The following is a 67780-nucleotide window of genomic DNA, read 5'->3' on the forward strand; positions in this document are numbered from 1 at the left end:
GCTGCTGCCATTTCAAATGTAAAGTAAAGCACTGGAGAGCTTAGCAAAGCTGTCAAAAGGTGGGAAGCAAAGCTGTGGGGTCCCTGGAGGCTGGCTTGCTGAGAAAGGAATTGCATGTCTTTTGTATTTCCTTATAGTGTGGGCCTGAGGCCATATCTGTTTTAGTACCTATATTTTTTTTAAGCCTCTTCTCATTTACAGATTACTGAGTTGAAAATGAGTTGCCCAATTGTTGGTGCCATCTAGGTTTCCTTATACTTTTTATCTCACTTACTCAAAAGCCCAGAGCAGGTGCTTGTTTGGGGAACAGACCAGCTCAAAACCACAGGAGCCACCAAGACCTCCTGTGCTTTCAGAGATAATGCCATAGTCACTGGATAGAGTGACACTGAGTTGAAGGGACCAAGTCTCACCTTGTTTTGTGAACACTTGGAAGGTCTCCCCTTCAAATGAGACATTGCCTGCTGCACTAATGCCCTGTATGGGCAAGGCCTGAGCACTCATACAAAGCTCTTTTGCCTTGCCCAAGCCCCAGTGAGGCAGCAGTGGGAATGAGACAAAACCATGCCAAAGAGAAATGGTGCCAGGAGCTGATGGGAAGGGCAGGAGAGGAGAGGGGCAGGCAGGACTGTGGAGGAGCAGAAGCAAGTTAGAGCTTTCTCTTGAGCTTGCGGCTGGCTCCACCACCCCCGCTCCGCTCGCGCTTCTCCTTGCGGACACAGAAGTACTTGGTGACCCGTTTGCGGCACTGCTCGCAGCGCACGGCGCAGCACCAGTGGAACTTGCAGTTGCAGCTGGACACCATCTCGGCTCGCCTCTCCTCCACCGCCAGCCCGCAGTCCCCGCACAGCCGCCGGCAGCTCCGCTTCTCCCACTTGCTGAGCGCCTTGCCCCTCTTCAGGCACTCCCTGCCCTCTGTGCCCAGCAGCCCCAGCGTCTTGTTCTCCAGGCAGTAGTCAGGAGAGTCTTCCAAATGGACCAGTTCCTTCTTGGAGATGGAACTGAAGGTCTCAGCGATGGCACCCCGGCTGGCAGCGCTGTTCCCTGCTCCCTGCAGCAAGTCCACCTTCAGGGCTTTGTGGTACCTCTCCTTGAGGTAAGTGCCCACCTCCCGAAACTCAGGCAACTGCAGCCAGCAGGTCTGGGTGGTGCAGCTCCCCGACACACCATGGCATTTGCAAGTCCGCTTCATGGTCCCTTTCACTGCCTACAGGGTGATCAGAGAGAGGAGTTCAAGAAAAAAAAAACCCAGAGGGGCTGTTTCTGTGCTGCAATGCATGCAGAACCATGGCTCCAGGCCTGTGGGGGAGTTTGGCATCAATTCTCCCTGCACAGTAGTCCTGAAGCTCACAGATTTGCTTTTCCACAGGGCTTCCCTCCTTGAACTGGGAGGAGGAGGACTGCAGAAAGTCATTAATGCTGTAACACAGAAACTTTGCTACCTTAGAGCAGACACCAGTGTACTGCTGCCATCCCCCCCAGGAAATTGTTTCTACTGGACATGTGTTTTTAGCCACATCAAATTGTGGCTCTCCACAGTGAATGCTCAGAGCAAATTTGATATGCACTGTAAGCTCTGGAGGGAGAGAGGTGCTCACCTTTCTACCTGCCTCGTTGTTATGCAGGTTCATAGCAGCTCTGGCATCTTGTCCAGTCTCCAGGGCATCCACAAACTGCTTGGAAATAGCTTCCCCAAAGCCCACATTATCGCTGCAGCCTCCCCACAGCCAGCCTTGTCCCCCTAAGAAAGGAGATGAGATGTGTGCTGTCAAAGAACCAGAAGAGGTTTCAGAAGTGATGGGAGGGAACGGAGGCTGTGGGGCAAATCCAGCCTTTCACCACACAGTACTCCCAGATTCCCTGCCATTGAGTTCATGACATTTCTCCTGAGGCCTGGATAGTAAGTGGCTCAGGCAGGCAGCAGAGGGGTTATGTCCTGTACAGCAAACACAGGGCTTTCCGGGTTTTCTGTAGAGCAGGATTTAGAAGCTGTCAGTTACCATGCCTTAGCAGACATGCAGATAAGCCTTTGGGTCTCTAATCACTTCTCAAACCCTGACTTCAGCTGGTTCAGAGTGACTTACAGGAACAGCATCTTGCTAACTTGGATTAACAAACTGGTGGAGGCATCTTGGTCAGAGGAACAGATTCCACTCTGCCCAGAGCAGCCCAAACCTGGCACATGTGCATCAAGGAGGCTGTGGTTTTGGCACACCCAGAATTCTGAGATGATGTTTGGCATCTTAGAAGGGTCTGATTTGCTAGTTACCATCAAGAAACAAGGGAGTCAGCAAAGAACTGTGAAATTACACAAAAATATGTGAAAGTACTTTTCTTAACTGAGTGGGAGCTGAGTGGGACTGGAAAAACATCATGCGTATTTTTCCTCCTAGAGAAAGATGCCAAATTTTTAATGAAGATTTGAAATCTGGAACATTCTGACCCTGACATGCCACATTGGTACATGTTGGAAGTTGTTTTAATGGCCTTGTGCCTCTCTGAAAAGGCCTGGCCTTTGCCTGGACTTCCCCAGGGCATTGTGATCCCCTCTCCCAGGGAGAGACAGGAGTGCTTCATGGGAGGTGGGTAATTGCAGTGGATGATGCAGTCCAAATCAAGAACTGGGACTGAAGGAATAGAAACCCCTTTCACCAGCTTGGATTCAGTCCAATGGCTAAATTGAATCATGCTGTTTTGGTCAAGCCCAAAAGTTTCCTGTGCCTTACAAGGTTTTAAGTCCACAATGGAAAGTTTTGTATTAAAACCAGATATATTTGGGGGAAAGGAAATGTAGCATGACTAACTTGGTTTTCCAGAGAAGATAGAATTTGATGTGTTGTTACCCAAAAGTCTTGCTCTGCTAGAGACAGGCATTCACAAACTTTGGACACCTCTGCAGTAGTGTCTGTTTTCAAAATTATCAGCCAGTAAAATAAATACTGGACACTCCAGAGGAGTTTGTCATAAAGTGACACATACTGACTGCCTAGTGTAGCTGGGCAGGGCATGGCTTTTACAAGATCTTGATAATTTGAAATTTGACCTCTTTCTATTCAAAACAAAATCCCTAAACGTCAATGTTTTCTATGAAAGCTGAGCAGAGAACTGAAGTGGTGCAGCCTAGAGTTCCCTACCAGGGGTGCTTGGTGGTTGAGGGCCTGGAAATCACTGCCATGTGGAGGGTGTGATGCCTGTGTGCACCCACAATGATTCTCCTGGTTGTGCTCCTGTGTGCCTGTCATGCTGATGAGTGCTAGAGAGGTTTATGAATGCCACCCTGCTTTTTCTCATGGTCATTCTGCTGTGGGACCAGCCTGGTCCTGCAGACTCTGGGAACCCTGAGGTCTCTGACCTGTGCTGCTATACCAAGATCATTTAGGTGCATAGCAACAGATCCACTCCTCTGCCTGTATGATATAGTCATTCTCTCCAGCAGCTTAAATAGAGTTGATTTGCACCAGGAAAACTGCAACCCCTTCTACTTTCCTGCTCATTGAGGAAGTAATGGAAAGCATCAAGAGCTTGGCTGGTGTAAACTGGAGGCGACTCCATTAGCTTCCACAGAGCTACTTTGGTTTGAACCGGGGAAAGCTTTTCTCTGGGCATTGTTCCCAGGTGTGGGGACCAGGATGGGGAGGTGTTTCTGCAGGCATCAGTGGAGGAGAGAAGAGCTTCTCCTGCCACCTGGGACGAGTGAGGGGCAGCAGCTCATCCCTCCTTACCCAGCTGTCCATTGCGGGAGTCGTCACAGCCACAGTTGTCAAAATCGCCCAGGCTGCAGTTCCGGGTCAGCGTGTACATGACACCCGCAGAGCTGATGGCGTGGACAAAGGCTGTTTCTCGGTTTGCTGTCAAGGGGGAATACAAAGAGAGCAGATGTGCACAAGATTTCATGGCAAGGGCAGTGTTAGAAATTGTTTCTGCCATGCAGGAGTCTGCACAGGACATCTGCAGTGGGGAAGACTTTGTGGGGTGGAGAAGAGGCCCTACATGTCAGATTAGCTTAATTTGGGTTTGAACTTCATGAAGATAGAATCTCCCAAATATGATCCAGACTGACTCATGTCATTTGAAAGGGTGTGGAGGAGATAGTACCTGACTGTCCTTGTGGGAGCTCAACAGTGGTGATATAGCACAGACAGCTAATGTCCCCCACTTGTGACTAACACACCCCAACGGGAAGGGGTTCTCTCCAAGTATCAATGAACTCCTTCCCCACAGTCCCCTCAAGCCATACCTTCTGCTGAAAGGGCTCTGAGCAGTGACCATACCTACCCACCAGGATCAGTCTGGGAATCATCAGCTGACTTCCCTGAGCCTTTGGCTTTCCTTTAATACGGTGTGGATAACCTTGACAGGAACGGTTCCAGGACCTGCTTCTGATCTCAGAGGGGGCCTTGTGCTGCAACTGTCTCCTCAAGGCCCCGCTTTGAAACCTTTGTCCACCACTGCCTGGGGCTCTGGTCTCTTGTCTGCTGCCAGTCCCACCAGAGGCCTGAGGCTCTCCTCCACACCCAGGTCCTGCCTTTACAAAGCAGGTATGAGCATCAAACATAGGTCTAGAGGGTCAGATATGCACTGAAATATTTCTGGGGACGTGCAAATAGGTAAGGAATAGGATACAGTGACAATGACCACAGCCCCATGCTCTACAGTGGCCCAGGTCAGCGATGCTGGGTTTCTGCCTAGGGTGTTCTGACATCTGGAAGATGTAGGAAGACTTTTGTCCTGTCTCTTGGCCAGAGCACAGCAGCTGATGAACTTTCCTGCTCCCTTTAGCCTTATCCCTCTGCTTGCTACCCAGGCAGCCTGTGCTGGTTCTCAGCCTCCCTGGGGATACCCTGGGACACCATCTAGCATGGTATCCAGCAGATCATGTGCAGGTCAAGGGGATGCATCCTTTTGGGGAGACTATTGTGTAAGGTTTGGTCCTGTGCCAGTTGGGGTTCAGCAGGTCCATGGGTAAGGCTGGCATTGCAAGGAGGCCTTGGAGTTAGATCCCGCTGTATCTGGGAGCTGATGGGTGAAGGGGTCTCCTGGGGAGATCCCTCTGGGTGATTCCTGCGAGAGACTCTTCTCAGGTGAGAATGGAGAAGAAAAGGAGGCACTTGGGAAGAGAAGAGGGGGCCGTGGGCTCTAACCTGTAGCAAGGGGGTCCCAGTAGTGGTATCCAATACTTTCCTTACCACTGCGCAGCCCGCCGTGGCTGGAGAGCTGCAGTGCCCTCTCCGGGCAGTTCCAGCGGTCCCAGGCAAACTGGAACTTGCACTCCTCGATGCCGCTCTGCGCCCCGGCCGCCACGCTGCTGGAGTAGATGAGATAGGCCTAGGAACAGAGCTGGGCGTCAGCACGGGGACAATGCGTAGTTTCAACTGAAAGTGACCTGTGTGCCATCTCACAGAGACAAGATGTACAGAGCTCAGAGGGTCTTCCTGGCTTGGCTTCCTTGGGAAGCTCACCACCACCAGCAGCACACCCATTTCCTGCTGAGCTGGGTCAGAGCCTGAGCCTCCTGTGGGAGAAAGCTCAGCTCTTGGCTGTAAGCCACATTAGGAAATGTATCAGCCAGCCTCTGCCATGGGGAACCCCTTATCTCTCCACCATGAGAGGAAACAACTTTCTGCTCAGATCAGGGAGCTCCAGGCTAGCAGATGCCTCAACCTGCCTTCTTCTTCACCACAGCCCATGGGGGAGAGCTAGTGCTTTGGGGCAAGGCTGCTACACTAGTGTATTAGGAGCTAGATGGGCTTGGAGGTACTCCTGGGGAATAGCCAGAACAAAATCTGGGTAAATTTTACAACTGCTCCTGGCTAAGAAAAAAAGCCTCTGAAAGAGGAGCGCAAAGGTGTGAGGGGTCAAAAATATGGAACAAAGTCCTGGCAATTCAAGATGTGCTCCTTGAGGAAGTATGTTTTACATGTCCAATAGAAAATACTTCCCAGCTGTTTCAGTGTGGACCCTGATGCCAACCTGATCCTCAGGAAGCAATAGATGTCAGATGACAGCCTTGGCTGGCATCAATAGACAAATCTCCAGAATCTGCCCTCAGGCAGTCTAAAAGAAAGCCAGGTCAGGATTGCTCAGTGCTCATGCAGCCCAAGGAGCTCACAAGTTCCTGGCCTTTCTCTTTGCCTTATTGCTTGAAACCTGGGGGAGACAGGAGCTCTGGCCAAGGCTGAGTGGAGAGGAGTGGGAAGGAGGAGCCCCTCTCTCTCTCTCCTTCCCTCTCTGGGTTTAGTGGAATCAGGGACAGAGATCAAAGGGATTTCTCTTACCTTGGGGCCCGTCATCAGGAAATTATTCACTGACCTGGAAGATAGAGACAGTGTCAGCAGGGAGGGGGTGATGGTGGAGGGGCCTGGGGAATGCCAGGCATCTCAGGGCTCTCCTCTCGCTCCCCCACAGTCTGCCTGTCTCCTGGCTGCAGGCACCTCTGCTCTCTCCCCCATGTTCTTTTGCTGCTCCCTAAGGAACAGGACAGTGCTGTCCCCTTCCCCCCACCCTGCTCCCCTCAGTCAGGCTGTACTGGGCTGCAGTTCCTTCACTGCTCCCTCCTTTTGCTTTCCTCTGCACAGCTACCCTTTGTACCAATCTATCCCTTATTTAGCTTTCTGGCTCCCCTAGCCTTGCTTTTTTACCTCACTTTACTGAAGTCAGGATAGCATTTCTCCCAGCCCCCAGGAGTGGGACCGTGCTGAGGGAGGGAGGGCATCACGCCACTGCTTCTTTGCAATATGAGTCCAGATGCATCGCTCCACATCACAATCCCTTGTTTTCCTGTGGTGCCATGTCTTACTGCCCACACTCTCCTCTTGGTCAGGTTATGGTGATGGCTGAACACAAATATACCTGTCCTGCCCATCCTCCTGGACACTGTGCAGGGCACCCTAAGGGTTTGGGGTGGGTGGGAGGTCCTAGACAAAATTAAGCTTTCTGCTGTTCCCACTGAAGGTGTGGAGGGATCATCTCCAAGGGTCAGGCAGTGTGGCTTGTCTCCAACACTATGGCCTTGCAGAATGGATGCTGTCTGGTCTGAGTCTTTCTCCAGTAAGAAAGACTGTTTCTGTGCAAATGGTCAGTCAGCGTTGGGACTCCATAAGGTGCAGTGACCACCTGCAGAATTTGGAGAATTCTGGGTGAATCCTGCTTAGCTGCATCATGGCAGAAAGGACTGACACTTTGAAGAAACCCAAGAGCCAATTCGAAATATCCCAAGTCAGAAATGAAGTAAGAAAAGAGAGGGTCTCCTAAAAATACCTAATTTTTATAAAATAACATAATTTATAAATATATTTTATATATTTTATATAATTTATAACATATTTTATAAACCTAAGGTTTATAAAATAACATCACTATTTCTGGTGAGTCTGTGGAACATTTTCCCTGCTGGAGCTCAAGACTTCAAGAGAAATGGGTGACTGCTGTTATCACCCAGAGAGGACACGGGGGCCAGAGAGGTAGAATGAGTGGATTGAGATCTTGCAGTGAGTGAGTGATTGGGAAGATGACAGAGCATGCACTGATAGAAACTTGGTTCTTCAACTTCTCAAAATTATGTTCTGCTTCAAATGAGTCACAAGTATTCCCACATAAGGGAGAGAAAGATACTGTCTTTTTGTGCTACAAACCCAGCACAGACACTGTGGGGGCATCCCAGGGTGGGCTCAAGCACAGTCAGAAGCAGGCAATGCTGTCCAAAGCTGAAGGTCAAAATGCAGCCCTGCCATAGACACAGGGACAGACAGGGTGGCAGGACTGGTGCCCAGACATGAGACACATGAGAGATTGAGAGAGGATGCTGTCCTGCCCTGGAAAACCACTTGCACAGTTAGCAAGCCCACTTCACCTCCACCAGAACTGCACCCACAGAGATCCTTTCCAAAGTACACCACAAAAGGAGGTCTCATTACTTTAGCTTGGTCAAAATTCCAAGAAACCTGATCTTTGCTGTAACAGTTTAGAGTTAGGAGAATGAGTTTGCAACATTTCATTCTGGCAAGTCTAGCTTTCTTTTGTTTTGCTTTGGTTTTTATGGGTTTTTTGGTGAAAATGTGTTTACATTTATGAAGCTTTCTTTGGGAAAGATTCCCCTGGGTCAAAACAGGAGTGGGCTGTGAGAACAGGAGATTCTTTCCCTTTGTTCCAGGCTTGGGATTCAGACCCGGCTGTGCTCCAGCCCCCATGGGCACTTTAGCACGAAGTTGATGGTTGTTTTGCAGAGGAATTTTCCTTTGGAAGCTGCTTCTGCATTGTACAGCTAATTAAATATTTCCTGGGACTTGGAGAGACGGCATCTGTAGCCGAGTGATTAGAGCATCGGGTGACCTGAATCACACAGGGCCATGAACCTGGGGCTAATCAGACTGTGCAAGCTCCATGGGTCCCCATCCTAACGCAACTGGGTAGCAGCATGAACAAGTCATTTTTCCATCTGGTTTCCCTTCTGTCCATTGCCTTGACCTTAAGTGCTTTGCTATGGGGACCACACTCAGGATGGTGTGAGTGTGAATCTGGGCCCCTGGTAGCAGCTGTGAGAAAACTCTGGTAAAATGCTCCTGCATAGGCAAGAGCTAGAAAATTGCAAGTCCTCTCTTATCTTGTTTTTGTCACCAAAAAAAGAGATAAATCCCATCTGCATTGTTTCCCATGTGGGTAGGAAAACCCAAATTCACAGTATATAGAAAGGATTTGCTTCCTAATCCAAACCCTTGGATTAGGAACATCTGAGAAATTGCGAGGACGGCTTTAGGAGGAGGACGGTAATCCACAATGTCAGTTTACAGCAAACCAGCCTGTTAGCAGGAGTCAATTGACTTGACTGCATTGAAGCAGAGGATCTGTTCCTTCCAGGATAAACCTCAAGGTCCACAAAAAGGCCAAGTTCAGGATATGCCAATTCTCCATCTGCAGCTGAGCAAATGATACAGTAGCATTTTCCCAGCAGGATATTCTAAACAGTTTATAAAGTCAGAGAGACTGAAGGCATTTTCCTTGAGCTCTCAGATCAACAGGCAGGCAGGCTGCTGGCTGGGTTTGTAGGACTTAAACAAGTAAAGGATTCACAAAGTTTCAAGTCTTTTGTGCACTTGACACCCCAACACTTAACTCTTGCAGCTTCAGGTGGGTTCAGGAGAAGGGAAGATGGGACTATCATATGACTAGAGGCTGGCTGAAATTTTTCTTACTTGTATTGAGGAGGAAGGAAAGGTAGTAACAGAGACAGAATCTGTGTGCTTTTCTTTGCTCTTATAATTCAGCTAAGAAAAATGTATTTCCATTCTCTATATAGTCTCCAGGAAGGGCAGAGAGCAATTTAGCCACTACTTACACAGATACAGTACAATAGTGACAGTGTCTCTAGAATCATCTCTGTACTGCAAACAGGAATCACTACCAAAATCTCTCTTCATTGTTTTGTCTGTAGTGTGATTTTAAAAAAGAAATTATGTACTTCTACTAAATTTTCATTCCATTGTAAAGGAAAGCAGAATGTAATACTAAACTAAGTAGTTGCAGTCATGGCTGGTGTTAACCAGCCCAATTTCTATGACATTGGTGATTTTTTTTGTGTCACACACATGAAAAGAGACATTTGAAGTAATTTCTGTTCTCAGAGAAAGCTCAGGGAGTTTCTAGCTGTGTAACCCCCTTTCCCTCCATCTTCAAACTGCAGGACAGCATTACACGGGCTGAAGCGGAGCAGGCTCGTAGCCAAGCGGGTCGAGGGGGGACAACCCCGAGTTCCTCTGCCCCCTCCCCAGACTGTGCAGGGCCCTGGCCAGGACACACTGCTTCCCTCAGCACAACTCTATGTCTCCAGGTAAAAAGTAAATGTAGGGCAAGAGATTTTCATTGGATCCAATATTAGAAAATTATGTCAAAGCTAGTAAATATCTTCAGCAGGAGTTTTCTGTCACAGTTTTATTGAATCTGAAAACAAAGAACCCTGCCAAGCAGCTGTCCCATTATATTTTACTCATATCAAATACTAACAAGCCTCTGATAATTCTGTCTCATTTACAACTTTAACCAATAACATCACACTCATCAGTTTAGCATCACTCTCCTCAGTTTAATATGCCCTGAGAGCCTTACCTAATCTCTCATTACAATATTTGTCTGATACCTTACCACCCACTCAGGCTACTGTGCTGCTGGTTCTGCTCTTTAGAAAATTATAAAGCTGGATTTACATCTTCACTGTCATTATTGTAAATAGAGAAATTGGATAGAATTTCCTTTTGGATCTGAGTTTTGTTCTCAATATGAGCTCCCCGAGGTTATTAGAAAATCAGGGAGGCTGAAAACCAAAGGCAGTCCCACAGCTGAAGTGTAAAAATTACATTTAGGAGAAAACTACTGAGTTAGAGATCTTTATATTATTCCCACAGGAGAGGAAACTGGGCAGCAACTCAATAACATTTGGAACTTTACTTATTTTTTCTTCATTTTTCTCTATTTTGTTATATTTATTTTGAAGATTTTGTTCCTAAATGCAACCCTCACATTTTGATCACCTAGAAATAGTACATTGGTTGAATGATCCATTAAATGGTAAAAGCTAATCCACATGCAAAGAAAGGAAGTGGCCACATATATATATAAAAACATTTTTTGTTGTTGTTCTATATTGCTCCCCCACCGTGTTCCCACTCCCAATTCTTGTGATTAAATCATAAAGAAAAAAATAACGTGTTTTAAGCCATTGGATCAGATAGAGAAAACCAGCACAAATTTCAAGCAGAATTATTTTATGACTCTCACAAATTTGTTTTTCTCCTTAAGAGTTAAGGGAGAGTGTCTGCAAAATGATAATACCTTTCAAATAAAGGTTGCAATTTTCCTTTCTCTATGGAACTCATGACCTATGAGCAACATGCAGAGAGAAGCGAGGTTGTCTTGATCTATAAATTTTTCTATTGGATAAAGACTACTGAGAGACAGGAATCTAAACATCCAGCTTTGGACTGAAAATGTCTTGGATTTCCATATTTAGCTCTACTTTGTGTGCTGAAATTTCTCTTTGAACTGTTTCTTTAAAATGTTGGGGTTTTTTCTTTTAATGTATTCTAAACCTGTTTTTATTGAGGAAAGCAAGACATACACAGGAAGAGCAGAAAAATAACAATAAAATCAACATGAGCTCTTGCCTAGCCTTTCTGTAGAACATACATATTACCCTTGTTCCAGAAGGGAGGTTTATCTTGAGTTTGCTCTTTTATAGTATTTAGACATATACAAATTGTTGTGTATTCTTTTAATGAAAGGAGTAGAAAATCTCTGAAAGAACATAAATTTCATTTCCAGACTAACAGGAATGAGTTCCCATTTACTCTTTAGTTTCTCTTTTTGTAATTTTGATTTCTCCATCCATGGTAATAACCCTAGAGATCTGCTATGGAGAAGGCAGGGGATTTTAGTAATTGAATGGTAAAAGACTTTGCTTGCCGTTAGAGATAAATCTGTAACCCACTGAGCAGATTCCCCAGGGCATCACTGCAATTGAGAGAAAAAAATTGGGTACTCAGTAAAAATCACATAGGAAAAATACCTGCAGAGATCATTTCCCTTTGGGAATGGGACTGATATATCCCACAAGGAACGATACAAGATTTGATGCAAACATAATCTCTTTCTGTTCACCCTTAAAGAACTTTTTGGGAAATAAATATAACACCCTCCTCAGGACAAAGCAAGAGGTCCACAGGAGATGGCCACAGGTTTGTGCACAGCAGAACTCGTCTGATGGGACTCGGGTGGTTGAAAACCGAGCTGTAGCAATCGCCGTAGCAAAAGCAGCTCCCCAGGAAACCCTAATACATGAATTTCAGACAAGAAATTCTTTCCCTGTGTGTGTGCCAAGGAGCTGGGCTCTCAGGCTGCTCATCCAGAGTGACACTCCTGTGGATCTAACTCACCCATGCGGGCTCTGAGCTCTTAATCACAGACTGTTCTCTTTGGGGAGCATGAGAGAAGCCCCACTTCATTTAATTAAGACAAGACAAGCTGACTGGGAGCCTTTGGAAAAACAGAAGTCTCTGGCTCTTCCATTGGGTTATCTTCCCACTTGAAAGTGAGGGGCTAGGTCTCAGCATCCACTCTCCCCTATTTTACTCCAGCTTACAATCTGGCCCCTAGTTATTTTTGGGAAGTGCAGGGAAAAAGAGGGACTTTCATAGATCGAACCTCTCTGCCAATGAGTGTGTAAGGACTTGGTTAAATATCTGATTCCATTAAAGACAGAACTTAGCTAAGTGAGAAAGAGGAGACATTTAGGAAGGCAAAGAGGAATTTCCTTAGGATATCTGGGAAGAGCACCTGCCTGTGACACAGACTGTGATGCTCTTGATACTCACCAGGCATAGCAGGACTGGAAGAAGGGAGTGAGGAAGAAGATGCCCAGATAAGGGTCCATGTGAAATATAAAATCCAAATAAAGAGGGAGAAAGGAGATCCTAAAAAAACCCCAAACTTGGTTACCACCACCACCAGAAAAAAAGGAAAAAAAAAGAAGGACAACTAATTTAGGGAAGGGATGGAGTTATTTTCCACCCGGCAGTCCTGGTGTGATGAAGAGGCGGATGCCCCCTGAATCCCACCTTCTGCAAAGGATAACCAATCCTAAAGTAAGAGCTAAAGGGGGCTGGTGAAATGGAGCCGCAGAACTTCCTAAGAAGAGATTATCTACTTAATTAAAGATTTTTTTTTCCCCTAAGTCCTTCAGCCAATCAGGACTCAAGTGCCAGAGAGAGATTGAACTGATGAAAAGAACACCCCAGGTTCCTCGAAGACAAATGCACCACGAAAGGGATAAGAGGGAGGGAAAAGGGGGGGAAAAGAAAAAAAAAAGAAAGAAAAAAAAGAGAGAGAGGGATAAAGAAAGAGACAGCAAATCCCTTATAGTAATCACTAGATTCAATCTCCACTAGCACTGCTCTGGCTCTCCATTCTCAGCAAAGGCAACTGGAAGGGCTGCTTTTGAACTGTCCTCTCCTCCTCCTGCATTGGAGATACTGCTGAGCTGGGGTGCACTGGGTGCTCTGGGGTGGGGGGATTGGGCTCAGGCTCTCTACATCTGCTGCTTGGGTCACAGATATGAGATCATTGTCTCTGCCTCAGTCTCCCCCAGAAGTTTAAGGAGGATCAGGGCCAGTTCCTACCTCCATCTGCTTCTCCTTTATCATGGTGACCTGCTCTTTCTTCCCACCTCCTGTTTGCATCAGGCCATCCTCACCCCAAGAGAAAGGCCTCTGGCTAAACCTTCCTATTCCCCCTTAATTTTTTGCTTTTGGCATTTCCTATAAAGTCCATGGGAGACGGTCTTTGGTTTGGAAGGGTTAGCAGTCTCCCACTAAGGGCTTATCCCAGGCCAACAGCTGTTGGAGCTACTTAGAAGTGCATCCAGTCGGTGGCATCTGGCCACATGGGACATCCCGGTTACTGTCACAGCACCCACCACAGACACTCTGACTGGCCCTAAATCAACATTGGACCAGTTGGATCCCATGTCCCAAAGCCATAGGAAGAGCTTCTCCGCACTATGCAGTTGAATTTTGTGCTGCAGACATGATCAGCCAAAACATGGGCTGAGGCCAGTCAAACTCATTTCATCCAGGGCACAGCTAGCAAGCAGAAGTGCTGGACCCAGGCAGGATGTGAAGAGGACTGAGGTCCTCTGGCCGAGCCATCAGGCAGGGCTGGCAGCCAGTTGAGCTTTGCTTGGGGACACCTCAGGTGAACCAAAGTCCCTCCTGGGTTCCAGAGTCTCAGGAAAGGAAAGCTGCTCAGCAGAGATTTGCTCTCTGATGGATTTTGGCTGTCTCACACTGAGCCCAGCTGTGCTCAAGTGAGGGAGCCCTGGCCAGGCACAGCACATAGGACACTGCTGCCAAAACACTACCTTTGCCCAGAGCCCTGCCTGTTCAGCCAGGGCACTCCCTCACCCCAAGGGTGGCTGGGCAGTTTCTGGGCACCTAGAGGAGAAGAAGATGCAGTGGCAGCAATTTATCCCAGGGCCAGTTGTGCCCCCAGCTGTGTTCTATTACAGCAAGACTGATGGTATTTGCACTCATTAAAGCCCCAGGTCCTGGAGCCCCAAGCATTTGAAAAACTAAGATGTTAAGTATGGTGAAAAAAAGCTTGAGAATTTATCTTGTAGAAGATAAAACACCAAAAACTGAAAGGTGAGGGAAACAAGCCCTTTATTTATTCTTAAATTAATTTTTTTAAGAATACTGTTTTTAATTATTAATTATATTGAAACAAAATTTCAATGCTGCAGTGTTTAGCACAGTTTAATGGTTTTGGTGGTGTAATTCAAGTAGTGGAGGTGGCTCTGCTCCCCCTCCCAGGCTGAACTGGACTCAGTGTAGAGAGCAGCTGCAGAGGCTGCTGCCGCCTCAGGGGAGCTGAGGGTCTACCAAGGGGCTCAGTCCCACTGGGACAACACTGCTGAGATGCAGGAGATGCCACCATCCTGCATTTGGCATCTATTTCTGATGGTAGAAAGGGGAAGAATTTTTAGTTGTGTCTTGTAAGTCTCCAACTGTCTCAGGATTCTTGAGCTGGAGTTTTCACATTTCTCAGGTCTGGCAGCAACAGCATTTTGAAATCATGCAACACTTCAGACATTTCTTGACCAATTGAAAAGGAATGACACCATTGGGTTCTCTGGGGTGAGCTGTATTTGTTGCTCCATGACAAATTAAGTAAGAAGATTACAAAAAGTAGGAAAAAAAATAATAGTAGGTGGATCTAAAATAAACAGATGCAATTAATTGTTTTTATTAACTGTTGCAAGAGGCACCCAGGCTGTTCTCCAAGCTCACAGAAGCACCAGCAGCTTTGGAAACATCAGCCTCCTTTGCCAACATCTAATTCCAATTAAATGCAATACTAACTTTCCTGGAAACAAGCCTGTTTTTCAAACCAAAGAAGCTGGAGGCAAAGTCTGAAACAAAACTGTCCCAAACATATTTCAAAGTATTTCATTACAATTCTCAAAAGCTGTTAAAAAGAAGCACCATATAAAGAATTGAGATGCAAAATTGTTTATTATGTTCCTCAAGTTTTGTTATTGTTACTGACAAAAGCTCTGTACATTTACTAAATAGATGCAGAGAGAAGTAAAAAACATTTTGTGGCCAGAACAGGTACCTCACCCCACTTGACCCACTGGCCAATACAGATCTCTTCTGACCTTTGCACTGAGTACTGTGATGTGTGTTTGACTATTTGTTCATTTCCCAGAATGGCAGGCAGGGCTTGAGGAGAGCAGCAGATAGAGAACCTGGCACCATCTGCAGTAATTACTTCCAGTTTATTAAAAAGAAAAAAACCAAACAAACCACCCCAAAACAAAACAAAAAACCTGCCAAATTTGAATATAATATTTCGAAGTTTAATTTCCAGAGGACAGAGAAAATCTTAACTATCCTAAAATAACTTGTACAAGTTATCACAAAAGTCAGAGAAAAAGTGAAAAATAAGGCCTTTAACACTCCTGCTTCCTTCCACCCCAGTACCAATGCAACAGATGGATTTAAAAAAAGAGGTTAAGAAGTGGGGGTAATAATTCCAAGTCTGGCTCACAGATATCTCAAAAGTTTATTGGTGTTAATGCAAAGTGTCCAAAGAATAGATTTGTTAAAACAAAATGGGCATTAAAAAGGTCAAGAAAGAATTTGACATTTCTTCTGTTAAAAGATATATAAAAGGTATGAGATCAAAATAAAAGGAAATTAATCTTATGTAGGCAACATACAGAACTCAAACCTGGAAGGGCTGAAATAGTCTCAGGAAGGTCCAGCTTCCAATGCATTAAGTGAATTTCAATTGTTTTGACCATAGCTTTGCTTTTTGGACCGACTAAATGCATCTTTAATAGTGCCTAAAGTCTGTCAAAACATCCACCAGCACCCCAAGAAGGAGTATGTGCTGCTCACAGTCCTGTACTGGACATGCCCTGTGCTATTCTGCTTCTTCAGTCAAATGGCTCTAGAAACAAAGCCAAATAAAGGCTGGGGAAATGCTTTCATGAGATCAACTAGCATGCAATGGGAATAAACATGGAATTTTTAGCATTTTGGCTCTGAAAAGGCAAGAAAGGTGCTGGTGTGCCCAGAAGCCTCTTTGTTTATTTTTGTGTTTATCTGTACCAGTCTGAGACTGTGCCATTAAAGACAGTATTGACACACCAGCAGATGCCAACAGTGGTGCCACCTCTTTGCTGTAAGGTTGATTTTGTAACCTAGCACTGTTCCCCCACGCTGTTCTGTGCAAGGGTGACACATGCAGAGCAGCCTCCTGTGAGGTCTGCTTGTGCTTTACCAGTGCTGGGAGGGTCCTCACATTTGTAGGTTCTCTGTCAGGTTCATGCAAGGACAGCTCGGTGGATCCTTGTCCACTGCAGTGAACTGTGGGGATGGGACACATCCATCAGACATCAGAGGAAGTGACTTGACCTGAGGAACCCAAGAAAAATCTACTTGGGAGCTGCTTAAACAGACCCACTGTTGCACTGGAGACATACATTTTCTTTCCTTTTCAGGCTCTCAATGCCCCCTTCAGTATTATTATTATTGCGAATACTTGTAAACAAAACTACATTTTGAACTGTAAGAATGAAGAATTTAAAAGACTGCTCAGTGACATGCTTCAAACTTCTTTAGCTGAAACTCTTTGCAAGCTCTGCAAGAGCCCTAAATAACTCCAGCTAGCTTACAAGTGGATCTCCTTCACCCAAATCAGTTTGTTTGGCTCTAGTGCAGAAAGACCGACTGGTTTGGAGCCCCTTTTGTGAGGCTGACAGGAAGAGCTTTAGCTGAGGAATTTGTCCAGCCCTGTGATTTTTTCATCTCTGATTTGCTGTGCAGTCTAATGACTGTGCAGCTCTGGGTTACCCTGTAATTTGTCCCTCTGACAAGCCAGCCTGCCGTGTCAAAGCCGGCAGATGGTGCTCCCAGCCTGGCCTGCAGCTGGGCTGCGGCTCAGCACTCCTGTGGAAGAGAATCCCTGGATTGCAGGGGTGCAGGGAAATGCTGCTCTTCTAGACATGGCCATATCCAGCACAGACAACAGGCTGTGCACAAGATCCAAGCATAAAAATTCTCCTTTTCTCCTTCCTGTTTCTCAGACCAAGTATCTTGAGGCCTCAGAGTAGGTAAAGTCCAAAGATGAGTCAGACTGGTTGTGTCACGGCAGTGGTGTGGAGCTGCTGGTGGCTGTGCCCACAGCTGGAGGTGACAGCAGTGCCACAGTGCAGCTGCCACCTGTGTGCTGCAGCACACCTCCCACAGCCAGCCACTGTGGTGGCCAATGAGTCCCCTACCAACATCTGGCCTTAGCTCAGGGATGAGCAGATGCTTCCCAACTCTCAGCAGGAAGGTGGCTGTAAGGCTGTCAGCAGTATGCACAGATATATGTCCACACTTTCTCACTGATGTGCCCCTTAACAGGTCCTGGGACAAACCCAGGATCAGGGACCACCAAATCTGGCTCAGCTCTTTGCCCTACAACAGCAATGGAAACTGCACTGGGGTAAGTCCAGTGAGGTCCTTCCTCTTTGTCTACAGCTATCATGACTAACCTTCTGCATTTATCCGGAATGAGTCAGACGTGTAAAATCATGAGACCAGCTTGAAAATAATACACAGTGCAAGCTATTTGTGTCCAAGTCTTTAATGTACTCTTGGGGCTTGTTTCCTCTGGAAATGGCAGAGCTGGGAACATGCTGTTCTCTCGTAAAAAAGGCAAGCTGGGCTCCAGGCAATCGGACTTTCCAATGAACACCTAATGTCAAAAGGCTTGCCAGATTATGGGGGTAGTGACACTGAGCAGGCATATAGGGCCTCTGTGTTGAGCCAAACTTGCTGAGTGTGGGTCCAGGCTATTTGCCTGAGAGATCTCACACGTTCGGTGTTTGTACATTAAAATACTGGATCCTTTTTGCTCTGTCCTTGGCCAAGGACTCCTCTTGACCTTGCGTGTAATACTTGTTGCTACTCCTCACGTTGGGAGTGGCTGCATTTTAGTGGTGAGCATCAGATCAGCCCATGGGGTGCGGTGGCTCCCAGCAAGCTGTAAGGAAAGCTGAATCATTTCCCCATAAAACCCAGGGTGCAGGATCTGGCTCCAGCTCCAGCATTCCCCAGTGTCATCTGCATTGACTAGGACTATTTCTTTTGTCAGAATAGTCAGCCAGTCCCAATAAATGGTGATGATGATGATGATGATGATGATGATGATGATGATGATGATGAGCTTGGAGGCTGAGTCAGGCAGCCAAGATGAAGAAACAGCTCCAAGATGGTCAGGATAAACTGGCACCACAAAATCTATCACCAATCCTTTGCAAATGTCATTGCTGACAGAGCCACTATCAGGCTTTCTGTCACAATCCTAAACACTAAGCACTTTTAATGATGGTTGTTGGAAAAATGTTACAGACAGACTGTTGTTGGACAGCCCTGAGCCCTTTTATAAGTGTCCCAAGAAAGAGGCATAAACAAAAAACCAACACTTGTTTGCCTGTTTGGAACATGCCCCTTGGCTTTCATGCTGCCAGCCTGGACAAGGTTTCACCACTGATGTGGGCCACCACAAAGAGGTGCTTTATTGAAGCACAACACTCTCTGAAGGAGATGTTTCTTTTTCCATCTAAAATGAACCAGATATTTCAGTTGTAAGTTAAGAGATGGTCTGTGTCCTAATCAAGATTTTCCCCGAGTCCTAAAAACTGCAGATGCAGAGAATGAGGGAAAGAGAATTGTGGCTAGAAATAATAAACATTTTTTGAGTGCTTGAATCACAAGTAGGAAAGAGAGCTCTGTGCTGTCAGGTGCTGCTGAGGGGAGTCAATACTTGGTGACAAACTTTTGGCTTGTTATGTTCATTTGTCACAACTGACAGCAGTCAAGCCTACTTTGTATAAATCTTTTACCAAGTCATTCTTATCTCATCTCCATCACTGCAGCATCCCAGGACATGGGCTACTGAAACCTCTCAGTATACTTATGAAGTGTCAGCTGTTGACTAGAGGCTGGTAACTGAGGCATGACATAGATAATGACTTGCCCAGACTCAGGCAGCCCAATGATGTCTCATATGGTACATCTGAGCTGAAAACAAACCAGGATATAGCCTGTTAATAGTGAGAAGAGGGAGCTGAGGGTGCCTATACAACAAATTGCTGCTCAGAATGAGCAGAAGATGCAAGAACATCCTGGCTTCTGGCCAGAGGTTGCTGTGAGCTGAGACCCCAGTACACTGGGATGGCATTGCCTCAGGAGTACAAGAAGATCCTGAATAAAATCAGCTTTTCCCAAACACTGGCATTTATATGGGGACCTGTATCTGGTGTCAGAATGAAAATCAACATCAGAGCTTGCACTGGTTTCACATTAACATATGCAAAGTAGGAATCAGCCCTACTTTGTGGAGGACAAAGCCATGAGAAAAGGCAGCAAAAAACCCCAACCACCACATTAGAAGACACTATTTATATAGTTTCTTTATACAAATGTTCATATTTATCCATCACAGGGTGGTATTTTTTGGAATAATATACTTTTTGTAGCTTTATCCTTACCCATTGCCACTGTGAAAGACTAGCTAACTCCCAGACTCTGTCTTGTCAGATTGCAGTACCTGTTTGGCGACCAACCATTCCTCTCCTCAGTTTAGAGAAATATGGCAACATAATTCAGACTTCGTGCCATCTGGGTGACCGAAGGGGAATCTGTAGGGCAGACACATTGCGCCTGCAGTTCCCTGTCCGACTCCAGGGTGGCGATGCTGCCTCAGCTCTTACTCCGGCTAATAATGCACACTGCGCTCTGTGAAAGGATTTTTTTATTGGCACCCTGGGTGTGCTGAAAGATGATTGCATACGGCAGGAGTCATTCTTACAACCACGATCTGCCTGTTTTTGCTGCATCCCAAGCCTTGCATGTAGCTGCAACAGCCCTTACCTGCCCAATGATTGTAACCAGAGGAAGAACAGAGTGTCCGAAGAAATTACATGTGTCTTGTTCCCGGGATGTTCTTATTATGAGTATTTACAGATGGTGTCAGTAGTTGGTTATGCTAAGAGGAGATAACAGATCCCACCCAGGACACAGGCTCTCCTACTTCCAGCTCAGCCTTTGATCATGGATAAATTATTCCTCTTTCACATGCCTCAATCTCTCTCCCCATTCAAATGTCTGTTTAGACTCTAAGCTTTTGGAGACAGTGCGTGTCTCGTAGTGTGGAAATACAGAATGTAGTACTGATACTGTACAGCACCCAGAACAACGGAGACCTTGATCTTGATGGCAGCCTTCACTCATTATCTTAATAAAAGCATCCAAGTCTATATTTGAAACAATTTATCTGAACAATCCTTTGGCCATACTGACTCCAGATCAGACACATGATAAGAAGTGACAGAGGAAACTGTGTATGTAAAGCCATTTAATGTCTTTGAAATGACTGAAGATGTAACTTCTGCAGACGGAGTGGAGGTGGGTGCCCTCCAAGAGGCAGCCCTGCACCTCTGACACAGTGTATGTGCCATTTCCATTGCCTGCTAGACGCTTTCTATTGAGTAGGGAAAAGAAATTGACTCCAAGTCTTGGATCCCAAAGGGCAATTTTGTAGCAATTGTGGCTCTGCAGGGAGCAGCTCCTTAGAGAGCTGCGTACTACACTGGCACCAGAGAAGGAACTGGTTCCTCCCTTACAAGGGAACACTCTACCCATCTGAGGAGGGGCAAAAACGCAGCTTTGAGGAGACTGGACCCTCCAGTCCTCCAGTCCCTTTTCCATTTTAAAGTCCAGGCTAGAAATACCACAGGAGATAGGAAGCATCAGTTCTTAAGGAAAACTCCCTTTTGACTAAAAAAATCTCACAAAGGACATTTTAATGGAGAGATTTTGAGCGTAAGTAGTGTAAGAACCATTAATAGTGTTTCACCGTCATTAAGAGAGTGAACTTCCCATCTTGTGTGGCACAAGAGCAGACCCCCAGTGTACCTCACCTCCAAGAGCATGTCTTCCAGCTTTGCTGCGCTGCAAGAAGCAGGTCCGTGTGCAGCCTCTACCAGAGAGTTTTTTCATTGGTGTACTACTACCTCTCTTAATCAGTCAGTCACTCAATAGACCTGGTAGTGCTTTCTTAGGCAGTTTGGTGCCTTATATGTCCCCTCCATCCCAGCTCAATAGACACATATCCACACTGTGCAGGATCCTCCTGGCAACAGTAGGCATACCAAAGCAACAGTGAACCTCTGTTCCTCATTAGCCAGCCACTTTCTAATCCAAGCCTTGCTATTTTTATCCAGTTCAGATTTCTTCACTCCGTTATTAGATAAATAATGTGGCAATCTCTCAAATGTCTGGCCAAAGGCAAAGCAGTTTGCAGTCATTTCTGGCCCTACTGCCAGAAATCAAATGGCATTTTGCTTGCTAAGCTGACCCCAGTAACAGGTTCTTCTCTCAGAGGAAGCATCTGGATATCAGGACTCTATCAGCATTTCCACTAAACAAGGGGTCTCTTTCCCCTTCTCTCCCAAAACAACTGCAGTAATGATGAAGTAGAGGAGAATTCAGCAGCATCCTGTCATGTCCACCATCTTCCCAAACACCAAAGGAGCAAGTACCTTGTGTGCCTCAAGGGAGGTTGTAGGACCTCCAAAAAATCATTCAGTCCTCTGAGATTTCTTCCCTCAATGTTACAACAGATGGGAAGAGTGTCCAGTGCCCTGTCCTCTTGTGACCTTACCCCAGTGTGCCCTAGATATGATACCTCTCATTGAAAGCTGAGTGACTCTTCTGGCTTGGACCACCAGCAGACACAGCTGGGGCTTCATCTGAGGCGTGTCAAAGCACACACATTCAAAATGTGCTAAGCCCTATAATAACAGGGAGAAGGTGGCCCCAAATATGTTTGTAGCATCAGCTAAATGCTAATTTGGAGCTGGTTTTCCTCCCACTTTGCTGGGCTATCTTGACAGAACAAAAGCCAGAATTTCTGAGGAACTAGCAATTACTACCAAGTTTCCAAGGGCAAAACTCAGAAAACATCTTAAAAAAAAAGAAAAAAAACCACAAAAACCAAAATCAAAAACAACAACAACAACAGAAAAGTCATAAAAATCTCTGGTTTCTGAAAAATAGAATCCCTCCCCTCTGAAAACTCTGCTTCACACTGTCTTTGGTAGGATTTCCAAAATCACCTGTATATAAAAGCCTTTGGCTGGGTGTCCTTTATGCAAGGCTAAGATGGTGGATCATTCTCTTATGGTCAGTCAAATATGTTAATGAATTTCTTTCGGGCCTAGTTAGGGGCTTAGCCTGTGCATTTTAGAGTTTGTACTGAAAGTAGCACAAGCTGGAAACTACTCTGCTGAAAAAAAGTAGACTGACTCCCACTGAACTTCAGTTATGCCCTATCCCTCCTTTCAGGTGGGAGGATTTCTAGGGAAGAGAGGGCAGCTGAGCAGTTGGACTTTCCTATAAAAGGGGACTATGGGGGTAGAACTTCTGGAAGACTGGGGGATGTGGGCATGTAGGGTATTGAGGATATGTGCTAGGGAAAGGGTGGGTTGCAGCAAAACTGTAATGCAAGTTTGGAGATTAGGCCTCAGAAACTCTGTGGTTTAGGCCATTGGTTAAGGTTAAAGCAGCTGCTAGAGAAAAGGGGAAACAGATGAATTTGAATACTACTTATTCTAACTGGTACTGTGGAGGGGAAGGGGAGCAAAGCAATGCATGGTCTGCTCTCAGGGAGGGAAGCATACTTGGATGAGTAGAGACCTGCTATTTTAAGTGCCTTTGTGCCCTCTTCCAGGGGCACAGGAAAGCTATGGCTTTTAGGTCTCTGAACGTCTTAATAGTTCGTTGGTAGGCTCTTCCCTATGCCAGAGCAGGTCTGCTGTGGGATCTCTTTGGGCAAGCCAGGAGTATTTCTCAGCTGATGACAGATACTGGGGTGGAGGGGCAGAGCTCCAGGAAGTGCCATCAGAGGTCTGGAGACTGAGGCCATCCTTGGGTGAGGTCTGTCACTGACCTGCTGTCTTGGCTGGGTAATGTCATCCTGAGTGAAGGTTGGCGTGCTGGCAGTGCCTGGTCAGGACATTCCACTGAAGTAACCCCTTGTTCCTCACATGTCAGAGAGTGTGGGACTGCATCAAACAGCCATTTGCCTGGCACCACTCTTATCTGAGGGTCACTGTTCTCCAGTTGCTGTGCTCAGCCAAAAATTGCAACTCCCTGCTGCTTGTTGCCAAACAGAAAATCTGGCACTTGTGTTAGTGTGACCATGTCCCTGCAGGGCTTGACAGGAACTGCTCTGAGGGAAAATGAGAGTTTGATTTTCAAACAGTGTCCACTGGGACCCCTACTAGATCTGAACAGATATCTCTGATATCTGAAAAGCAGGTATTAAACTGGAAGGCTACCAGTAGCTATACCCCTGCTCTTTCATCCCTTGGCAAATAAACAGTTTGCAAATCTTTTTATTACTTACTGATGTGAAAATTTTAAAGGTTTTTGGGCCCACAATTGATTTTTTCTTCATTTGCAAAAAAAGATCTTAATCAAGATTGCAGAATCAAATAGGCTGTGGATGGTTCAAACCAAACTGCTCTGCCAAGCCTCTGGCCATATAGGATAGGTCCAGTTATATATATAGCTTTAATGGTTGCAGCAGGATCACAGGCTGCAGCAGGCGTTTGTTGCATAGTGCTAGGTGCAGTGGAATTAGTACTTCTTGTGAAGAAGGAACAGGAAGGTATGGAAGAGGTTGCTCAGCTGATCAGTGGCAGAGTGGGAACAAGATTCAGTTCGTGGTTTATGCATCAGGGAGGAAAAAAAAATCACATTTTAAAAATTCTTATTAGACTTTTACAGGGGTAAAGGGGAGTGAGAAATTTCTGCCCTATTGATGGAGAAGCTGATATGCTCATCTTGTTGCATACAGAGCCAGACCAGAGACACTTCTCTGAGGGGAAGGAATTGATGTAACTGGGGTTTAACTTGAGTAGGTGTATAAATTACCTCATACAGATTCCCTTGCTCTATAATTAATGTTCTAAAGTGACAGGATTTAATCTTAGTGTTCTTGCTGGCTCCCCTCTGGCATTTCTGGCAATATAGCCTTGGAGAACTCTCACTTGATTCCCTAAGGCTTTCTAAATGCCACAAGAGGTGACTTCTGTTTAGGTTGCTGGCAGCAGCAGTGGGGAAGCTTTAGAGGGCACTGGAGCCATGCCATCAGCTGCCATACTTGCTGGTGCACGGGCAGAGGTGAAGGCATGTTGCATTCTGAAGCTGGGAGGCTTCTGCTAGAAGAGTGGGGATTTGACAATGTTTTGGCACTGGTAGAGAGGATTAGAAATTAGTTCCTGTAGCTCTACAGGTGCTTACACCCCAAAGGCTTTCCTTAAAGTCTGAGGCAGAAGCGGAAGTAACAAAGCTAAGCAAAGTTTTCAGGACTGTCTCAGCAGGACTGATATCACCCATTTCACACAGACAAAAGAGATTAGAGGAAAAAGGAAAGCAAGAATTGAGAACATTGAGTGAATAAAAATTCATTACTAATATCATTAAAGCATAGCTGAGCCAGCTCATTTTCCCTGTTCTTCGATCACACACTATTTGGCTTCTTTCACTTGAGCACTAAACAAATCCAACAGCTGTAAGCAATGTGTAGGCTCAGGAGGTCCCACAGCCTGGAGGGCCTTCTTTTGCCCTCAAAATGAGGTACTGGGCACAAGAGCAAACATTTCATTATCAGCCCATGCAGGCAGGTGACAGTGGGAAGTCAGCTGCTGATTGCAAATGTTTGCTGACCACAGCTTGCCAGCTCCAGCTGCCAGCACCCAGAAAGCTCCCAAAGCCAGAACCTCATCAGTGAGGACAATGGTGGGGGAGGGAAAACACTGGAAAAATCTGTTGCATGTCTTAATAAATCATAATGTTGCTGATATCAGTGTACTGGTACTGAAGGAGTTACTGGAGGCAATAAGCTCATCAAGCAGGAAGTTTTGCTTCAATGGCTGGGCATGAGCTAGCACTGTGCTCCTGCATGCTTGAAGGTCAGGTGTGCAAGAGGGATTTCAGCGATCAGGCTGAAACAGCCACAGAAAATCTGAAAGGAGATTTCATCTGTCAAAGCTTTTGTTTCTTTAGTTTAATCACTCTTGTCATGTTTTGGACAGATAGTTTTGAAAATATAACCTAGTGGCAAGAGACTGCATTTGATTCTCAGCTTTGCCATGAATGCTCTGGGCTGCCTCTTGCAAGGAAGCTGTGCCTGTATTTGTTGATGGGGATTTTGCCACTTGGGTTATAAACTTTCTCTGGAGAGGAGCTGCAAGATTGTATGATCTGCTCAAACCTTTCAGTACCTACATGGAAGGAGTGCTTCACAGAAGGTGAGGTTATTGGTAGTTATTAAAAATAGAGGTCCAGATATAATCTGGCTGTTCTTCTATAGCATCTTCAAAGCATCTGCTGCTGGCTGTGGTTAGTCAAAGGATACCTTTGGTCTGACACAATAAAGCTAGTTTTGGTGCAACAGGTAGCCAAACAACCTCACATTCTTTTTATAGATGGAAAAATCTGACTGTTGCTTAATTGGAGGTACAAACTTCAGAGCCCTGGAGAGATGGGAATGCAGATTACCTGGAGGCAGATTAAAAGGGAGGGTTATTAAGATAAATTGTCAGGGGTCCTCATTTATTTACAGCAGTGTGACTTCCAACACTTGTTACTTTTCTGCTTTAGAAGTGATGAGTTTGCACAGATTCTCTGGACATCTGTGGAAGCCACAAGGCATGTGGAGATACTTTAGTAAAACAGCAGACTCGAGCAATGCCCATGTTTGCAGAGTGACAAAGTGGCAGAGTTGGGTCTGCCAGTTCATGGTCCCCAGCCATGCATTGAAGCGTGAAGGGAAGACAACTTGTGGGTGGTGGAGCAGAAAGCGCTTAGCTGACTCTTACGTGGGACCTTCTCCTTTTGAAGAGATTTTGCCCTTACAGACATGCACGTGGTTCCTGTCAAGACCCTCCACAGGGCTGAATTTGACTGAATTTCCTATAGTATATTTCTGGGGGAGGAACATATTCCCCACAGCCACCAATTCTCTCTGGCAAAGAGTAGCATGTGTTTCACTGGGCTTTCCACATGGTTTGTTTTGTCACAGAAGCTGTCCTGTGCTAGCACTATCTGTCCTAGCTGGATCTGCAGGTGCCACCATGAAGAGTTATGCTTGCCACACTCCCTTTAACATGTTTTTCCCAAACAGGTAGTATAAGGTCCTATTTTCTTTTATATGGAATACTCTTGGGGGAAAACTCAGATTACAACTGCTATTTCTTAAAATATCTTTTATTCATCAGCTGCTGTAAATAGAATCAAGGTGTTATTAGTGAAGCAGATAGCTATTCACACAACACATCACTCATTCATGTTCACTTGTTAGTGGGAGCAGCCATCAGAAGGCCAATCCCAATGTGAATGCTTGGAAGCAGAAGGTCATCCTGGCTCACCACTGCATTCTGGGCAGGTCTTTAGAAATTCCTTCAGAGGGCACTTCGTTTCACCACCTGCATACATAACTCTGTATTCTTAACCTGTGTAGACCAGCTGCTGCCCTCCTGGGTGTGATCCAAGTTATACAACCTGTTGCAGGTTCTAATGTGTGCTGGCGGCCTTGCAGAGCATTAAACACTGGTGGTCTAAGTTTATAATTTCTTGCATGAGGATTAGTTATCTCTGAAGCTTATCAGCACCTAGGAAACTTTCACATAATATCTTTTAGCATTTATCTGTCTTGACTTTGTCCTGTAATATTTCCTGGTGACTATTTCTCCACTTGAATCTATAGAAGCACACAAACTTGTACAAATGGGGCTTCTATGATACCAGGAGATTGCATTTAACTGGGGTGGTGGTGGAACATGTATGTCCTCTGCAGAGTATGTGATACTGTGGCCTAAGGTGGGCTCAAATTCATTTAGAATAAGCTGGATGGATACCAGTACTTGAGCACACTGATGCTGTCATCTTCCCATGGATGGAGTTGACATTTACCTGCTCCAACTGGTTTAAGAGCCTGTATGTGACACATAGAAAGACTCTCTGCCACAGCTCCTCTTCGTGTTTTGCAGGCTGGTTGGGGTTCCCCTGGTGTTCCAGCTCTCTCATCCATGGAGCAATGACCTCTTCTGACAGCTGAGTTGTAATGACCAGCATGGTGAAGAACAGAGCTCCCTGCAGACCCTAGAAGGGTTAGGGAGGAGCAGTGTAATTGCATAGCACCCAGTAGATACCAATTTACATCTCTGCCCCGCATGGGAACTTACCAGAGCAGGATGGCCCAAGCTTTCAAACCAGGAGAGAGCTCTGTGGATCCCAGCCATATGGCATGCAGTGCTGGTTACTCATGAATAGGTTTGCTTGGGGCTTTCCTATATGTGTGGTTAATGAGACAGTCTGCTCCTTTAGCAGGTCTCAGTCTGGCTCCTTTTTGAGCAGCACTGGCACACACTGGTGCTTTTGCTAGTGCTCCTGGTTGGCTTTCTGTGGTCTTGCCCAGATGAGTCTTGATCTTCTGCTGCTGAAAGAAAAAACCCCTATTCCTGGCTGCACAGCAAGCATCTCCAAAGAATTCTGAGCTGTAGATGGTTTAGAGATGGCCAGCCTGCATGTTGAAAGATGGCCAGCTAGCCTGGAGAAAGGAGTATTACCATCTTGGGTGCCCACAGTGAAGGAAAAGGGTAAGTGCTCTGACATTCTTCCTAAATCCAGCCTTCCCTTTTCACATCCATGGAGTCTGGCCCTCTGAAGAGGCTCTGGCCATGAAAAGCCAAAGTGGATGGGAATAAGGGTTGGGTTAAAGGAGCACTGAGATAATGAAGTTTGAGGGTTCTTGATCACAATTACATGGGCCCTTCCCTACTGCAGGATCCCTCAGATCTTGTTCCCTGTCTTACTTGGAGGGCTGGCTTTCAGTGCAGCTGCAGCAGACCCAGTGCCTCTGATCTATCAGCAGCCTGATGCTCTGATCCACATCACAGCCAGCAGCAGGGCAGCCAGAATGCATGGGGGAATCTGACTACTGTAACCAGGGAAACGGGAGAAGTGGGCTTTTTAGGAGGAACCAAAATGGAGAAACATTCTGAGCTAGTAAATTCATTCACCACATAGCCCAGTGAAGAAAACCGAGAGGGTTGTGCTGCTGTGTGTGACAGCTGACTGTGTAGCTATTCCTTGTGATGGGGGGGGTGAAGTTGGCAGGTCTGCAGGTTACCATACATCCTATGTCTTTCCCTCGCTAGCATTTGCTGTCAGTTTGCAACAACATTCAGAAGTCCCACACACAACTATAAATTTAAAACATGGGGTAGCTTGTGTGTCATATGATAAAAAGTATAAACCAGCAGGAAAGTGTGAAAAGGCCATATTGACATGTCAGTGAAGCAGAGTCACTAGCTGTGGATTTAAGTGCTAAGTGAAGTGCTACAGGTTGTTTCACAAGGCTGAAAGCTTACTACAGAGCTGTCATTTGGGAAATCAGAACAGCCCTTCTTGACAGACCATGCTCTGCATTGACTTCACTGGGGGTTTGCAGTGCCAAGTGCCTCCGCTTCTTTATTTATTTGTCACTGTCATAGACACCCTGCCACAGGGTGGCATAGACACCCTGCCAGCCATGGTAACTGAAGCATTTGTTACCAGTCATGCCCTTAACTGGAATTAGCTCCCACCCACTTTTCCCTGCTGGTTCAGTCAAACAGTTCTATGGCAGCAGGTTATTTCTCAGCCTCTGCTCCTGGTTTCTCTGCAATGGTACTCTTGTAATCGCTATCTTGCAGTAAGAACACTTTTGTATCAGTGTCCCTATCTCCCCCAACAGGAAGGGCTGCCTAACCCTGTCCTCTAAGCCATGTAAAAGCTATTTGCAAGTACACCAGAAAGGAGGCTTTTTCAGTCGTTATAAATCTGAGCTTTTACTGGGAGGTGCCTTATCTATGCCAGCTTGTCTACAGTGTCTCATACTTTACACTGAGGATGAGGGTAATTATCTTTAAGCTAACTCACTTTCTAAGTGAGCACTGTTCTCTTTTACTGCTGCACAGTGGCCTCCTCATGACCAGGAAACAGTTCTTTCTCTGCAGTAGTCTCCTCACAGAATGGAACTGAGTGCATTTAATAAGCTAATGTCCTCTGAAGGGGTTTGTGTTAAAGATGCAATACCTGATCGCAGACTGATTTTATAAATATTTACTATTTTATATGCTATTTTATATGCCTGGAGCAGTCTTATGCATTTGAACACTGATAGTGAACAGCAAGCACATTTATAAGGATGTGTGTGGTACCAGCCTTGTGCTAGAGCTGTTGTCATGAGGCCAGGAAAGCTCTCTGCCCTTATCTCTTGGGCACCAGAAGAGGCCGGAGGCCATTGGCACTGATACCATACACTGTGCCCAGGCAAACATTTGGGTTGGAAATGTCTGTATGTGCTGGCCACGTGGGAAGGAGGTGTATCTTGAGGGTGCAACTAAAGGGCAAAGAGACTGAGTTTAGAGCTTTCCTGTGCCCCAGCTTAGTGGCTCTACTGCTGTGTGGCAGAGCAGCACTGGGCAGGAGATGCAGAAGCGTTTCTCCAGCCAAACAGAAATCTATCACAGCACAGCCCATACTGCAGCTCAATGAAAGTAACTCACCAGGGAAGGAAAACTCAGCTAAGAGGTTACTGACAAAGATGTCAGGCAATTAGTGATCCTTGCATTATGTCCTGTACCTGCTCAGATAGAAGAAGGAGCTAAAAATGTTGATAAGAAATCAAATGTGCATGGCAGAAGCATTTATTATCAGTCTGTGCTGTTCTGTTAGCTCAAGGCATCCAGATAAGGATGAGGGTATAGAACAAGCTAGGAGAGCTGTGCCTCAATCCATCAAATCATTCAAAAGCATTATGTATTTAAATGTGCAATTGGAACTAATTTGAGTCTCTTGAGAAAAAAAAAAAACTCTACATGCAACTCCTGGGATAAACAGCTTCACTGTTTCAGTGTCTTTCATTGCACAGGAGTTTTGTTATGGCAAGGGTTTCTTGTAGTAGCAAAGGATGGGATACTGTGCTCTGGTTTTCCTCAAAGACTGAGGGATGGCCTGAGGACCTGCCTTGTGAACTTTGGAGAAACAGGAATGGCTGAACTCTGAGTAAAGCAGGTAAGATGAAAGATTTCTATGACAGCTCTTTGTCCTAAAACAACCCTCACCATGCTCTGGCTTCCCTGTTCTGGATGTGGAACATGAAGACTTTTGTCCACAGAGGACAGCAGAAAACCTGGGAAGGAGGAAAGCAGAATTTTCCCGGTTCCCGGAGGATTAAGAGACCTGCACATCATTACCTAGGAAGTCAACCGTAGAGTGGGAACCAAATAAATTCACTAGTAGTGATTCAGACTACAGGCTGGCCCAGCCCATATAAAACTGCATCATCCTTCTGACTGGATAAATTCCACTGAGGGAGCCACCTGGCTGCAGAAAATGTGGTCATCATAGTTGAAACACTGTTTGAAACCAGAAGGAAAAAAAAAGATGTTCTGGGCATTTTGAAATTTCCTGGTTTCAATATTTTCAGTTTGCTATTACATGGAACGGACAGAGTCAAATCAAAGACAAAGGAAGGCAAACACTTAAGGCTGAAACTGCCTCATGAGCAATCAACACAGCTGAGAGCTTTTTGTCTATTTTCAGATAAATCCAAAAAGATTTTGTAAATTTTTCCTTCATTTTTTCACCTTCCTGAATCCAAATTAAAGCTAGTTGTGAAACAAAAATTTCCCTTTTTGATGCTTCTCTATTATAACCTCTAATGCTCTACCAGCATATGACTCAGCTTAACTGGCATTGGAGAGACTAGAGACAAAGAAAAAAATCTCATAAATGCAGAAAATAAATACCACACAAATATTAAAACAAAGCTACTGCATTGTTACTTGCAATTCTAGAGATGTCTTTCCTGAAAATTCTCATGTCTGCAGAATCTTCCTCAGCATCAATTCCAGTATGTTACGTGGCCATTAGTCTGAAGGACATATTCATTTATGAGTCTGAGATGGCTTTGTTAGTCAGGAGTGGCAAACTCAGTTATAAGCCTCTTTCCCAAAGATGCAGTATTTATTATGTGCCATCAAACATCTTGATAATTTGATGGCTGGCCTCCTTAGAGGCTTGGAGTGCTCAAACAAAGCCTGGGAAGAGACCCAAAAGATCTGGAAGGAATGACATAGAGGAATGGGAGTGCTGCCTCCAAAGCTGGGTGGGATCCTGGGATCCACAGTGATTCCAGCCCTCTGTGTCCCCATGCTGTAACAGGAGCTGTCATGAAAGCAGAATTTAGAGCAGGGTAACTACTGCCAACTATTCCTGATCCCCACTGTACATGCCCGACATGTCACATTTTCCATCAGTGGCAGCCAGAGAGGCTGTTTAGGAGAGCCTGCAAGCTGTGTGAGGCTGTTCCATGTCTGCTCCACTCAGACCTGTGCCCATGAACCTTTTGTGTGTGTCAGAGGACACATCTTTGCTTTTACCATCTGGTTATGGACCTTGTTTGCTGTGAGTCTCCCTAAAGCATTGGGAAGCTGTTGATGCTCTGGAAATTGGAAACAATTTCCAGAAGTTAATCACCACCAGTAGGAAAAAAAACAAATTATACTTATATGTCAAGTGCATTTCAAATTTCCAGTAATTCTTCAGGCATTTTAAAACTGCTTAGCTACAAACAAGGAAGCTTAGTCATAGGCCAAAGCCACCAAGATGCCTCAGATGACATTTCTCACTCTGAGCACTCAGAGCCCATGCTTAGAGTTGAGGGCTCCCCTCATTAATATCCAGGTGTGGAACTCATTGCACCAAACTCATGATCTAAAAGACAGGCATCCAAAAACTAATCCAGGTATCCATATATAGAAATTACAGATGCACCACCAGCAGATGATTCACCCTTTTCTAAAACAGGTGTCTCAGATTGCTGCTGTGAGTCACTGTGAGCACCACCTCCGTGTCTCCTCTGACTAGAGGATGCTTATTTACCCAAAGTGGATTTCACACATGTTTAAAATTGCTGAAGTTAATTGAAACCTGTCCCCACCATCTTTGCCCTGTGAAAAGAGACACATGATCTCTGAGTCATCTTGAAAGACTTTTGGCTGAAGGGGGATAGTGGACAGGTGAGTGAAGAGCAGCCTGATGTTCTGCACCTGCTTGAGGTGAAAAAACATCTTCACCTCAGTCACAGTTGTAGTCATTCAAGGCTTTTAAAATAATTATCTTTGTTTTGTAATGATGCACTTACCAGTGACCACCCAAGAACAACATATCCAAGCATCATTTCTTTGGGATTCAGGATCAGGCCAAATCTATTTTAGCTGATAATACGGAGTAAAATGTGTGATATTTGAATCACCAGTATGTAATTAGGCAACTCAAAAAGACAAGGAAGAAGAGAAATATTATGATTGTGTAAGTCTCTTCCTGTTTCTGAACATTAAAAGTCACATGAAAGGGGTTACCAGAATTATGTTATTAGCTTAGAAATTTTTAATTTTATATAACTTTGTAAATGTGACAGAACGTTAGACCTCTCTGTAGATGAAGGAACACGTAAGGATCATGTAATTAGGAAGATTTTGTCAAAATGATAACTTCACTTAGCATATAAGGTGCCTGAAGGTCATAGCTATTTTCAAAAGGGATAAGCATTTTTTTCTGTTTAAGTGATAAAGACCAGAGTTTTGTAAAAAGCTATTTTAGGATAACTGAAAAAAAAAAGTAAAACAAACAGCTGTGTTTGTTACAAAGCCAAAGTGGCATGTAAGAGCTGTCGTCACTGTGTTCTCTCTTATGAAATACTATTTGTTCTGCAAAGTGTTGTATCTTTCCATGCAGTCTAAAAAGAAATGCAAGACACAATTTTACAAGGGTTTTTTTCTTTAGTTAAGAATTAATTAATGAAAGTGAGAGAGGATTTGCTTGTTTTCATGTAATGCTAACTTTCAAAATACAGTTACAAAACTACCAGATTATAACACAGTTAACGTTTATATGCATGAAAATCGTACTTTTAAGCCTCTCTTCCAAATCTAAGTATTCCGCTTTATGAGTGATACTTTTGTGTTATTTATGTATATGTACATATAGGTCCGTATTTGAGTGTGACTACATGCGTCCACACGCATACTGAATTACAATGATTTGCCTCCCGGATTTTTTCTACTGTCTTTTTAAAGCTAAACCCAGAGCTCATTTTTAAACACGACTTGAAGTGCTCGCATTTCCCACGACTCCAGCATCTGGCGATCTGGCGCTTTTTTTGAGAAAGTCCGACGAGGGTCAGGGGCGGGGCTGGGAGCTGGGAACGGGGCAGGGCGGCAGCGGGGCCGGGCCGGGCCGGGCCGGGCGGCGGGGCGGGATTGGCCCGGCGCGGTCAGGCGCCGTGGGCTGTTGCACACACGCGGCTCCGGGCCCCGCTGACCGGCAGTAACCCCGGGGAAGCCCAGCCCACTGCGGGTGTTCCCCCCGATCCCGGCCCTGCACCGTCAGCTGGCCCGGGCTGTGCCCGGCCTCCCCGCCTACGAGGGCGCCTGCCTGCGCCGGGGCCTGCGCCGCCCCCTCAGCGCTGCCGCGGCCCCCCGGGACAGGAGCTCCCTCAGGGGCTGCGCTGGGGCAATTGGCCCTTGAGCACATGCCGCTCCATCCATCCCTCTGCTCTGCACGGCTGCTGTGGTGCCATCTCCTCCACGCGCTCTCCTGGGACTTTGTTCCCTCTTTCCGAAAGTCCCCACGGGCTTGTGGGGCCCGCATGGAGGGTCGGCCGCAGCTGGTGCTTTCTCGCTGTGGTTGGAGCGCATGGCTCGGAGCAGAGCTGGTACCCAGTCCTGCTCCTGGGGGCATTGCTGCCTCCCTTGGGCACCCTCCCTGGTCCTGCTCCCTGGGCTGGACACACTGGGTTCCCCACAGCTGTGTTCACTGCATCCCACCCCTGGGGAGTGAGTGGATTGCAGCTGGAATCTGTTTTCTCCTAAGGATCACGTTGGCATCTTCAGCATGGTGTGTTCAGACCAAAAAGATGCAGCAAACTCTCCCCTGACAGCCTGCAGCCCTCCCTGCTCTCCCCTCCCTTGGGTCTGAACAAGCAGGCACTTGTTTGCCTGCTCTCTCCTACTCAGCAGAGCTGGCTTGTACATTAACTCTTCCTTTCCCTCTCCTCTGGTGGGTGGGAGATTTTCAGAGGAGCAAAGTTGGGGTGCACTGGAATTGCAACCCAAATGTGCAGATTACAACCCAAATGTGCAGGAAACCAGGAATGATCATGCGTGAAGTACTTCTAGGCAATGACCTAAAATGCTGAGCTGGCACTGCTGAAGGGCTTGATACTGTAGGAAAACATATTTTGGGCAGGGGATTTAATAACAGTCTTTAACGAAGAGGGAGAGGTTGCGATTGGAGTTGCACTCATGAAATCCAGACAGAGGGATCATTAACTTTATTTTTAGGCTTGGCTGAATAATCAGGAGTTTTGAAGACTTGCCTTCTCTGTTTCACTTGGTTTAGGAGGGGCTGTGCTGTCACAGCTGGGATCAAAAGTGCACCAGATTACCAGAAGAAGCACCTCTCTGTCACTTGCAGGGCCATGGTGCTGTGACCAGTTGATGAGCAGGAGCATTTGCTTTGCTTTTTTTCTATAGCTCAAAGCAGCCATGTGTCGAATTGGTTGGGCTGGTCACGTACCTCCATGTGGAAGAACACAGCTGCTGGAAGAGCCTCAATCTTCTGTCTTGAGTAATTCCCTTTTCGCCCCCCAGTCCAGTTTGCAGTGCTGGCTCTGGCCTTCCCACCAAAGGGCTTTGCAGCAGCAGTAGCTGCAGCTGGAAACCAAAGCATGGGCCTGTTTTTCCCAGGGATTCAGCATGCCCAGCTGCACGGGTCTGGCGGTGCCAGCAAACATGGGCTGGACCAGGGGTCCCAGTGTACTGCAGGTGGCAAAGATGCCACAAACAAGGCCATCCCCTCTGCCTGCCTGTGCACGGAGCAAGCTGGTGCCACACAGAGATGGCCTTACCACTGTGATCAAAACGCGTTTGGGTGGGGGTGCAGGGAAGCTACTGTCAATAAAGTACTACTTGGTCGGGGGATTTCCCCCTTTTCCTTTCACTTCCCTCCAGCTGCAGCAGGGGTGGGGATAAGCAGGGACACCCACTGCTGCATGAGGAAAATTCCCCTGCTGAGGCTGATGAACCCGCCCGACGGGCGGCTGCCGGTATTACGTGTTGTGCCGCATGTGTATCCGCCAGCCACAGGGCCCTGGCAAGGGGCCCCGGCTGGAATTAACCTGCAGTAACCCCAGGCACAGGGGCGGCCTCGGCGGGGTGTGCCTGCCTGGCCTGCGCTGGAGTATGAAAGCCATTATAATCCACTCATTCATGATGCTTAAAGAGCCAGAGGCGTTTTTCCCCTGGTTCTCCTGGAAGAGAGAAGGGTTTGGAAGCAATAAGGCACAGCATTCCGGTCCTGATAGAGTATCTCGTGCTTTACCAAGCCCTGCCCACCATGTCATCAGTCAAACAAGTTTTAAAGTAACATTTATCATTTTTATTATGAACAAATAAAATTTCAGATCAGCACAACCAGATGTCTGTTTCCATATTAGTAGAAATTATTTCAAAAAGGTTTTTTTTTTCCCATACACAAAACAGAGATACTACTATGCAGAAATCCCTAAGCTGTGAAAAATCGTATCCTACTCACATTTCAACAGTGACAGAGCTTAGACAATGTGCAGATTCAACTTTCCAATCCTTCCCTGAACACTCAACACTTAGACTTCTGCTCTTCACAATACCAGCAGGGCTGGGAATAGTTTTGGAAAACAAACCAGTCCATGCTTCTGCCAGCAGCGGTGTGTGGTTTGTACTGTTCCTTCCTGTGCTCGGCTGGTCGGCAGCGAGCCTCACCCACACCTCTGGGAGGCAGGGTGTAACACCCCGTTACAGATAGGGAAACTGAGGCACAGAGTGTTTTTAAGTGACTTCGTCCCAAATCACGCAGTGAGCAAGTTGGTAAGCTGGGAGCGGGTCCCAGCTGCTTTAGCCATGAGGTCCCACTGCTGCTTTTTCTGCTTCCACCTTTCACAGACTCATTTAAGCTAAACATACAGACGATGCGTCCAGGACACAAACATGCCACCAAAAATATATATATATTTATAGGTATATATATATATATATATATATCTCAAACAAAGTTCTACTTAAAGTGTTGTATCTGTTTCTCAATCTAACAAAAATTCTAACTCAAATACATTCAAAATCACCTGCACCCACAGTTCAATGTAGGCAATTAAATAATTAAGAAACCCCTTGAATGTTCATAACTCAGAAAAAAAAAACCAAAACGGCAAATAGCTGTCAATACTTCTATGTATATTAAAGAAAGATTTAAGGCACCCAGAGATATTTGCCAATCTACCTTTAAAGTGACTGGACAAACACCAGGACTGTTTGGTTACTGCTCCTCAACTTCCACTCTCATTCCAGATTCTGGACCTGAATCAGCACTTGAAATTTGAAAGGAACCCTTGATGTCAAGCCCTGCTTCTCTGCTGAGAGGATGTGAAATACTGCTGCATTTCACAGCACGCATCTCTACTGTAGAGTATGTCACACTACACCTTTAGGGCACCAGGAGCAAGGAAATCATTCTCCCCTCTCCCCTCCTCTCCTTTCAAATTACTGGCTGGAGCAAATTCATCCTCTGGGGACTTCCATGAGTTCAGAGGGGTTTACACTAGAGCAAAGTCAGCCCACAATTACAGAGCTAACAGTGTTTCTCTTTTTTTGGAGGGCTTTTTGGTTTTTTTCAAATGGTAGGATACAGCTCTAGCCACAACACCCTTTGCTCCAGCCAGCACCCAGGCAGTCAACAGCATCAGAGCAGTAAGGACACTGTCTCCTGAAACCAGGAGCTGAAGGACTCTCTTCTCCATTTGTCCTTGTTCCTCTTGGCTGGAGACCACATCACTCCTAATGGCTCAAAAACTCAAAGGGTCCCATTGCTGAGCATAAACAAGGTCATGATGGTGGCAGGGAGGGGAAGGTGAGGAGACAGGCTCATTTTCTGAGTAACAAGCTTGTTCTTGTTAAGGAGAACATCACAGAGCTATCCTGGCTCCTGGTGAGTTTCACTGCAGCAGGAGGAAGCAAAGCTGCAGACACTCGCTCCCGTGAAGCTTCCCTGGCTGCGACGTGGCAGAGCTGAGGTGAGGAAATTGGCATCTGCACTGTCTCTGCCTTCCCTGGCCTGCCTGAATAAGGGAGATGCTGCAAACCCCACTCCAATGTCACTTTGTTCCAGCTACCTCTTGTGCTTTCCTCCAGCTCCGATTGATGCATTGAAGCAACAAAAACAGTACCATTGCTACAACTAATAACAATAATAGTAATAAAAATTAATAATAACTAGGAGAATTAAGGGGGAAAAAGCATGTTCAGCTCAGTGAGAGGCGTGATGCCATAACATCCAGAGTGTAACCAACTGCCTGAACTCAAGCTGGTCTCTGTAACTTGCAGGAAACAACACCCACATGGACTTTTTCCCCAGCGCCCTCCAGCTGCATGCCCACATCGCTCGGTGATGTAACTGCCCTTTCTGCAGGCTCAGCCGCCCTCGCTGCCTGTCTCACTGGCAAAGAGCGTGGTGGCGAGATGGCTCGCCGAGGGGGCTGGGAGGCAAGCTAAGGGACTAACAAGGAGCTCCTTCCCACTCCCTCTGGGCAGCAGGGAATGGCAAACCAACACAGCACACCTTGGGCAAGAAAGCACAGAGGTAGCTCACACTGGTGGCAGTTTCTCACCTAGAGGCCTCAACTTCCTTGAGCACCCTGTGCCACCCGGCCCCACATTGATGTTTCTCAGGCACTTGTTGAGTGGAGCCCCTAAGAACGAAAATACCTGGTCCTGCAGACACTTTCACTCCTTCCTACACCTGCAGGTGCTCCCTTGTCCTGTCTCTGTGCTCAGCAAAGATGTGAATCTGCCTGCTACCCAGAAGGGACCCCGTTTTTCCAGCACATAAAGCAGCTTAGCTCAGAGGTGGAGCTTTGGTTTTACATCCTTCTCCTCCTCTCCATTTAGACAAAGTCCCATTTGCCAGCAAAAATCTCAGTGGTGAACAAAACTCACTATGGGCTGGTCCTCCCCTTGGCAGCCAATGGCACACCCTTCCATCTGTCCTCCTCCTCACTGTGACTCTCCAAAACAGCTGTGGAGCTCAGAGTCATGCTCTGCCTTCAGTCCCTCGTGGCACAGAGGGCAGTGCAGGGAGGGAGTGCAAATTAAGGCCACCAGCACTCCCTCTCCAGTGCTCACTGCTGTTACAGCATCCCCCGGCCAGTGGTGGGGATGTGAAAGAGTCTGGGCACTCTTCTCTCCCCAGCCAGAGTGGCTAGGTGGTAAGGAGCAGTGGAGAACACTTTCCAAGAGACATCTTGGAAAGAAACAACTCTTCTTTCTGATGACAAGAGCAAGGGATGGGTCTGCTTTTCCCAGGAAGAGCAGTTGAGCCCTGTCATGTCTGTCAGCAGCCCTTGAGAAAAGAGAAGGGACAGTGGCAGAAACTTTGGGGGGAAGGTAGTGCAGAGAGGGTCACTGACTTTGGCTCAACTCTTCATCCGGCTGGTTCAGGCTTCCCTTAGCTAAATAGTACATAGCCGACTGCAATGGGCCTCCCCAGGCCACTTCCTACCAGCTTCTCTTCCAGGTATAGACTGGGAAAATGTAAAGCAGGAGACAGGTTAGAGAGACTGGAGAGGAAAACAGAAAGGGAAAGGAGAGGAGGGAAAGGGTGGCCTTGTGTTATAAGGGCAGAGTCCTAGGTCTTAAATACATCCTGCAAAATGCAGCGTGGGAGGGGGGTGTTAAAACTCATTATCATTATTTTAAGCAAACTGGTAGCATTATTCAGTAGTTAGTTAACAGAACATTAAACTTTTGTCCAGCGTGTTTGGAGGGGGTGGGAAGGGAGAAAAAAGGAGGAAGGAGAGGTGTGGATGTGTGTGTGAAAGGGAGCGGGAGCTCAGCCACTCTTGTGACTTCCATCTCCAGTCCGCAATTTCCGAGCCAGGATGACCTCCTTGGAGACCTTCTTGCGATCGCTGGCTAGCCCCAGGAGGCACATGAGGTCAATGAAGGCTGTGGTTAAGTTGAAGCGCCAGCCAAACTCACTGGTGGAGTAGTCATAGGGGAAGGTGTGGTGGTAGTTGTGGAAGCCTTCTCCTGAAAAACACGACCAGGGAGAGGATGTTGCAGAGCTCTAGGTGACAGACCCTTTATCTTACCCAAAGCACCATATTCTTGTAACGGGCTCTGGATTGAGTCCAGGTTCCTCTCTCCTCTCAGCCCAGTTTCACCCTTCTGCAATCTACCCCATCTCATTTGGGCATCACCCAGCATGCCAGGGCTGAGACAATGACAATCCCAGAGGAGTTTTGGTTCCTCTTGGCTTTAGAGGAAAGTAAGCATATGGCAGGGAACAGTGAAAGGCCCTGGTTCCCCAGCGGCACCAAAAAACCAGAGGATTCCTAATAGTTTTTCCCCTCTCATCACAAGAAATCTTCCAGTATTAATTCAGCTACCAGCTAGACCAGCAGCAAGCCCCCAACAAACCAGGCTAATGAATACTCTCACAACACTGGCAATCCTCATGTCAAATCCAAAGGACATTTCCAGATGAGGAAAAAAGCAGACTCTAAACAGACACTTCTACTAAGCAATCTACACCAGTCAGCCACTATCTGGTCTGGACACTGTCAACACTGGCTTCAGTGCTCACCCCTTCAAAGACACTGCCTTGACTCCTGCTCCTACCCCTGAATCTCTGCAGTTCAAATCCCTCTCTACTAAAATTCCACAAGCAGATCCTTTGGTGGTGGAAATCAGTGGAGCCCCACTGAGATACAGTGGTGCAAAACAGATGAGGATTTAGGGAAAACCAATAAGAGCATATGCTGATCCTGGAATGTACTTAACTAGATCTCCAAAACTTCAGTAAAAAATATGAAAGCATCTATCTTGTCTTATCCTCAAGTACCCCCAAAATCACCAGCTGTCCAGAGAACATGTCAAAATGTGAATCTGCTGGTTTTCAAGTTGACAAATCTCAGAGAGATACGCAGTGACGGCAGCACACGTTTTTTAGTCTAGTGAACGTGGCAGAGACCTCTGAACAGGGTAAATAAAATATTGCCATTGAGATAAGAAGGTGCTAAGTGTGGCAGAGTCCTTTCCAGCCTGGAAAGAGTCTGATGGGAGCTGATAACCCCACTGCCCTTATGTACTCACTGGCTAGCACAGGAAACATCCTCAGATGCAAAGGCCGAATGGTGCAGGGGAAATAGGGACACCTGGACTGATAGAAATTCCTAGAAGCAATTGCAGCCCCAAGAGGCAGTCCCTGTTCTACAGTCCCCCTGCAGCAAAGACACAGATGTTGGACATACCTATGGCCCCCAGGCTGACCAAGGGGTTCTCCCGCGGGTTGATGTTCTGGTCATACGGCCGGTTGCCAAACATGTGAGCAGCACTGTTCACTAGCCAAGTGCAATTGAGCCCTACGGTGTAGCGCAGGATGGCTGGAATGAAGAAGCTGATGATGATGGACTCATCCCAGAAGTACCAGGGCACTACAGATGGCAGTGTGAAGCACAGCAACACCACTGAAGGCTTGTAGTATCTGGAAAGGAAGGGACCAGGACGAAGGGGTTCAGTGGCAGAGGCAGGACAGGAAGGACTGATTCAGTCCTCCATTTGAAGGATGCATGCTCAGCTATACAGGGAAAATAAGTGCAGAAATGCCTCACTCCTGAGCCCTGTATCTTTTGCTCTGGATGTGCAGAAGCCATGCCTGGAGATTCCCAAGTCCTATCATCAGGCAAGAGACTCAGACTAAATCCTGCTCTTCTCACATCTGCACAAAGCAATGCTCCCATCACCATGGGGGTGAGTGAGAGTCCAGACATTCAGACACCCAGAAAAGCTGCTGCTTTTGGCTTCATCTGTCATTTGCTTCTCAGCTGTATTGGTCCCCATAAAGGCAACCCCGTGCTTTCAGAGTCCCACACATGGTCCTTTCTCTGGCTTTGGCCCAGTGCTGCAGCTCCTCCTTGCAGACTTGGCTCTGCCTACAAATACACCCCATCAACAAGTGCAAGCAAGTGGCACAGATGAGCATGTGGGCTCTCTCACACTAGAGGATTGGGAATAGAGGAAGGTGAACCGCTCTGATGACCCACAAGAAAAGTCAGTCTGGGACTGTACTAGGAACTTCCTGACTTAGGCTGGTTACTATTTGGGTTAAGTCCCACATCCCTGCAGCCTTTGTGATAGGCTCACCTTCTCTGCATCCTAGTATAGCTCCAGATGGGTGAGAGATACCCTACCCAAGAGGCACCAGGGAATGCAGACTGTTCTTCCCAGTTGCTGCACCTCTCACATCTCCATTTTCAACCCTTCTTTCACCATACTGTTTCCAAAAGACTGAGGGAAGAGGGGCACACACATGGCCTGGAAGGTGTACAATCTCCAAGGATGTCTCAGAGGCACCTGTGTGTGGGCTCTGGGCCAGCCAAAGCAGCAGCTGGGCTGTGGGGTGAGCAGGTGTGGAGTGGCTTTGTGGTGGGAATCTCAGCCTGCTGCTGGCAAGATGCTGCAGGGTAGGCAGGCAAGAGAAGGGCGTGGGAGGGCTAGAGGTAGCACTGGATTCTAAACATTTCTCATAGGAGAGGAACAGCTCATTTCTCACAGCTCATCTCACAGCAAAGCCTTGGGCATGCTGAAGAGTCACATTTCTCACATGATGCCCTCAATTCTCTCACATTCCATCAAAGCCATTTGAGTTCCCAGCCCATTTGTCCCTGCCCCATTCCCCATGGCTCCCCACTAAGGCTGACCCCACTACTCACCTGCGCTGGAACATCACCACTTTGTCAGCCTTGATGTCACTGAGGTCCAGCTTCTGTCCCTTCTCAATGACATCGGGGTGCTTGCGCACAAGCAGCCAGCCAATGTGGGAGAAGAAGAAGCCGCGCATGGCGTTGTGTGGGTCTGCGTCTGTTTCAGAGAACTTGTGATGGACACGGTGGTCCCGGACCCACTCGTAGATGTCATTCTGCAAGTCAGCAGGAGTGAAAACTTAGGGTCAGGCATGGAGATGTTCCCTCTGAATTACAAAGTGGCCCAAAATGCTTAAATACGTAAATCCTGTTGACCTTAACTTGTATCAGTGGCATTATGTCTCAGTAGGGTTTGGGGTTTCTGACCTTTAAAACAGAGGTTGAGTTTTGGCTGCACCTCTCCAGTTTTTTGGGAAGTGGTGCCTCATTGCTGCTGCTCTTTGATTGGCCAACTCTGGGCTGGGGGGGGGGGGTTTGCACCACACCCATGGTGCTGCAGGCTCTGATTGGTCAGCCTGTGCCCCACCCCTGCAGCAGCCACTCTCATTGGCTGGCTGGTGCCTCCTCTCCTATGCTCGGCTCCTGTCCCATCCCCATCCCTGTCCCCATCCCCATCCCTGCACAGTGCCAGGCGAGGCTGACCTGCCCCTTCCCTCTACCTGACATTTCCCGTAGGTCACCCTGCCTTGCTTGTCCTGGGATTGCCTAATCAGATGTTTAACTTCGGGGGGGGCAAGGCTTTTTTCAACTTTTTTTTTTTCCCATTAGAAATCAAACAGTCTTAAAATTAAGGTCCCTTTTTAGAAGGAGCACAAACACACCCTTTCAATGACATTTCTCAAAAATACCTCTCTTCAACCCCATTACTGTTCAATTTAAGCAGCAAAATCAATACCGTTTGGAAAATGTAAACGCTTTTATCATTTGTATTATGAAATGATTGCTTTGGCTAGTTTTAAGAATAGATTTTCATAAGCCCGTGATCATTTTTTGTATCAAGATTTCAATGAGCTTAAAGCCATGTATTACACCATCCTAGAAAACATGAAATAGAGATCTAACCATGGCTCTATTACCTGTATTACACAAGAGGCTCCTTAATCACCTGCATACCCAGGACTTTTCCTGAAAACACTTTGAAGATAAGGAAATGGCATAACCATCCCTATTTCTTGCCTCGAAAGACTAATGGACTTGTACACACAGGGAGCCTGTAACAGAGACTCAACTCCTCAAGTCCTTTTCAGGTATTGTAACCACTCCTCCTTTACCTGAGATAAGATTATTTACCTGCAGGCCATTCAAGAAGGCAATGATAGACATGGAACAGGGTTAAAGTCTTGCTTGTTTCCTAATAGTGGGAACTGCCGCCTTCCTTCCAGCCAAATATCTCCAAGTATCAGCAGCCCTTGCTGATCATGGCCAGAGCCTGGTCACTCAGTATTCCCCCAGAAGAGGGTGGCCCAGCTGCCTTCCCTATCTAAGTAAGCAGAGAAACTCAACCAGTACCTATGCTGGAAAAGTTCCACCTGTGACCCAAAGTCTCTTTCACATCCCAGACCCTACACAGCACCATGTAACATGAGAAAGCCCAGTCTGAAAGTTGACAGACAACTTGGGCTTGCACATATTGGAAGGTTTTCCCTGTCTTGCTGGAGGCAGGAGGCACAAATTTGGAAAGAGACCATGTAACACAGCTGGATCATGGTATGACTTCATCTACCCCATCATCCTGTCTACAAACAAAATCAGGAGTCTCAAACCTGAACAATCTGTATCTTGACCCAAACTTTAGCTCATTAACTTTTCTACAGCTCTTATTTTGGGCCCACCTCTAACTGTAATGCTGACTGAAAATCATGACTTTCTGAGAAGAGCAAGCAAGGCCAAGGAGAATGTTTTCTTCCCTGGCATATCCCAGCTACAGGCTATAACCATGAGACCTGTTGTGCTGCAGCTGACAGGTCTTGCAGGTGAAAAAGCCAATTAGATGCAGAATTCATAAAGTCTCTGAAATTACAAGTCACAGGTCTCTGAGCAGCCAACAGGTGTTTTCTGGAGGACCTAAGATAAGACAGTCCATAAACTTCCATGATCTTAAAAGTTCCTGATCTCCTCTGCTGCCACTAATAGGAATGAGAGAAATTCAACATAAATCTTCTCCTGATCTCACTGAAAGTAACTACTAAAAAAATCCATGGGGAATAGTATCGAATTTTCACTAAAACTTTGGATTAGTTCCTATTGAAGCGGAAATATCTCTCTGTCTCTCATCTTTGTCTATTCCTATCCCCTACAGCAATAGCTCAGCAAATTCTTTCCCCCTCTGCCCTATAACCCTGTGAAAGATGGTCTTTGTACAGGACTAGCTAATACACAGCAACCCATCCCGCTGCCTTGCTGAGTGCTGGACCACTGGCTGGAATCAGCAGCTTGGTCCCTCCCCTTCCTCATCAAAGACAGCTGTTTGGTACTATCAGAGAAGAAATTCATTGATGTTTTAGAAAGTTTTTCAAAGCTTTAAAAACTTTACTCTGTTTTGATTACATTTTAAAAAATCATATCCTCTGGAGAATTACTTAAGAGCACAGCACTGATACTTTTGTGTTCAACTTTTTATAGCAGAAAGTGCTGCATTCTGACACCTTTCTGAGTCCTTCCCACAGACAAGCAACCCTTCAGTACAGTTGGAGGATGGAGTGTTGTTAGAGCTGACTTTCAGCAGCAAGCCTGAGAGGATTTATTTTTCTGTGCCATGCCAATCTGGGTTTTCACTCTGACTTCTACAGATTTGCAGTTTTGTTTGTTTTGGGGACTGTGAAGTACTCTCACAGTAGTTAGGCAATATCCTGAGTTAAGAGCTCTTTGGGAGGTGAAGCAATCTCCCAAGGTGCTTAACAGTGCCTGCAGTCACTTGTGCCACTGAATGGGCCCAACCCTTCTCTCCTTAAAATATCACTGACCTGGGACAACTCTCTGGAAGCCAGTGGAGCGATTTGTAACATGATTAGTCCTAAATATCACTCTTCTGAATGAGAGAAACATCCCCTAAATCTCAACAAGTTCTTGGTCTTTATGAAGTAGCAAATTCTACATCCTGTAGAATTCTACAATCCTTGGCTTAGCAGATATCTTCTCCTTTATCAGCCACACAGCAAAAAGAGAGTGAGGCAACACCAGGAAAACACTTAACACTTCCACACCTCTGTCATGGGACCTGGTGCAAGCACAGGGAGACCACACCTCAAGAGAAAGGTACATTCCTGCTTCAGAGATTTCCTACCCCTGACTTTGGCCTGTTGTCCTCTCAACACTGGGTTTGTCTCAGAGTCAGCCTCTGATGGGACAAGGTAAAGACAACGAGACAGACTCCAGCATTGCAGTGTTAGATGGAAAGGGCTGTCTTCTTCCTAACAACAGGTAGTAGATAGAATAGAGGAGCCTCTTCATCAGATTGTCCCCTATCTGGGACAGGGATTCATGGGAGCACTTCCTTCTGAGGAGCAGTGGGACACTGAGGAAATGCTTACCTGGAAGGCCATGGAGTTGGCAATAGTCAGGAAGATGCGCAGGGGCAGCGTGGCTTTGTAGGAGCGATGACTCCAGAGGCGGTGAGATCCAGCTGTGATCCCCAGAGCACTCACCACGAAACACAGAAGAGCTACAAAGGAAAAGAAGGTGTTTGAGCAGTTGGAGCAAAGCTTCAGGCAGGCAACACAAAGGTGGACCTTTCCCCAAATCTGTATAAGCAAGAGAGGAATCCATGGAGAGCAGATTGGGGCAATAAAACTCCATGTGAGATTGACCAAGCTACCACTGGCCTCCTAGGCAATGTGGACAAAGCAATTCAGCTCTTCATCTCTAACAAGGAAGGAGGCTCCCCCTTAGAAGACTCACAAGGGCTGGTTCTTCAGCATAGTGCCATCTGTCATAGTGCAGAGTAGTCAAAATTGTATAAACTGGCTGCTTTCATAAAGCACTGTGGTAAAAGCACTGCAGTCCATCAGGGAACAGTTTCTCCCTTTTCTTCCACCCCAAATACTCCAGGCTCTTGCTTTCCCATCTCACCAAACCCCAATAAATCTCTTTTGCATTATTTCCACCCTGAGATGGTAGATAATCTTAGCATTCTTGAGTGGGACAACTCAAGCCCAGGGTTAGGCTTTTCTTCTGCTCCCTTTCTCAGCAGAAGCTGGCAAAAAAAATATCTAACCTATCCTCCCACTGAAGTCTGGGTTTCACCTTCAGCTCTAGCACTGGTTTAAAAGCTGCCCAGAGGCTACTGTTCCTAGGGTCTTTTTGATCCCTCCCTCTGCTCAAGTCCTGCACCTTTCACAGAAGGAAACCCCAAGGCTAATGATTCATTGCAAGTTGTGCCCATGGCAGAGGCAGATGTTGCTGTGCCCTGTTGAGCTTTGAGGCTGCTTCGTGTGTTCCCTCTTCACACAGGGCAAAAGGAATTCCTTGCCCCTCTGGCATCTAGTAACAAACCACATCCCTCTCCCAATACATCATGAGTTCATATTTGCCCTGGTCTGTGTGCCTGTTTGCCCTCCTGGGAATTCTGGAAATTAACCTCAGCTCCAGCACCTGATCCTAAAACAGAAATGGAGAAAAGATCCCAAGAGTTTCATAGCAGCATTACACTAGGAAAGTAGGGTAAGAAGAAAATTGGTTCTGCAAATTAACTCTTCCTCTAGAAGGAAGAGTCAGGAAGTTTGGTAGAAAGAGCATTCAACAGCTGGTTTGCTCTGCAAGCTCAGACACAAAGAGGGAAGGGTGCACATCTGTGAACAGGTCAACTGATCCACCTCTAGTCCTCTGGGGGAAGCAGTGCCTTCTTACCAGTCCCCCAGGGCAAACTTTTTCTGGTATAAATTTGCATATTTCAGCCAATTGTATCAATCATGAAAAGAGTTCCTTATTCCTTCACATAAGTGCATGGATAGGAATTGCTGGTAGTATGCTTGACATTCAGCCGTTCAGTCCAGCCAAATGGCTCTAATCAAGTTTGTCTTGAATCCAGAAAACCAGATACTCTGATAGAAACTTGTCTGGAATCAGAAATCTGAGACCTCTGCCAGGCATGGCCCGATTCTTTAATTCAAAATAATACAGGCTTTATTTCTGCTCATCTCCTGCTTCATCTTCCTTCTGTCACCTCCTTTTTGTTGTTCTACATTCCCAGCGTAATCACTTATCCACTAAAAGCCTGTCTTGGATGTCTTCTGGCCCCTTAAACTTGCATGAACTCTTCTCACTTCCATCCCACTGCACAAGAGTGACCTTCCCTGTCTGCTGATCTGACTGTGATTCCCCATCTTCATCTTCTCCCTTGGTTCCCTGCCTGCTGCTGAGTGCAGCACAAGCCTTGGACCAGCACAACTCTGCCTTGTGTCTCCCAGCACCTTGGCAGTCTTTCAGAAGAGCCAAGCATGCAAATACAGCAGGATCCAGCCTTTCCAAGACACAACAGAGCTGAACAAAGCTCACAAAGCTGTCAAATGCAGACAATTACACAGACAATTCTCAGAATTTGCCTGTGGATACCCCTCTTGGGAAAAGATGACACCAGCAACAATGACATTATCAACAAGCACAGGGAATCACAAAAGAGATGTGATGGGGACACCAAACCCAGACAACCCAGTATCTGCTTTTGGGTGTCCTGTCCTGGAAGCTTTTGTAAAAAAATTGGAAAAGCACCCACTGCTTTTGGGTGCCCCGGCATAGAACAGACTCAGCCTCTATCCAAAGCCTGTGAACCTCAGCAGCTCATGCTGACTTCTCTTGGACGTGCATCCCAGGTCACTACAATGGCCATAACTCTCTAATTATAATCCTGTGCTGCCTGGCCTCATGCCCCTGTACAGAAGCTGTAGTTTATCTAAGGGGCAGACACTTTCTGTGGCAAAGCAAGTGATTCTCAGTCTATGCATTGATGGCACCAGCCCCACAGAAAGCCAGACCCTACCTGGAGATCCATCAGCCATATCTAAGAGTTTATGTGACAGTGACAGGACATGCACAATGACTGAAATCCTTGTGGAATACAGAAGAATCCAGTACCTTTATGATTCAGAGAGTTCGCCCCCACAAACAGATACAGTGATGATCAATCATTGCATAGTCAGGGAATCAGCATCTCACAGGGAAGAAGAAAAACTCCTCCAAGATCATCCACTAAGAATTTAATTGGAAAGAAAGTAGAGAAGGTGAAATAAAGTAGCACAGATTTTCACACCTGCCCTGTGATGCTGCCCCAAACTGAAGGACTTAGGGACTCCATCAGCTGAGGATTCAAAGTCATTTTCCATCCAGTGCTTTGAACTACACGAGATTCAAAATACTGGCAACTCACAGGTGATATTCCCAGTGACCCATTCAACTGGAATACAAAGAATTATGACCACTGACAGTAATAAGCACTCAATGCTCCAAAAATTAAACAGAAAACATTCTGCATTCAGTCATAGCTATGATTCATTAAGCTTTACCTCTTTAGGGCTCAGATTCAGACCCAAGCTATGATGAGAAACCAGGAATGTGCTGAAAGCATTGCCACCTGCAGTGAACACCAAGGATGTTTACATGTAAAGAGGTGCTCCTGATGCAGCATGTGTCCTTGGGCTCTTGCTCTGTGCACGACTGTTCCCTCCTTGCTGCCCAGTCTCTGTTAGCCGGGTGAGTCCTGCTACTCTCAGGAGAAAGATACCAGGGGCAATGAAATTTACAGGCTGCACAAAGGGAAGAGTGTTTAGGAGGAGCAATAGGATCTGCTGTCACTGAAACCTAACTTCCCTGCCACACTCAGAGAAGCACACCACCTGCTACTTTAGCCTGGAGGGAGCACTAAGTGGTAAGGTGTTGCCAGCTATAGTCTTGATGGGAAAGTAAAAAAACACTGTAAACACTTTGCTGGTCATATCTCTGGGGGTAGTATTGGCTGAGATTTTCTGACTGTCAGTTGCCTAAATTACCCAGCAAGGTTCACCTTGGTCCAAAGATAATACAGCAACAACAAAATATGGTATCAACCCATGCTCCTAGAGCCTCTGGCACTGCAGGGATCTGAGGTGTTGACAGAGCACCATGTCGAGAGGAACCATTCTTGTTTACAGACACTGCGTCCAGGCCAACAGGAGCTAGGACAATTACTGACAATTACAAATACTGCTGCATCCAAGGGCTAAAAAGACTACCCACAAATCATGTTTCCAGCGAGGATATGAGCAATTGGAGAAGAAACTGCCCATCACCTTTGCATTCTGCCCTTTAAGACGCAGTCTCTGTGCCATTTAGCAAATGACATAAAATGTGCCCATGATCCTTGAAAAGACTAAGCAAGACTTTGAGAAGTGCAGTGGAAAAGACAATAAATAAAAGGGGACCTGACTAGAAAGCCAGTGCTGGACAGGCTCGGAGAGCTCTTGTGATGGTGAGCTCTCACCTGATCAACAACCCGAGCTCATTCTGGGAGGCTCTGTACCAGAAAGAGATCAGGGGAGACAATGCACACAGCAACGCAGAACAGCAAACAATGATGAAGGCAGGGCTGGGGAGCTTGAGAGACAAAGAGGAATCAGCACACAGAGAAACAAAAACAAAAGAGGACAGTCACCAACATAACTGGTTTCAAAGGAACAGGAACATCAAGGAGATGGTGGCCTGGATGAAGTAGGTATAAGCAATGGATAAATTACAGAAGGTAGATGAGCCACCAGGCCCCACAGCTGCCTGTTGCAACACAACAGAGAACACCCGAGACCATGCTAATTTTATATTATATGTAAACAATCTAAGGAAGAAATTATCTGAAAAACAAACAAAGAAACAAGCAAAAACTCCAGCAGCTCCAGAACTACCATTGCTAGAGCCGGCCTGCCATGAGCCCATGGTGTACTGCCACGAGCAACCCAAGTCACTGCTGCACTATCCTTGTGTATCCATGGGAACTATAGTCCTCTCCTTGCTACCAGAGGGTGATGGGAAAAAACACCAAGTCACTGACATGACATGACAGCCACAGATGCCTTGTATATGCCAAATAAAGGTATGAGCTGAGAAAAGGGCAATGCAAGGAGCAAGAAGCCTTGTGCTGAGAAGGTAGACATGTGGAGGATCAGAGTATTCCCGTTCCAGTTAGTGCTGGAGGACAATGGACTATAAGGGAACTCTGATTTGGCTGTAAGGTGCCACAAACAGTGGTACTTTCCTGGAACAGGAGTGCAGGACAGGGAGCTTGGTGAAGCTACTCCAACTTTGGTAAGGCCAGATAGATCTTCAGCCAGTCCAGAACAGTGCAGTTCCCCCAAACACCATGTCCTTCTCCCACTCCCAGAACATGTCACTCCAGAATCCACCATGGAATCTTGCAGTGCCTCATAGTGGCAGGAGAGCAACTGGCACTTCCCATCAGAATTGACTGAGTGAGGAGAGCAGGAAAGATTGACATCAGATAAAAAGCAAAGCAGATTCCTGGGAAGTGCCATGAGATGCCATACAGACATCCTAAAGAGGTGCACAGTTGCAAAGACACTGCCTCAGAGACCATTTTGGAGTAGGGTGGGGTTTAGCAGAATGCAAAACAGCATTAACTTTCCGGATAAAGATGCTCAAGCCCTCGTACATATCCCAAGGGCACTCAAGGGATAAGGGTTGGATGGATTTGGAAATCATGGAGCATATCAGCAGCTTGAAATGAAGGCAGTAAATTCAACTCACTTTTTTTCCTTCTCCTTGCCCCAGCATCCTGAGGTTATCTGACTGGAGTTGGAGGACCCAGGCTGTCACCTCAGTGAGTGGGAGAAGCCAGCAGTTCTTTGCTTAGCCTCCAGCCCAGGGATGGGACACACAGAACAGGACCAAGAGCCCTGAAATGCTCCTCCAACATCATGCTGAGGCTGCATGTTCTGCCCAGCTCTGACAGGCCAGGGGAAAGTACAGCCTGTCAGGTTTTCACAAGGGAAAGGCCCAGCAAACTCTTCTTTCACAACATCCCCCTGAAAGGCCATGACTGCACAAGGGAACACATCAAGGCCTCTGCTTTTGCAGATGCTGTAGCCAGGCCCTGGCTGTTGCCTCCAGTGAGGAGGCAGACCCCTGCCTGTGAGAGGCTGATAAGGATAAGAGGAAGAATCAGCCTGACCATCCAGGAAGCCATCTCCTTCCCCGTTCAGCTGTGACACTTGTTGCACACAGCATCAGGAAGACAGACTTTGAGAGGGTGACAGACCAGGTGGATCGCCCCAGGGCCCTTCCATAGCCAGCCTGACCAGGAAGCGGGAGCACTACTGAACCCAAAAGCCACCCCAGCAGACCTCAATCTAGACTGTTGCTTTTTGTTTCAGGATGTTCTGTTTCACAGGGAGGCAGGGGCTGGATGCAATCTCTCGACCTCCCTACTGGGAGCCATTTGGCTTCTGGACTCCTCCAGGGGTCCACACAAAGGCTCATGGAAAGCGAAGCTCTCCTGCAGAGTGGGCCCTGGGCCCAGCTGTCTTTCAAGCAGTCAGAGGAGAAGTTTGGTTCCTACCCAGGACAAGATCCCTGAGAAAGCAGAGCTTTCCCTAGCTACCTTCTGCTGGGTTGTGCTTTCCACTGGAATTTGCTGCCTGGAGAGATGCTTATTTATTTTCTGAAAGTCATCAGGCTTAGTTCCGGGATGACAGTGGCTAATCTGTGCTTTTTTAAGAATGATAAAAGACCTGAGCTTCAGACTTAATTCTTGACTTTTATCTTCAGCACAACTGTATTTTGTCTCTTTTCCCTCATACACACATTGAGGCTCTGTGGGATTTACACTTCCCTGGTAAGGACAGGAATGGTTTTCGTGTCAGGGCAGCAAGTAGTGCTCTGTACCTTGCCTCCCCAAAAACCCGTTCAGGTGATCTTGCTAGCATCTTTCTTCCTAACTTTCTGGCACTGTCACAGTACTCTATCAAACAGGTTTTGTTCTTCACGCCAATAGCAGCTACACATTCAGGATATTTCCAGTCCTAACATCTGTGAATCAAGTTTGTTCTTTGAGCAGACAAGCCAAATCCCTGCCAAATCTTTCCCTCTCATGTGTGACCTTACAAGAGACACTAGCAAGTCCTTCCACAGCTTGCTACAAATCTGGCTGAAGAGCTGCTTCTAGAAGCCCCCTGCTTCTTTCTCTCTCATCCCCAAGTCTATGGGCCTGGAGGGAAAAAAACCCCACCCAACAGACTGGGGGGTTGCAGCTGCCCAGAAACAGACAGAGGAATGTGCTTACCCCACGCCAGTGTCTGGATCTTTGCAGAGGGTATCAGCGTCAAGGCGAACAGGGCCCCGAGGTGCAGCAGGCTCATGAGGATGATGTTCCTCCAGACGTATCGCAGCGGGGGCTTGGGGCCCTCTTTCTCCCGGTAGGTCTCATCAAAGATATCATCTACCATGCCCCGGTCTGCTGCCAAGTCCTCATGGTTGAGTAAGTCCTTCTCCGTGACGGCGTTTCCATTACTGGTCACCCGGGAGGTGACTGTGCCACCACCAGTGGTGCTGGAGGTGGAGGAGAACTCCTTGAAGAGGTAGCAGTGGATATTTTCAAGAAAGGAAAGAAGGGAAAACAAAATAAGAAGTTGGTGGTTATCAATTCAAGAAATAGAAACACATGCATCTAGGCAGGCAGTGTAAAGATTCACAGCCTGTAGTTTCCCTGGAAGGCTCCATTCTTTCAGCTGAGCCCTTGGCACAAAGATCCTGCTCTGGCCACATGGAGTCATGGCCTGAGAGGATGGGGACCTGCTCTTTCTGAAGAGGAGGTGAATGGTAGGTAGGGTGCCAAAAGTAAAAAAAATACTCGAAAGCCAGTCTCTTTTCCACCAGTGCCTTTGGTGAGATCATTTGCAGACTGCAAGGATTTTTATTTACATTCAGTTTGATTAGTGGATGGTTTTAGGTGGGTCTGGGCTTGTGCATAAATGGACAACAAAAAGGAAATCTTATGAATGAATAAAGAGGTGGAAGAGAAATATGGTCTCAAACACAGTTTTATAATAAATCAATGGGCTGCTCCTGAAATCCTACTTATTTGTCACCCCACCTGGGATCACAGGGGAACATCAGGAAGATCCATAGGGGGATTTCTCTGCCTCCTTATCTTGCCCGCCTCACCTTCCAAGATGGGATGTGGCAAGACCAACATGCTTGAAGATCAGTGGACAGAAGCAGTCAGGTGAGGTACTTCTAGTTAGAACTGCAGCTACTTATCCTGTGCCTGCTGCTAAGACTCTTATCCCTCTCTCATTTCCCACCCACAGGCAAACTGAGGCAAGGGAAGACAATCCTCTGATCTATGGCCACCAGCATGTAGAGAGGAAGTTTTAAGCAGCAAAGTTGGCTCAGCTTGGCTCCTGGCTCCCTTCTGTAACTGTGACACAACATTCCCTCAGAACATGCTTGTTTGCCCTGGCTGAGTGACAGCCTGCCCCATCAGGCATGCATGACAAAAGGAGCAGGCAGGATTGACCCTAATGAGACAGGTCAGTGAACCCTGAATCACCGATTTCCATCTCCATCCAGACAGCCCGTGCTTGCTGGTACTGTGCCTGCTGGTACTCGAAGCCTTTTGTCAGCCCCAAGTGCTCAACGTGGCCCCACCCGGGGGTGCCAAGCACGTGGGATGCAAGGGTGTGTCCCACACACATCACCCCATCCCCTGCCCCTTGGGACACATCCCTCTGCCACCCAGACTGCTGCCTCCATGGGTGAAGGGGCACTACAGGTCAGCCAGCAGGAACAGGAGGGCTGGGACTGCAGGACGGAGCATGGTCAAGCTGGGAAAGCTCCTTTCCCTATAGAAATCTCTGCTGAATTAGCAGCAGATTCCCACTCAGGTGTTCAGGATTCATAAAAGACCACCATCCTGCCATGGCCTAGTTTCCTGAGGGAGGCATTAAAATCAGGCCAGGCAGCTGACGTGGCCACCCCAACTCCTCCCTTTCCCAAGGGTTGAAACTGGAGGGTTACAGACATACCTTCCGATGGGGAGGAGCTGGCAAGGCTGACAGATTCCCCACATTTGGGAAGTAAAATGATCTCTACAGAAGAGCGCTTTCAGTTTTTCCTCAGGGAATCAAAGGTTTGAAAGGAAAAAAAAACTGGACACAAAGTATCCTGCTGCCTTCACTGCACACAGGCAAGCTGCTGAGCTTGGGACTGGCTCTTCTGCATCCTGGCTATCCCTGCCTGCTTTCCTAGTTAACGTTTTAAGGGTAGGATACTCTCATCTGCTAGAGAATTTAGAGGTAATCCCCACACCAAAAGAATCATGAGAAATGGCTTCTAATCCAAAGATTAGGCAAGGAGAAGTCCTGCCTGTTCCCAAGTGTTAGATATTCTCATCTAGCATTTTGGCAGAAAGGTACAATTTTCTTTCTTGGCTGCAAGACAATCTACCAAAAAGACCCAAGACTTGTCTATGCAGGAAAAATTCCCAGCAGTGATTGGTGGTATAATTAGACAGGTAACACACCCCATATGGACATGCTGCTTCCAGAGTAAGAATGTGGGGTTGGAGTTGCATTTTTCTCCTCCATGATAGCTTATGTCACTGTCAAAGTTACACAGGGGCAGAGGAGGAGAAGGGAAAGCGCAAAGAAAACAGCAGAGAGGAAAAAAAAATCTCTTCTGGAGTTGTAGCCACATGAGGAATTTTACCAGCATACCTATGCTGCTGGAATTACACTGATATAATCAGGCTGGTCAATTCTCACATGTAAACTAACCTTGAACAAAAGGGCTATAAAGCAGCTGTGAAACAGCTCCACAGTTACAAACTTGGTGGGAGGAGCATGGGGGGATGAGGGAGGGAGAGAGGTAGAAACGGGGGAAACGAGGAAAGAAAGAGGATTTTTGTCCCCTTATGACCATAGTGGCTCCTACCGAGGAAAATGGGATGGAGATTGATCTGGAGTTTAGGGCTGAGAGAGGGAGGAGGCCAGCTAAATAATTTTCATTAGCTTTCCCTCATTTCCGAATGGCTTTGCAGCTCTCATCTGCAGAACAGATGTGTTTCCCCATCTACACTCCCACCTCCCCAGCACTGAACATGCCATAGGTGATCCTGGCACCCAGCCAGCTTATACAACCAGCTGCAGCTCAAAGGCTCCTGCAGCGGGCACGGTGTATGAGCCCCAGGGCACTGAATCTCGGGTCCGGCATATTTGAATATACCCAGCATGACCCAGGGACAGGATTCTTTCCAGCTTCCAGGATATGACCCAAAATACATGCCAAAACCATGAAACATGGTTTGAACACACTGCCTTCGACATCCATTTTGGGAGGGGGGAAAAGTAAAGTTCTTTACATCACAGCAAGCCTGGAAGGTCATGGCACCTGCACAAAAGCACCAAGGGAGACCCTGGGTGCTGCTGACAGGAAAAGAGCAGGGGTATGATTTACATCCACTTCTAGGCATTGGCAGAGGGGGGAAGGATGAGAAGGTGGGAGCACAAACACCAGAATCAAGCGCCTGCCTCCTCCCCTTGGGCAAAGGGTGGCGGCCGTAAGGGTCAAAAATAAAAATGAAAATCTTTAAAAATCCAACAGCTCCACATGTCTTACTGGTGTCAGGTTATTATTCAGACCTTCTTATGCCAAAAATGGGCAGTCTCCCTATTGTATGCTTGCTTGGCTCAAGCAATGCAGTCACAGTCATTCATTTCATCTGGGCAGCCGGCTTTCACCTTGCGTCTGTCCTAGAGACGCTTCCTGCTGCAGTATTTGGTTTTAAAACACTGCGAGTAAAACCTCTTTCTTATCACAAATCAAATTAATTAAGAATTTTTTTTTTAATCCCAGTCTGAGTATTATAAAAAAATTTATGACTTCTTGGCACAAAACATCTTCGTGAATAGTCTTCATGCTACTCAAGCACCCAGGATGTTTCGATGGGTGTTTTCAAAATAACCCTGTATTTTATGCTCAGTCTACCTGAGGGTACAGGATCCAGGAAGATCACCTCAAAGGCGGATGTCTCCGCTTCATCCGCGGGCTCCCCACCAGGCTTGGGCGATGTTTTAAGTTCCCACTGAGCCCCTTCGCCTCCCCGGCTGCGAAGCGGTGCGGAGAGGACCGGGCACGCACGTGTGAATACGTGTGTGTGTGCACGCACAGACACGCGTGGATGCCCACACCTTCCTCCCCAGCACAGCAGCAGCGCAGCAGCGCTGTCGGAGCCGCGGAGATGAAGGAACAAGGGGCGAGGGGAAGACAAAGCACCCGCACCCCGGGGCCCCGCTCACCTCCTCTTGCAGCAAGTGCGCAGGCATGGGGCGGCCTGTCTGTGCTCCTCGGCGCGGTACGCGGGCGCGCAGCTCCCCGGCGCTGGCGAGAGGCTGGCTCCGGTCGGCTCCTCGCTCGGCGAGCTCTGCGGCTGGCGGAGGCGGGTGCGGAGCTATTTAAGGGGGGCTGCTTGCTCGGCTGCTGGCGGGGCTGGACTCTGCGCGCCCCGGCCTCCCGGTGACCCCCTGCCCGCGGCTGGGATGCGCGGGGTCAGCGCGGAGGGCGGCGAATCGCGGCGGGGGCCCGGCTCTCGACGTAGCCGGGGGGAGAGGCGGGGCGGAGCGGGCAGGGGGGCGGGAGGGAGGAAGGATGCTGAGGAAGAGGAGGATGACGAGGGCCAGCCTCTCTCATGATGCCTGGCTGCTTCTTTTTTTTTTTTTCCCTTCCTTTTTTTTTTCTCCCCTCCCTCCCCCTTGCGAGCTGATTGGTTGCGGGAAATTTGGTGCCACCTCGGCTTGCCGTCGCCATTGGCTGCCCGCAATCTGCTGTTCGCTCCCCGCGGCGCGCACCCTGCGCGCCCCGCTGCGCGCCCTGCTCCGCGCCCGGTCCCGCGCCCCGCTCCGCGCCCGCCGGGGCTGCTGCGGTGCCCCGAGAGCTCCTTCCGCCGCCGCGAGGGCCGCCCCTCATGGAATAAGGGGCTCCCGAGGGGTGAGGGATGCCGGGAGCCCCGTTCCCCTTCCCCAGGTGGATGTGGGTTGCGGCGGGGGAATAAGGGGGTTCAGCATGAAACATTTGCTCTGTACTGGGGATCTGTCTGGGGCGCAATCTGCACGTGTGTGCGCGTATGGAAATCACACATTCCTGCAGCGAAAAGCAGCCTACAACGTACGTCCCGATAAGCATGTATGTCTGTGTAGATGTCCATCACGATATGCGCAAATAGTTTGGAAACTGTTGGCTGTAACATTTTTAAAAGAATCCTGTCTGTTGTCCCCAGAAAACAGTGCCTTCAGCAGAGGATGGAAGGAAAAAGTAGTAGCTCAGTTTGCCATCAGCTGTTTTCCTTAACAACCTTTCTGCTAGCCAGTAGTGCCAGCAATATCCAGCCTTTATCCAAAACCCAAGATCTATCCGAAATTCAAACTCTATCCCACAGAGACCTTCACTATTAAAAGTGAAAACCAGGGCTCTTACAAATCAAACCCTTTCGGTGGCAGAGCTGGAGGCAGCTCTCCGAACTCCACCGTGTGGTCACCGTGCCAGACACCTCAGTGATTTAGGACCAAGGCTTAGGGTACCCTACAGCCATCACCCTGGCCAGGACCTCGTGTAGCTCCTTCCCCTACTCAATAGTGTGTCCCGTGTTCAGTTTCTGTCCCCTGCTGACACGAGTCATTTTGGGAGTGGAGCAGGGACGTGAAAAGCCAAAAGTGCGCCCATATCCTCTGACATATATCCCGTCTGGAGCTCTCCTGCAGTGATGGAGCTGACCACACGAGGTGCAGATAGACAACCAAGATCTTGCAGAGTCCATCCCTGGGCTGATCCTGCTCAGTCATATCAAGACTTATTCAGTGGCAGCTGTCAAAAGTGAGTTGCATTGTAATCACTGGAAGGGAAAAGTGACAATGAAAAATAACAGTAGCCCATTTGTTCTCCAGATACAGAGGTGTCCAGCAAAGGTGAAAATATGTCCCTGCTTTTTCATTACATGATCATGGACAAAGAGGTGTGTGAGGAGTATGTGTTTAAACTTGATATTAGGATCTTGAGTCATGCCTACCTTTTGAGACACAATATCTAAACTGAGAGCCCAAATCAGAAGATGTTCCTGGATGGTGAAAGCAGACATGAGTCAGGGAGAGACTTTCAACCGTCTCTTTTAAGACTCTCCATTAAATGTTTGGTTAACAACACTGAGGAGAAATTATGTTTGAATTAAAGATTCTACCTATTTTCTATGTGAGTGCTGAAAGAACTACAAACTGAGCTAAAAACTACCCCAAGGAAACCTGACTCCTGCTATTTCCAAAAGAAAACAAGAAAATAAATAAATTTAAAAAAAATAAGTTAGTACTTGATGATTTTAAAAAGGTACTCTCCAGTTCATAACACATGGGGAAAATAATCTCAATGTCATGAACAAGGGACAGACCTGGAATTGCTACTGATGGGTGACAGTGAGGGTTTGGGGAATTCAAGGTTTGCAGTTTTGCAGATACTCAGACCCACCAGAGCCCTTTCCTTTTCCACAGGTTTCTTTCCTCAGACATGGAGTACAACTATGAGGCATTATACATGGCAGCTAGACTTTTACCCTCTAAAATTGAGAACACATTTGGCTGCTCCCTCACAACATGAATAAGTTTTCTGCATATTCCCCTGCTCAGTTAGCTTGGGGGGTGGCCATCACAATTTTATTTTTTTTTTTTTGCATAGAGGGAAAGATGGATCTTTACCATCATTGAGGCTGTGCTCACCTGGCAGGTTTCAAGTGTTCTGTGCCAAGGACAGTCCTGAGAAATGCCCTGCACAGCTTGGCCAACTTCTCCAGCTGCCATTTTCATCACCTTTGCAACACGTTCATGCTCCTGAATGTGGCCACGAGGTTCAGGCATTGACACCTTGGTGAGGAAGTGGAGAGTCTGCAGTGTGGTTTGCTATTCCAGTGCTTGGACTGCTGCAGATCTGGCCTTGCTGTTGAAAAGCATTTTGGCCCTATGTGGGCTAGAGGCTTGGCCATGCTGTGCCAGCCAGGCTCCCTCCTGGGGAGAGCTGCTGGCCATGCCAGTGGCCTGCACCGTGCACACCCCCGGCCCCACCACCCAGCCCTGCCCATCTGAGCCCCAGCGCTGCTGCTCAAGGCTTGAGACAAAAGGGGATCACTGGGCAGCCCAGGTGGGAAAACAGACACGTTTATATAAACACAGCAATACAGCTTAAATCAGGGTTTTCCACTCTAGTTTGTATCTCTCCAGACATGTTTTTACCTCGTTCCAGGGAGAACTTCCCAGCTGAGCCTTCAGCAGAATTACATTGCTCGTGGTATACACCAAACTGCTTCACGAAGATTTGGCTTCAGCCGTCGTCCTCAGGAAACTGATTCAATTTTTCTGTATCTGGTGACTGCTGCCCAGGGTCACAGTCTTTCATAAAAGAGCTGATGCAATGCCAGGGCCATGGTGCATGGCAGCAACGAGCAGAGCTGTGTCATGGGCAGCACAGGCCATGAACTTCAGCCCCGGATTTCTTTAGAAATACATGGTCTAATGCAAGGCTCTTTCCACCTTCCTAAGACCTCCCCATAGATTCAGGACTCAGCTGAAGCACTGGTGCTCAGCTTTCACACTAGTGAAAAATTCTTGCAGAATTCTTTTTGTCAGAGGGTCTCACATCTTTTCATCAACACTGGGGACAACGAGGCACAAACCAGCAGTGAGGTTTACCACAAGACAGTATCAGTGAGCAGACACTTTAAGAGAAAGAACTGTCACATTCCAGTCCTGGGATGCACTAACCACCCTGGTTTTAGTACCACAGTGCCAGAATGCAGATAAAAACTTCAAAACTAAGTTAAGGTTCTTTTACCATGACATATTCCTTCCTAGTCTCCCCTTTAAAAAAATAAATAATAAAAAAAAGCTTTTCCATTTAGCAGTAAGTTTTGCAAGGGGATTTCATCTATTTCATCTGGTGTTGACATCTTGGAAATTTTATTGGATCTCCTCAGTTACCCCCCCAAAACTGTTGAAAAAGCCATGTACTCAAAAATGCTTGCTGCAAGGGCTTTGCAAGGTTTGTTCAATGTTGCTTATTTATCTTCTTTAACAACATTCCCTGTCTCCCACTTTGTCTTCCATTTCACAGCTGGAAGTTGAAACAAGAAGAGAGGACTCAAGTAATGAGGGAAGAAGCTGAAAACTGGGGAAAGAAATGAACCCTATGCCAAAAATAAAGGCTTGCAAAAATTGATTTTCTGAAGAAGCATGAAGCAATTCCAGCTTTAGAGCTTTTTCTGGAGATAGGAGAATCATGCTGTAGGTGTGGGTGCTGTGGGTGCTCCATTCAAAGGGCACTGCTGGGGTGGCTTTCCATCCTTTCACCAATGCTTTCTCTCCTCCTTACCCTCATAAAGAATCTGCTCTTCAAAGGTGTTGAGCCCACTCTGCAGATCAGATGAACACTGCCATCATTCCCCACTGCTGCCAGCAGTCTCTTAGGTTAATGGTGCCTCTGGTTTTGGCAAACTGGCTTTTGGGCACAGTTATGTGTTGCAGAGAAATAGGGTAGGGGACCATGGCTTCAGAATGAGTTGGGACAGGACCTGGCTCAGTCTACAAGAGTTCAGAGTTAATGCCTGCTTGAAGGATGATGGCAGCTGCAGGTCTTTGGGGTTTGTGTGTTTCAGGAGTTCAGGTGCCAGGGATCAGATGCCAGCTCATGGGATCACCACCCTTGTTTGATGTTGTTTTCTCCCCATGCTTTCTTTTGGAAGGTGATGATTCTTTGTTATATTTTCACACACTCTTCCTTGTCCAGGAGAGGTAGCAAATGGCTTTCATAGTTGAAATGGAAAGCTAGGAATTGTTTAGTCACCTGGCTCCAGACACAGTGACTTGAGGAGCCTGGTATCATGGCATTTACCAAAAGTGCTGTTCATGTTTACAAGAACTGGCAGCATCCTGGTCACTTGCTTGCTTTCTATCATGTTCTCCCCACTATACACACATCTTAAAACATCAACTATTGCTCTATAAATTTCCACAAATTCCTGAAGATCCCCTGCTCCATCCTCACTCTTCAAGCATGGCTAAGCTCAGTATGGGTTACCTGGCTCCTCAGGTGGGAGCACCCAGAAGAGTATCAATGGCCAAACCCCCAGCTGCCTTTGGAAAGGCAAGGGCTGGAAGAAGAAGTTGATGCTTACCTGGCCACCCTGCTGATGCTGAGTGGGAAACGTGGGGTTAAAGGGAGTCAATAAAGTAGCTGAAATCAGTCCTGTCTCATTGCCAAGGTTAGAAGGGAATGCAAATGTAACTGGGGTGATGGCCATGGCTTCAGGCTATGGCCAGGATGGCTAAATTCCCTGTCATTGATGAGAGAATAAGCTGTCAAGATAATCTTATCAACATCAAGAATTAGGCTGATAACTGCTGATGACTGGGATAGGGTGCTTATCTCTGCACTTTGCTCCATCCCTTGCAGTCTAACTCGATGCCACACACCCTGCCCACCCTCCTCCCCTCCTGTTACCCCAAACAGGCTTTGCTCCCAGTCCTCGGGCTGCCAGCAGCAAGAACCCAGCCGGTATTGTCTAAACAGGGCCATACAATGGGCAGCATTGTTGATACTGGATTTTTGCCCTCATTGAAGATGACCTCACAGCCCACCCCTTGGCCACTTCAGCCAGCCCCTCGGGACTGTGAGGCTGTCTTTTGAACTCGGGTAAATAAATTGGGAGAGGAGGGGGAGAAGGGGATGGGGACCAGAGGAACACAGCGGTCTTTGTGTTGCCACCCTCTCTTCAGCACTGGTGCTCTCTGGTGTCCTTCTACCCACATCAGATATGGCAGGCCAGGTGCCAAGGAGCCGCATGCCGAGCGCCCATCCCCGCCCTGCGCTCGCCGGGCAGCGGCACCTCTGCACTGCTGCAGCCTCCCTTCCCCGGGGGGCAGCGTGCTCGGCTCATCTCGGCCGGCCTGTCTCCTCCCCCAGGCCTTCCGTGCCTTCTTCTGCCCATCTGCAACCTACATCTCCTGCCCCTCTCTTCAGGCTGGCACCGTCCTCCTCGGAACCCCATCCCCTGCTGCCAGCACCGTGGGAGTGCCGAGCGGGGATCTGCAGGAATGCCACCTCCTGGTGGCAGATCTGGCCCGGCTGAGGTGGCGGGGGCAGTGCCGCAGGGTCCCGTGCTCCGCGCTGTCAGCCCGGCTCAGATGCGCCTCACACGTCCGCGACACCCGCTTGCGTCTGCGGGCGGCTCCCCAGCCGCGTGGGGAGAGCGGTGATGCTGCGTGGCTGTGAGCGTGAGCCCTGGGGACACATTGCCACATAGCCAGCACAGGGGGGAATTGCAGCACCGGCAATGGCGAGGGCGCATCCAAGGTCAGTTTGCAGCTGCCTCTTGGGCAGAGCACAGTGTCCCATGCCGCTGTTTATCCTGTTTGTGTGCGTGCTCTGCATCATTGCCATCTACCTTGTCTCCTTGCTGCAACGGCAGCCTGACCTTTTGATGGCTGTCCCAAAATTTAGGAGAACAAAAATAGTTTACCAAAGTTAAAAATAGCCTGGGGTCTAAAGATCTGGGAGGCATCTCCCTTACATACTTGCTGGCTGAATCTCAGATATTCATTTTTATCCTGGAGAGGTTTCTGACAGACTCCTGTTAAAGGAAGCAGGCATACCCAAGCAGGGAGTGGGGTTGCTCTGAGAATGCACACATGCTGCTGGGATAAGAAGCAGGAAGAACAAAGGAGAAACTTGCTGGACACTCAACCCAATGCTCCCTACTCTAGGCTTATCAATGGCACACAGATGAAAACCTCAAAGATGGGGTGTGTGCCTCTCCCTGTCTGCTGCTTCCAACTTTGTCTACATCCATACCTCAGTTGCTTTTAAAGTGAATGTTTTGTTTTTTCTTGGACACCAGCACTAGAGCAGAGAGCTTTGCACTCCTCCAGAAGCCAGCATTGCTTTTCCCCTTTTCGCTCTCTGCTTTTCCCAGTGAAGACCTACACATTGTCAGCAGCATTTTATTGGTTTTGGGATTTTTTTTTTTTTTTTTTTTTGCCTACGGGGATGGTGCTCCTGTCTTTGTCTACATCCATTTGCAACTGAAAATCCTTCAGGATTTCCCTCTGAGCAGAGTGCCCCCCCACCATGGTGCATAGGCTGCAGCAGTGTGCATGGCTGGCCCAGTAAAGGACATTTTGAGTCCTTAAGGAGAAACATCCTACAAGCTGTTACGTTTCTGCCCAGCAAAAGGTCCTACAAGCTGTTAGGTTTCTGGCCAGGAACATTTTCAGATTTCCTTGCTTGCTCCCTTAGTTGCCTGCCTGGTTTTGCTGCTTTTTCAGGTCTTTAAAGAACTTGTCTACCCTGTCTCCTCTAAAAAGTGGAGCTGAAAATACTCTTGCCTTTCCATGTCTACCTCCTCACTTAAAGTAAAGAGCTGCAGACTTCTGGGTTAATGTTAGTTTTGGTGGGTAAAAGTGTCCCATATTAACCTGGTGTTTGTGTCTGGAGTGTTAATAGAGAGAAAGTTCTGTTGCAAGTGTAAAAGAAATCCTGAGCAGGTAACACTGAGGGGACCCTGCAGCCTGAGCAGATGACAATCTGCTCTTAGCTACTTCTACTACCTTTGTAAAGCATCCTCATTTGTCTCTAAAATCTTGTGACAGTACTAATGCAGCAGCCTCACCCAAAATGTCAGTCTACAAAGGCTTCTTACAAAGTCAGGTCCTCATGGCACTGGAGAGGTGAGCAAATGATTGATCACCACACACATTCACACATTCACACAGCAAGCATTTGGTGTGTTTTGGAAGGTGTGTGTTTTCCTTTGTCCGAGCTGTGTTTGAATGGATCATGTTTGCAGAGGATTCAGATATAAACTTCAAGAGCAACCAGTATTGAAAATTACTTCAACTTTCTCTAATTGATAATTGATTTTATTCCTGATTCTTTGGGAAAAGAAAGCAAGGTAAGGGTGAAGTAGGAGAATTTTATGGCTTTTGGTGTAGAGTTACATGACATTATCACCACTGTTTTATCCTCCTAATTTTACCTAGATGAAGATGGTTGTGGAGGTTTTGGGAAACTGGGCTAAGAGCCCCCACTTTCAGTCTGAGGGTTGCTGGAACAACTCTGGGATCCATAGGTACTTTGATTTTCCCTGCTGATACACATGAAAAAAGGCAGATCAAACTTCTTCCTCCTGTAGGCTGTCCTGGACTAAGAAGAGTAGAAAATATGTTGGAGGTCACCCTGCTTAGATTTCCAATAAGATCTTGGCAAATGGGATACATGGACTGAACGAAATGATAGGATGCAATTCACTAGACAAGTACAAAGCTCTGGTTTGAGGTGGAGAGTCAACTATCCCAGCCTGCACTGGGAAGGTAACTTGGTGAGACAGCAGCTCTGCAGATAAGAGTCTGTGGACAGCAGTGGAGTGTGTGCTCACAATGCTACACCACAAGCAGGGCCAACTGTAGGTGTACAAATAGGGGCATACTACAGACACAGGGAGTGACTGTCTGGTTCTGCTTGGCACTGGGGACACCCAAGGCCTGAGGGATTTCTTTGTTTGTCCACTGTGCCAGTTTGCTTTTTAAAGCCTGCTGACTCGGTGGTGTGCCTTGGGAATAACAACTCTGAAAAAGGATTTGCATGTAAAGATTAGCAACTCTAAGACTTGAAGAGCCTCCCTGAAAAGTAAAAATATTACAGAGGAGAATCCAGACAGAATCCTTTGCTGCCTGAATGCTTTGCTAGCATGAATGCTAACTGGGATCCTGAATGCTGAGATAGAATGAGTCTGGAAAGCACTGGAACACAGACAGGAGCTAACTGGTGTGCAAACACACAATGTTGCCAGAGACTGGTTTGGCCCCAACTCCTTCTTCACCTCCTCTTTCTCAATTACTCAAGTATATCCTTTAAAAACTAGCTTAATCGGGTGATGGGCTCATCCCTGGATATCAATCACATGCAGCACCTAATCCCAAAACTGATGACAAACTCTTGGTGTTCAAATGGCCACCTAAGCCTTTCCCATCTTGTCTTTTTACCTATAAAATATAAACTTCATGTATTATTTGGAATTACATGATGAGGAATAAGGAAAGAAAAATACGTACTGAGCAGCATGGGACTGTGCAAGTTGAATGGATATAACTGCATTGCAGACAAATGATTTTCATCTAAATAATGATTTGGTTACAGAAAACCAGAGAATCATTTGCAGCTCCTGAAGAATCTGCTTCTCTGGTCTCTAGCCAGGACTTGGCCAGCACCTTTCCCCAGAAGAACAGTGGAGTGAGCTCAGGATGTGCTGAGGTAAAGCTAGAGCAGCTCTTTAGTGTCCAGAGGATTCCTGTCTTGGTTTCCAAAGATTTCAGGATTCCTTCTTTTGCATTTCCTCCCTGGGGCTCACAGCTGCATCTCAGGAGGTGCCAGGCCTTCAGATGCAGGGACCCTGCCCTCCTTCTGGTGCTGCTGGATGTATCACAAACATTTCTTTCACCCCTGGGAACAGGGTATCTCCTCTTCAGCATGTGTTAATGTGAGCCTTAGCCATAGACTATGGGAAAAAAACCATCAAAATGTCAACTGCTGACACTTGACAGCTGCTAGAGGAGGGGGAGCAGGATACTGCTGCAGCAGGTATCAGAAATGCCTGATGTTTTTCCCTGGATGACCCCGATTGCAGTATCTTTTATTGCTAAAGTTTGCTCCAGGCATGACAGGAACAGGCAGGGTGAGTTTCCCGTCCAGGAGTGAGTTACATGACAGTTAACCAGTGCTGAGGATTTACGTTTGAACTGCTAATCCAGTTTTATACCCCCAGCCCCACCCTTTGGACTTTTCCTAAATTATTCCACATGGGATATTGGCATTGCCTGCCTCTGCCAGAGGCCCTGAGAGGTGGAAGTATTCCTAAAGTCAATGTGCAATGATTAAACTGCAAAAAGCCTGGCAGCTTTCAGCAGATGGCTGTGGTATATCCTCCATAGCATGTGTCTGCCACTCGTGCTGTAGCTTGTGCATGATCTGTGCATGATTTGTACTGATTTGTGCATACACAGATCAGTAATCAGCTAGAGGAAGTTTCCCAGGTGGAATAAATTGCACTCCCTTCATCACAAACACCTGCACTGTTCCTCAGGTGGGATTGGTTGATATTGAGTGCTCTGCTGAGCATTAAAGAAACCTGGCTGCCTTGCTCCTGGCTGTAGGGTATTGCTGCTGCTTTGTCCTGGTGAGGACAGGCCGGGTCTTGTTGAGACTGTGCTGGCTCTGCCCGTGTTGTCCTTGTTAAGCGGGGTGACAGGCAGTAATTGACTGAGTTTGGTAAAGGACAAGCCCAGTGTGGTATGGCAGGTGAGTGCTGGTGGGACTGCCATTTCGAGCGCTTGTGACTGCTGGGGAATGCAGTTCCAGGCAGAAAGCCGCCTGAGGAGGGGGCAATGCCGCACAAGGCGGGCGCGTCCCGGGGCTGCGCTGCGCTGCCTGCCCCGGGGGAGCTGTGGCACCAGGGCAGCGGGGTCGGTGCGTGCGGGAAGGTACTGAACGCTCGGGCCTGGGCAGCGGGCACCGGGCCCTGGAGAGCGAACACCGCGGACACTCGAGGGGCCGCGGGGCGCTGAGGGCAGCCGGGCCGTGAGGGCCGCGGGGCGCTGGGCCCGCGGAGCGCTGCCGCCACCTGGCGGCCGGGCCGGGCGGAGCGAGCGGGGCCCGGCCCGGCCCGGTCCGGGCGCTCCCGCGGGGCGGCGGCGGCAGGAGCGGAACGGTGCGCGGGCATCCTCGGAGCATCCCGCCGCGCTCAGCTGAGGAATTTCACCCCAGCTGAGACCTGTCTGAGGTGGGCTGGACTGCCATCGCTGAGAGACTTGAGCACTATCCTCGTGGGATTCCTCCAAAAAGGCAGAAAAGATAAGCTCGCTTGCAGCATCACTGTTTCAAGCAGGGCAGCCCTGTGCCAGTTTGTAGCCGTGTGCTAAGCACTGTCCAGCAAACCCCGGTGGTCACAATAGTGAGTTTTAAGTGCTTTACTGAACTCATAAGCATGCAACTGAGGAGTAGATGAAAAGCACTGAAGTATAAATAATAGCTAATGAAACCAAACAATATTTCAGTGCAAGATTTACTGTGAATGAACTGAAAAAAACCACAGGCATTACCTACGCTTCAGAGATTAAATGCTTTGAATAGTGCTGGTGCATCTAAAAGTGGAAACACCAGCAAGTATGCAAATTCTGGAGGACGGAAACAATTCCACAGAGACCTTTTTACTAGTCTCCCATTATATGAATTAAGCTATTCCATCAGAAAGCTGGATGTAGTACTGTCATTCTCCATCACACTTGCTTCTGTTAATAAAGCTGATGGCAACGACAATCTCATCTCTCATACCTGATGCATCCTGCTATTTTTTTCCCCGATGTGTTAATGCAACATGTATTAATGCAGCATTCTCCAAAAACCAAACATTCAGGAATCAGCATTCCTTCTTCTCATTGCACTTACTCAACACAAGCTTGCAGCCTGCTGTGTTCTCAGGGATGTTATACAGAGACTCTTGCATCTGGCAGATAGCTGGATTGGGAGAGATATCTTTGGTCTGAGTCCTGCTTTGTCTTTGCAGGGACAGTGGCAGGTGTTTGCTTGAGATATGCCATGCACACAGACTGTCTGTGTCCCTCTTCTTGCTGGCTGTGATAAATCTGGGTAACAGGAGCAGCCTGTATCCAGACACCCTGCTACTGACAGCAGCCCAGCTTGTGAGAAG

At 47.2% G+C, this 67780-nt stretch overlaps 2 protein-coding genes across 2 annotated transcripts; both read right to left on the reverse strand.

Annotated features, from left to right (window-relative positions):
* Positions 1-649: 649 nt before the first annotated feature.
* WNT8B (Wnt family member 8B) lies at positions 650-12418 on the reverse strand. Its single transcript, XM_058810650.1, has 6 exons — positions 12360-12418; positions 6276-6309; positions 5187-5325; positions 3723-3848; positions 1599-1741; positions 650-1207 (listed from the first exon to the last, which is right to left on the reverse strand). The coding sequence occupies exons 1-6, from the start codon at positions 12416-12418 to the stop codon at positions 650-652; spliced, it is 1059 nt and encodes a 352-aa protein (XP_058666633.1).
* A 23219-nt stretch (positions 12419-35637) lies between these two features.
* SCD (stearoyl-CoA desaturase) lies at positions 35638-56678 on the reverse strand. The gene is made up of 6 exons (XM_058810371.1): positions 56289-56678; positions 52274-52559; positions 45546-45676; positions 42025-42230; positions 40564-40796; positions 35638-39340 (listed from the first exon to the last, which is right to left on the reverse strand). Exons 1-6 carry the CDS (start codon positions 56313-56315, stop codon positions 39141-39143), a joined length of 1083 nt encoding a protein of 360 aa, XP_058666354.1. The 5' UTR covers positions 56316-56678; the 3' UTR covers positions 35638-39140.
* Positions 56679-67780: the final 11102 nt, after the last annotated feature.

The sequence above is a fragment of the Ammospiza caudacuta genome, chromosome 9 (assembly GCF_027887145.1).
Source record: "Ammospiza caudacuta isolate bAmmCau1 chromosome 9, bAmmCau1.pri, whole genome shotgun sequence".
NCBI lineage: Eukaryota > Metazoa > Chordata > Aves > Passeriformes > Passerellidae > Ammospiza > Ammospiza caudacuta.

Bases quoted from the DNA above. Each gene is read 5' to 3' on its own strand.
- SCD (XM_058810371.1), bottom strand. From the start codon at position 56,315: ATGCCTGCGCACTTGCTGCAAGAGGAG. The intron at 52,560-56,288 runs GTGAGCGGGGCC...TACCTCTTCAAG, and splicing joins CGCACTTGCTGCAAGAGGAG to GAGTTCTCCTCCACCTCCAG. The intron at 45,677-52,273 runs GTAAGCACATTC...TTTCCTTTGTAG, and splicing joins GATCCAGACACTGGCGTGGG to CTCTTCTGTGTTTCGTGGTG.
- WNT8B (XM_058810650.1), bottom strand. From the start codon at position 12,418: ATGGACCCTTATCTGGGCATCTTCTTCCTCACTCCCTTCTTCCAGTCC. The intron at 6,310-12,359 runs GTGAGTATCAAG...TCTATCTTCCAG, and splicing joins TTCCAGTCCTGCTATGCCTG to GTCAGTGAATAATTTCCTGA. The intron at 5,326-6,275 runs GTAAGAGAAATC...CTCTGTTCCTAG, and splicing joins TCCTGATGACGGGCCCCAAG to GCCTATCTCATCTACTCCAG.